The sequence below is a fragment of the Mytilus californianus genome, unplaced genomic scaffold, assembly GCF_021869535.1.
Source record: "Mytilus californianus isolate M0D057914Y unplaced genomic scaffold, xbMytCali1.0.p SCAF_2, whole genome shotgun sequence".
Taxonomy (NCBI): Eukaryota; Metazoa; Mollusca; class Bivalvia; order Mytilida; family Mytilidae; genus Mytilus; species Mytilus californianus.
In genome coordinates this window covers 33,212,510-33,284,598 of record NW_026262668.1, presented here as the reverse complement: position 1 = coordinate 33,284,598, position 72,089 = coordinate 33,212,510, and the positions used below count along the sequence as shown (strand labels likewise).

Sequence of the window (72,089 nt, the reverse complement as noted above, 5' to 3'; positions counted from 1 at the left end):
GAGGGATCATTGATATGTGTGCGACATTTGCCAAAATGATCAAATTACAAATGTACATCACGTTATGATAGCCCTTGCTTATTTAAAAAGACAAAATAGCGATCAGAAAATGTTTTTCTTTTCGTCCATCCATATTTGAAGGATATTTTTATTAGGGATTACGATACATCATGTTAATATCAACGATTTTGCCTTCGATCCTAATTAAAAATTATATTATACAGTTAAGGCACACGACACAGACTCTTATAGCTTTCAGGTTCATGTTTATTGTGATAAAGTCCACGAATTGTATGAATTATTGAAATTAGAAATATGATTTAATTATTAAGAACAGTATATTACCTTCCGATAACTTAATTAGATTCTGATATCACCAATTCAATGATTTAAAGGCATGTGCGTGTGTTTCTGAATATATACCATAATTACGCATTTGATTGTAAAATCCCCTGAATGTAAGCTCAAAGATATGTCAAATTTTGGTAAATCCATTTTGTATTTGGCAAATGTCATATTAAATTGTATGTTAAGACGGTTAGACCACTTTATTGCAATATGACAAAGATGCAAGCATATGAACGAATGAATGTCAGTGAATGAATAGTTATACTTGTTTTCCGAGAACGTCAAAAAATTAACGTCAGAAGGTTACACAGTGAAAGCGTTGAAGGTAGTATCATTTTGTATACAAACGTTGACAATATTAAAAAAAAAATACCACAAACACCGAATTCTAAAAAATAAATAAACAGACCCCAAATCTATAAATTTACTGGGATGAGGTACCTTTTTTTTTTATTTCAGTGCTTCCTCTTTCGAACAAAGAAAACATACTACGCAGTAGTAGGTATAAGCAATAATGGAATAGAAATAGAAGTACATATAAAACATTACTGTAAAGGAATTCCACAGATTCAAACAACTGCAAAATTGAAAATTGAATTACAAAGATACCTGAAGACGATGTTTGTCTTTGCTTATTATGAAAGATCATACAGTGATCTAAAAAAATACTTGTCTGTCAAGGATAGGATTTGTATTCAATACCACGATTAATGGTCTGTTTTACCTTCAATCCTTATTAAGGTAAAGGGGGGGGGGGGGGGGGGGTCTTAATTTTTTTAATGATTTGTCAAAATGTAGTTTATATCATGATTTTTTTTTAAATATAAGAAAAGTATGGGTCACGCTACAGGTTGTGCAAAATTGTCAGATTTTCTATAGATTATGCATGGAAAACCCAATTTTGTGTAATAAAAAGAAAACTAAACCATAGAATTTTAGTTAATATATGAGACTGGTTTTCTGTCTAGATTATAAAATAGGTAAAGTCTATTATAAAAGTTATATAAGAATATGGCATACACACGGCTTTCGTTTAAGCAGGTCGGGAACACTACCTTATATGGATATGCATAAATTAGTATACTAATGTCCTCGCAAACACAATTGTTTATTTACGTATGACGCATTTTCTTTTACCTGGGTTTTTGACCAATCCAATAAATGGGTAACAATGCATGATGGACTACTACGTGTTTCGTATCAACTCGATAACACGTGTTATTTACTGTAATACAACAATTTTTTTCATGCATTGCGGGATAAACAATTTCGCTTAGTTTTTCAACTTTTTTATCTTCATTTATAGTTCGTAATATAAAGTATTCCTTCCATACTCAGATTAACGAATAGTTGTTACTATGCGAAAAAACGAGTGCTTGAATTACCCGAAATTTAGCCATTAATGTCATTGATAATTAAACGAAGATTTCAGATATTCGTCCACAAGACAGCAACGAAACAACAGTGAAAAACACAATTACAAGACGACAGTTGTTTTCCATTCGTTAGATGTGTTTGAGCTTTTGATTTTGCCATTTTATAAAGGACTTCCGTTTTGAATTTTCCTTGGAGTTTTTTTGTTATTTTACATTTTATCAAAAGATTTTGATTTTTCATATGAGTCAAATAAGATATTTGTTTTTCGGAACTCTTAATTTCATAATTTTTTTCCCCATAATATGTATTTAAATTTATAACTCATAATCCGTAAAGGCACAGTTGGTTCAGAATGGCGCGGCTCATTCATAGTGGCCAGGTGTAAGTCTGTGATGGACTGGTTTCGCTTTTATTGATGAAGGTATTGTGGGATAAAATTGGCAACAGATGGACTTCATCTACGGACAAAAGTGTACAAAATATGTAAAGCTATTTACCGTACCCACTTTTTATAACATAATTTTTTGTGTTTTCCGAAGCAGCAGTATTTTTTCAATGGCATTATATATACAGGGTACAAAAAAATCCAAGAGCATATATATGAGGCGTGAAACCCATTCCTTCAAATCGTTCTGACAGGTTGCAAAGATCTCAAATGATTTTTATACTGGAAATTGGTCTCTTCATTGGAAATTTAACTATTTAACGTGAAATAAATGCACAGTTACAATGCATAACAATGGACAAAACCTGTTCAACTACTTTAACAAGGCAAAAAAGAAAGTCGAATCGTGTAACCAATATACAATATTGTTTTAATCTGAGCATGCAAATTGAAGATTATGTTATGTGTTTTACATTTAATACATTGGCTGAACAAATTATTTAATATGAGAGTCCCAGACACTATATAAGTTGACAGTTTTCCCACTGATTCCACGTGTTTTAAGTGGTAGTAAACTCGAAGTAGCCGACAATGCATTGTAGTTCATTGAGACGATTGGTCAAAGATAGATATAGGAAGATGTGGTATGAGTGCCAATGAGACAACTCTCCATCCAAGTTACAATTTATAAAAGTAAACATTATAGGTCAAGGTACGGCCTTCAACACGGAGCATTGGCTCACACCAAACAGCAAGCTATAAAGGGCCCCAAAATATTACTAGTGTAAAACCATTCAAACGGCAAAACCAACGGTCTAATCTATATAAAAACGAGAAACGAGAAACACGTATGAACTACATAAACAGACGACAACTACTGTAATCAGATTCCTGACTTAGGACAGGTGCAAACATTTGCAGCGGGATTAAACGTTTTAATGGTACCAAATCTTCTCCCTTTTCTGAAACAATAGCTATAGTATAACATCACAACATAGAAAAACACACTAAAAATATCAATTGGAAGGCTTAACTTAATCAAAAAACGTAAATTAACAAACAATGAACAAATAAATTTGACCTGTGACACCTGAATGCAAATACACAGTTAATAAAAAATTACAAGGGATAAATGATTAAAGTCAAAAGTAAATAAACAGTTTTAAACAAAGAAAAGCCATGTTTACCTTCTATTTGAGAAATTACTATGCAAATATATATAGACGTCAGGAAATCTAGAGTTCCTGGCCTGTGGAAATATATCCATGGAAATATTTTAATTAGTCTGTAGTTATACACAAATATTGCAACATATTTTAGGACATTTATTATTAAACGTTGATGTGTTGCATATGCAATTTGAGATTTAAAAAAAAAACACGTAAATGAAAATACCTGTACCAAGTGAGGAATATGACAGTTGTTTGTCACTCGTTCCGTTGATTGATGAACTTTTGATTTTGTCAGTGTTTATGGATTTCTCCTTATCGAATATGGAGTTCGGTATTTTTGTTAAAGTTTTTATTATGTTATATTTTTGCATCCGAAGCGTTTTTCTGGATTTACCTTCAATTTGAATGCTCAAACTCAAACATTTGAAACTTTGTATCGTATATAGTAAGGAAAATGTCACTCAGAGTTAACTTACAACGCAGGCAAAATGAATAGAAACACCTAATGTTAATTAGAATTATAGCCAAAATATACGAGAGAATGGATTTTAAATGTAATTTAACTATTTTGTTTGTAGATTCTTATTCTGATAAAAATGATAGATTAACGCACCTGATCAAAGGGAAGTTATCTTTATTTATTTTCCATAAACATAACAGATACCTTAAGGTTCCACTAAAGTCAAAATATAGGACACTTCATAAACATCTAAACTTTGCCTGTATTTTTCAACCTATAATGAATAAAGTCCTATTCTATGAGAACATATGTTCATTTAAACATACTTAACATATACACACTGTGTAAATTGTAAATGAAATTGAAATTTTTATGTTATGGCCAAACCGGTTCTTTTGGTGAACACTAAATTTTCAAAAAAATCTGGAGGCCTGCAAGACGACTTAATTTGTTTAAAATTGGTATGGACGAATACTGTTACATGAAATGCAGGGCAAGCTCATGTTGATGTGTCACATACATATGTTTTAATGGCATATTTGTCCAATTTCTGTATTGGCCCTTCGATATCCGTTCACCTAGATACATGAAATTAACTGAAACTCGAAAATCAATACATTTTCTGAGAAATCAACATGAGCTTGCTCTGCATTATTTATAACAGTATTCGTCCATACCAATTTTAAACAAATTAAGTCGTCTCGCAGGCCTCCAGAATTTTTGGAAAATTTTGTGTTCACCAAAAGAACAATGGAATCGAAAATAAACAAGTATCTAGTTAGAACAACAAAGTCTAAAAAATGTGAACATTCAATTGCGTAACCTTTCAGGTGAGATATATAAACTCCATAGGATGGGTTATATGATACTAGTATTTTACTATTGAGATATAGGACGTTGACAATGACAAGACTAAAACTGTCACGCTTGTTGTATGTCGAATTTGAAAGCCGTCCATCAATATCAACAAAAACATCCAGATATTAAGCAGATCTTCTCAAGAGGGGCGGTAAAAGAGGATGTCATCCCAAATCCCCGAAAAAATAAAGCATTCTATCCCGGATCCCGAAAAAATTATTATTAATTATTGAGTCCCGATAAGGGTAAATCCCAAATTCCCGAGAAAATTTAGGCCCAATCCCGAATTCCCGCAAAAATAAAGGCATAGGATCCTGCCATCCCGAAAAAGGTTCCTCCGCCCTTCTCTTAATGTTTTAGTTTTAGCAATTACCTTAAGTTTTATTGGGCATACAAAATGAAATACGGGAAATTACATCACGTTAAGATAATTTTTCCTTTCGTTTGGAGAAGGTTCTGTATGATTTTTGCTTCATATGAATACAAAACATTCGGCCAGTACAGTTGCACACTGATGGCCTATTGGAATACCGATTGTTTATTGAAATACCAATCCGCTGACTCGACAAATATGGTGTCGATCAAAATCTAGCATTTCCATGATCATGATGATATCGACTACGGTGTATTTGTTGTTTGAATTAATGTTGGTTTTTCCAATAGTAATAGCTGCAAATGCAAGCATAATGAAATAATTATTGAAGTCAATAATTTCTATAAGGAGTCAATTCCAACTTTCAGTTATTAGATTTATTTGTTTACAGTTTCTCCTTATCTTTTATAGTCTTTAGATAGTAGCCAAAATGCAAAAACGGATATATATTGTCATTAAAGAAGTCCATGTACAATTTCGATCATACTAATGATTTGCTAATCTTTTTTTGATGATCATTATTGACGTCCGAAGTTTATATCTATCTATTATAGTTTCAAGAGAAGTAAACAAAATCACTAGACAGGGTAATTATAATTCAAAGGTATTAACTGTAATAATGATTTATAAACAATTCTGGAAAGTTGACTAATGCGTTTATCCTATTTTGTTCTTTCTATTTATTAGAATTTGATTTCGATCCGGGTTTGTACTTACATAAGCAACACGACGGGTGCCACATGTGGAGCAGGATGTGCTCACCCTTCCGGAGCAACTAAGATCACCCCCAGTTTTTGGTGGGGTTCGTGCTGCTCATTCTTTTTTTTTCTATGTTGTTTTGTGTACTTTTGTTTGTCTGTTTGTCTTTTTTTTTTTAGCCATGGCGTTGTCAGTTGATTTTCGACTTATGAGTTTGAATGTCTCTTTTGTATCCTTCGCCTCTCTTTTAATATAGTTTTCAAAATAAAAGACATAATGTAAACACGGGTATCAATTTGTTAATTTTTGTTTTATAAATATTGTATGATTTCATCTATTCTACTACATATCTTTACAAATGTTTATTCGCAAATCCCTATGCTCGTAAATCGTGATGTGCCTATAATTGGGTATCTTGCCAGAAATTTCGGTAACATACTTATTATATATACTTAGAAATAAGTTCGAAAATGTCTTATTTGGAAAATACGGATAACATTCAGATGCATAATAATTTCAAGACAGACATGTAATGTTATTTTTGTATTTCTTTAACCAATTAATTGTGAACTTTGATTTGTTAATGCATCGTTGGACATAATAACATGGCTATTTAAATTTTCACTTACAATACCTTCTAATTAAGAAAAGGCTTTAATTTTGAAAAGACACCAGAACAATAGTTTAAGTTAGAAACAAAATGGATCTAAAATACGTAAAAAACAAAGTAATGTCATACAATATACTTTGTGCTTCTCAGGAGATTGTGCGTCGAGCGGTTAAAATAGACAAATGAACTTTGTGCTCACAGGAGAATGCTATTGTATTTGTCCAATTAACTAGCGAATCAAAAAGTATCGCAAATCTGTCAAATGATATCATTGACATGTTTATGATACAATGTTTTGACAGATATTAGTATATGCATATGTATTCAATAATTGTATTGATTCTTAATCATGTTCATACTACTTGCAGTTATGGATTAACTGAAAAATACTGCTAAAATAGCATTATTATGAGATCCTTCATTAACATCATGATAATTGATTATATTGCACTATGAAAGATGCGTAAAATACCAAAAGGATTATCAAACTCATAAGTCGAAGATAAACTGACAGAGTCATGGACAAAAAACGAAAAATGATCAAATGAAAAACACCGGTGCACAAAACACATCACAGAAAACTAAAGACTGAGCAACACGATCCCAAAACTGATCTATGATGTTCCGGAAAGGTACGCAGATCCTTCTCCAGATGTACCAGCCGTCGCTACTCATGTAAGGACACATTCAAAATAAGTTTAATTCGTTGATGTCGTATTCGGGGAAATGAAAACGGGATTGTTGTTACGACGTCTGTGAAACAGACATTTAAATACGATGAACCAACTCGTAATGGCGTCCATAACATGTTCAAAAAAGGTATTAACAAAAATACCGAAATCCAAATTCCAAATGGGGGAAAGTCCATGAAAACAGACAAAATAAAGCGGTAGATTTTCTCAACTAATGTATTACTTCAACTTCACCACTTAGAACCATTTGTTTAAAATCTTTTATAGAAACTTTCTAGCAAGGAAATTATGACAAGAAAAGCAGCTGTGAAGTACATGTAGTTAGATGTGTATAATACAGTTTCACGACAGTATGAAAAATCTATACCAACTGTTTTATAGAAATAAATGGTCAACGTAAATATAAACATTATTCTTTGTAAAAATAAAATATCTGATACAAGCAAATCATTTCTAGAAACTGACATGATCCAGATGAATAGTTTAATTTTGGATGTAAGGCGTCTTCTGATTGTCTGACGTTGTTTTGTTTATCAGCTCATAGAAATAATTTTGTCATGTGACCGTGACGTCATCAACGTTGTTTCATGGTTTACTCCAGTTTAAAATGAAATTTAGAATTAAATTATAAGAAATGACTGTAATATTTTTTCTGCCTATTCGAAATAACATCAAAAATGTGGTGCACACTTTAAAATAACCCGCTACGCGGGTTATTCAGTGGGCACCACATTTTTGATGTTATTTCTTCATAGACAGAAAAAATATTACATTCATTCCTTAATTGTTTTTACAAATGTAAGTTTGAAGACGTGATTGTTCATGTAAGAAGAAGAAAATGTATCAAATCACAAAGTCATTGATCAAACCTTGAATTTCAACATACGCAAAGTATGCTTCTATGAGAAAATGACGGTGATAGATCAAGAGGATGGCCGGAAGGTTAGTTAATTCGTTTCTTTATTATTGCAGTCAACATACAGATTGAATAAAAGACATCTTCATCAACGGATTACTTTTGGGATATATATTGCTAAATTACATATCATAATAAAAAGGCTACAGATATTTATTTTTCTACATAATAAAACGTTACATAAAACCACAAAAATATTTAGTATACCACGTGTTTTAGTGTTGAAGGCATGTATATCACCTTTATCTAAAACAAGGTTCTACTGATCACATCTACAAAAGAGAATATCTGCTTTGCTGATTCTCTGAATGATTGGATACTAAAATTGTACATCAAGATTAATATTGAATATAAAAAGTTGATTGATTGTAGTAAAAGGATATCAAGTGAATTTAAATAGTCACTTTTTTTTATTTCATTGATATCAACGCTTGTTCTGTCAACACTCATAAAGTAGATATCAACATATGCCACTGGCAATACTAACATTGTGTAAATTAGCGTCATGATAAAAACAGAACGTAGGAAACGTATATTCCTAGTGATGTCTGCTGTGTGCGAACTATTTTCTCTTCTCCAACGAATCATTAGTAGCATTTTCACGATCAAACATACGTCCATGACCACCATTGCAGAATACATAATCAAATTCATTACTGGTTTCACAACAATAGACAGCGAATCTCTAGAAATAGGCAGTTCTAACCATTCCTTAAACACACATGCCTGAATTTGTTTACTGTGGTCTGTATACGAATGAAAAGATATAAAATCTATCTTGAAAACAAGTAAATTGATTGTCCTTGCACCAACGACCACTAAAAGCAACAGCGCTATGAAAGGCATCCATACTCGTCTTTGAAATAATTTCTTCGCACCGAATGGAAATGATACAAGGATGAACCGTTGGAATGCCAAAAGACTAAGAAAAATTGTCTTAAACGAAAAAACTAAGTCGTGAGCAACTAAAAAACTTTGAAGCATAACACATGAAACATGGTCCAAATATTCAATACCGTCATCAATGTAGAACAATTTTATCAAAATCGGTATTGAACCGACCGATACAACTAAATCCAGTGCGCACAAAGCGTACATGAGTGTATCTCCAGTACGGACAGAACTTTTCCCTTTACATCGGATTATGAAAAACAACATAATCGACACTATTGCTAAAATAGCCATCGGAAATAAAAAGTATTTATAAACCACAAAAAAATCCTTTATTATGATATATACAAGACGCAAGGGATGTGTACCTTCTTGTGTCATTTTGTTCTCCTCTGAAAACGTAACATGGCTTTTATATTTATAACTTGTTCAGCATAAATTATTATACAATAGTTAAATCATCGACAATTGGTTGAATGATGATAACGTGAAATGGTAGCATACCATAAGAATGTATGTAGGTGTGTAAACTCATCATTGAGATATTAACCCAATAACCCAAATAACATGAATAATAAAAACCCCATTTAGAGGGCAACAAAGAGTCTACCACAATTGTTGGGTGTCTATACAATATCATAATCTCAAAATCGTCACAAGTGTAGAAAAAAAAATAAACTGAAACCATTACAGATCTACAAATCAAAATCCAATTCTCTAAATAACAATATGAACAAAGAATATTCAGATATAACAAGAAGACAACCACTGACGGATCACCGACTTAGTACATTCACGTGATTATTTGGCGGGGTTAAACCATTTTTTTTTATAGATCTAAACCCTTATTTGTATATATATTCGATACTAGCATATAGAAAATAGCGTATATAAATGTAGGAAAAAGGTCAATGATCAATGTTGAAATTAAATACATGGATACCGTAAATAGATGTCATAGCAATTTGTTATCGTAAAAACTCAATAAAGACAGAAGGCAGGTAGTTTGTTACGTTAGAATCGCGTTTCGTCTACTTACAATTCATCAGTTGCTATCGAGTTAAAAAAAAAATTGAGTGACAAATCAAACACAAATTGAAAAAGCTATGCAGCAAATACTACAAGGTTGTGTCAATATGGCTTAGGCTATCTAAGTCTGATAGTAGAAAAAAACCCTTAGTGTTCCAAAAATTCAAAACTTTTTGAAAAACATTTTAGAGGAAATGAGCATATCATGACAGAAATTGCTGTATTCTGGGCTTATTAAACACACAGGGACGAAACGTGCACTAATTGTGATATCATCCCAGTGGTTTCGGTATTGCTTATTGTTGGAGGCCGTACGGCGACCTATAGTTGCTAATATCTATAGTATTTGATGTCTTACGTTTAGTTGTCTCATTGGCATTCATACCAAATCTCCTTTTTTATATTGAGCAACATAACACGAATCAAAACAAAAAATCGGGATGATATCGACAATGATAATTTGTTTCTTTTGACCAATCACGAGTTGTTTTGATGAATTAATTAAACCGGTTGACCCGAGATCAATCGTCGTGAATGATGTCATTGAACAATCGGTTCTTACGGTGACGTTGTAACATAAAAATTGTCACATAGAAAAAATACGGGAATATGCACGAATTTAAAAGTCGTCTAAAGGCTGCTGCTGCGGGCATTAATACCAATTGCTTTGACGAGGTTGAATATTTTGATAGGCACTCAACTCTTTCATTACTATTTGCACACAATCACATAAATGATTAAATGAAAAAGGTACATAAAGACAATGGTGGTCTTTGTTTTTTTCAATAAAAGATCATACGGTACTCTGAATTTTTTTTTTTTGTAAAGGATAAGATTTTGATTGGATATTACGAAACATCTGCTCATGTTTATATTAATGACAAGTTTATACTTTCAAGCCTTATTAAAAACAATATTTTACAGTTTATCTTACACGACACAGACGTTTAAGGCATTAAGGTTCTTGCAAACGTTAATACTCTATCAATTAAAAATTTTATGATTTAATTAAAATGGAAAAAATCAAAGAGTTTGATGATTAAGGAAAGGTCATCAGTATAATACCAGCTAATATCTCAATAATTTTCTAATATCAGTAATAAATTGTACGTGGTTTGTGCGTGTGGTTCGAATTTTGTATCATCATGAATTTCGTTATTGAAGAACGATCAGGATGTAAGTAAAAACCGTAATATTTTCGACTCCATCCAGCAAACTATGTAAAAGGTGTCGAATTTAGACGATTAAATACTTCATCACGAGAGTGCATGCGATACGAAAAGAAAGTACCAAAATAAAGTAATAACTTCGGTTACTTGGTTTTATTTGACAAACAATGTTAATAATTGTATGATAAAAACACTTGATATATTATGCGCGAAGGAAGCGATTTTCAGTTTTTATCTTTATCGGAAACGTTAAAAAAAGGAAGAAAGCAGGGGATGTATTATAGATAGTTGGGAACAAATTTGACCAAAAATGACTGCTTTACCTGATTTCATTTTAATAACATACCTTTTACATTCATCTTCATAAAAACTGAGACAAAGTCAGTATCTTCCCCTCTCCTGTACATATCTTTCACACTGAAGAGAAAATATATTCAGGATACGATGCTGTGTTGGTTTCTGACATCAGCATGCCTATATTGTCAGTTTATGAATATATTATTGATTGATTGATTGGCTGTTGGTGTCTAACGCCACTCACAGCTATATTGACTATTTCAATAATATAATACATATAACAATGACATGTTGTCTGAAGTGTTTTGATACAATAAAGATGTTGTGACCTTTGTGTTAGGTTTTATTTTCTTTACATTTTTTTCTATTTTTGATATTTATTCAGAACGGATTGAGGTTCTTTTAACCTTTCCGGAGCACATGAGATCCCAATCCCCGGTTTTTGGAGGTGTAAATGTTGCTCAGTTTTTAGGGTTGTATTTTGTGAGTTGTTGACTGTTGTTTGGTTTTTTTTTTTTTTTAGGGGGGGGGAGCATCCATAGCGTTGCCATTTTGTCATCGACATATGGGTTTGAATATCCAATTAATATATTTTCCCTCTATTTTAAAAATTAGTTGATTTTACCAGGGCGTTAATGTGTAATTTATGTATTTAAAATATTTGTAAAAAAAACTTGAATGTGTGTTTGTCGGTTTTCGTTTTTTACCATATATTTGTCAGTTTATCTTTAATTAATAAATTGTGATTCGTCCCATCTCTCGCCTCTTTTTGCAAACTTTTATGTGTAGGATCTGCTTACCCTTCCGGAGCACCTGAGATCACCCCCAGTTTTTGGTGGGGTTCGTGTTGCTTAGTCTTTAGTTTTCTATGTTGTGTCATCTGTACTATTATTTGTCTGTTTGTCTTTTTATTTTTGGCCAAGGCGTTGTCAGTTTGTTTTCGATCTGTGAGTTTGACTGTCCCTCTGGTATCTTTTGTCCCTCTTTTATGTATGATCCAATTTATCCAATCTAGGCTTTTACTCATTACACCAAAAGAAGAATTAAGTCTCTTTGCTGATTCACTGAATGATCCGATTCTCAAATTGTACAAGAGGCCTCGGACGCCGAGTGGTCTAAGTAGTCCAACTACTGTATCACTAGCCAGTCAACACTCAGGTTGTGAGTTCGAATCCCGCACGGGGCAGGTGCACTCGGCTTCAATCTTATAATTGACTAGGATTGTCAGTTTTCCTACCAAAGGTCGGTGGTTCTCTCCGGGGAATCCGGCTTCCTCCACCAATAAAACTGACAGCCACGAAATAGCACAATAGTGTTGAAAGTGGCGTTAAACACCAATCAATCAATCAATCAAATTGTACAACAGTATTATTATTGATTACAGATAGTTATTGTAATACTCCCCTAAATAAACCAATGGACCAACATAGTCAAATCTGTTGATATCGTTAATGTTGCCTCCTATCAGGATAAAACAAATATTGGACTCGGAGATGCGATAAGGACGCTAAAGTGCGATGGTCACGCTGAAGTGCAATGGTCTGCGCCGAAGTGCGATGGTCTTTTCGCTGATGTGCGATGGTCTATAAGACGCGTGATGGCTAGTTTAAAATTAACAGATGTCCAATTATTATACCCCCGCTTTAAAAAAGGGGGTATACTGTTTTACCTCTGTCTGTCCTTCCGTCAGTCCGTCAGTCCATCCGTCCGTCACATGAATATTTTTGTCGCAATTTTCTCAGGAACTACTTGACAAGGAAATTTGGTTTCAGGGTTTATATAATTAATTTACACCGTGTGATGCATATTCAGATTCATCACTCAACAACTTCCTGTTTAAAGAACACTTGTATTATTTTATACATGATAGCCAAGTTGAAAATTTTCGTCACATTTTTCTCAGGAACTACTTGACAAGGATTTCTGAAATTTGGTTTCAGGGTTTATATAAGTAAGTTACACCGTGTGATGCGTTTTCAGATTCATCACTCAACAACTTCCTGTTTAAAGAACACTTGTATTATTTTATACATGATAGCCAAGTTGAAAATTTCGTCACATTTTTCTCGGGAACTACTTGACAAGGATTTCTGAAATTTGGTTTCAGGGTTAATATAAGTACATTACACCGTGTTATGTGTTTTCAGATTCATCACTCAACAACTTCCTGTTTACCGAACACTTGTATTATTTTACACATGATAGCCAAGTTGAAAATTTTCGTCACATTTTTCTCAGGAACTACTTGACAAGGATTTCTGAAATTTGGTTTCAGGGTTTATACAAGTCAGCTATACCGTGTGATGCGTTTTTAGATTCATCACTCAACAACTTCCTGTTTACCGAAATATTTCGGCGGGGCTCACAGTTTTACTTGTTATGAGAGCTTGAATTTTTTATAAGTTAGTATATAAATACCAAACGTTCAATATTTACTACAATTGTTCTGATGCACAGCAGCCGTATAGATTTTTCGCTTATTTGGTCGACTAACCAAGAAGTATTTGCATCTGAAACAACTACCCCATTTCTTCAGTCATTGCAATTGATTTTAAAGGAAAATAGCTTTTGTATGTAGCATCAATTTCCGAACGATTGTATAAATGACTGTTTTTTTTTGCCTGAGCTATTTACAAAGTATAATGTGCACTACACCGTTACAGTGAGGACTGAAAATGCAATGACTTTTCATCATGACTGTTTTGAATTCACGAGTTATACTCTTGATATTTTACATAAAATAAGACGAAAAGTTACTTTTAACAAACAAATTTACTTCTATGTCTACATGTGAACATGAAAAACATTGAACATATAATTTATGTAATCCATCGCACTTCAGCGTAACCACCATCGCACTTCGGCGTAGCTATCAACAAGATAGCGTCACAATGCCACCATCGCACTTCGGCGTGATCAAAAAGGCACTTCAGCGTTAAACCATCGCACATCAACGTGACCATCGCGGTTAGGAGTACCATCGCGGTTCAGAGTCTTACATAATGATACATGGCACTGGTGTGAAAAAAAATGTCTATATTATCTTCGTGATGAAAACAGATAGAGTGTAGAAAACGTATGTTATTAAAGGTATCTGGGATGTGTCCGTTCTATAATGTCTTCTTCTACGAACCATCTGTAGTAGTTTCTCAATCAACCAAACGTTCACTGCAGCCATACCAGATTACATCAATAACTCCATAGCTGGCTTGTTTCCGCTTACCCTAGTAACGCCCCGTGATTTGTTCCCTTTGAAATTCACGCGATTCCCTGAGTTTTTGTTTGTAACCTTCATTTTTCTACTTAATCGATTCATAATGTTTGTACATCAATACAGGTAAACCACTGATGCATCCAAACAATGGCCATCAATTCTCTCGAAATTAAGTAGAGACATTAATTCTTTTTGCAGACATGTCATAACAGATAGTATACGGTTGTCTGTATAAAAGTTATAAAATATGATTGATTGATTGATTGATTGATTGATTGATTGGTGTTTAAACGCCACTTTCAACACTATTGTGTTATTTCGTGGCGGTCAGATTTTATTGGTGGAGGAATACGCGCCGCAAAAAAAAAAGAATTTAAATTTAATAATTAACATATATTCCTGTTAATGAATCTTTTACGAAAAACTTAGAATATAAGATCAATAAACACAAACGTCAAGTATTTACTGATGGACATTTTATTTATCAAATCAATCTCTTCTTAAAATCTAACTTTCCACTATACGAATATATTGCTATACCGGTATAAAATATAAGCATTGACTTATAAATCCATACTAAAACAGTATAAAATAATTAAAATAGTAATATTATATTGTAAAATATTAATTACGTTTTTTTTGTGAGATGCAAGGATTCAAAATCCTTGTGAATTGAAACCATGCAAGTATTTTTGTTTATATTATTTAACTATTCCCAGGTTTATTGTCACAATGCAAAACAGCACGCTGGATTAAATACAACACACACAACACGTACAGGGACCTTCTCAAAGCATGAATTATATGTTTGGGTTATCATTAATATACTTGATATTTAATAAACATTCGCATTACTAAAACACATATGTTTTGTCATAAGGCAAATAGGTTCTAACATATAAATGATTTTTTGACTGCAACCTAGTCTTCATTTTTTCACTATCCGATCTACAAATAAACTTTGGTTGTTGAAATATACGATGTCACGTGTTAGTCTATCCATAGAGGCAGTATTAAGGACGTAAATAATTACCTGTATAAATGATCGAAAATTTTCGAGAGGTTCCGAGGATATTGTTTCCGGAAAATATCCGAATGGCCCATGGAAGCTACCAAAACTCACCAATATATAGGCGTGAACACCTCAGGGGGTTCACGCAAAATATGCTTTATTTGTAAACAAACACTAGTACGTGAATTGACGGGAGTATACGTATGCTAAATAAAACATGTCCGTATAAGGAGATGTTTCCAACCTGTTAAATGCACCAGTTTCGTTGATTTGAAAAACGAAATGACAAATTAACGAATTTAGAACTGTACTTACTTTTTTTTATTTGAGTTTCAGTATCTATCCATGAATTAAATATGTTTACAATACCTTTTATATTAGAAAAATTATACGAGAGCACCAGTGTAAAGGTTATTATTACACTGTTACGGGTTGTGTTGACATAATACACTGTGTCTAAACTACCCCGGCAAAAAATGTTTGGACTCAATAGTATCTAGTACCCGGTACGGTGACGGACAATCAACAGACAGAGAAAAGGTAGAATTTCTGTTTATCTATTTGTTGTTTTAATGATATTGAAGAATATACATACACATATGTAACTATTTTCTATTGTGAGTTGTAATATTTTCTACAACCGTTCTAGATTAATGGAGAAATAAGTAAAAAGGCACATCAAAATGGTGAATTGAGTGAATCTTTCTTCGAATTTGTTTATGTGCACATTGTACAGAAAGAAAGGTACGGAAATAAAGATATTAACACGGAGATTGCAAGACTGATCACTTCAATATTTGCATTTCTGTGCATGGAACGAAAGAAATGGGTCATGTCAAAATTAAAGGACCCGGTTTTGTCAATGTGTACGACCCGGTTTTGTCCTTAAATTTTACAAAGCAGACCCGGTTTTGTCATAGAAAATAATGCATAATTTAGGCACATTGGTCAAGTTTATCATTGTCAGTATGCAAGGATTTGCTAAAGCCTTTTACAAGGTGACTCTTAGGTTGTTAAAGCCTTTTCCCATGTGACTGTTAGGTTGTTAAAGTCTTTTCCAAGGTGACTGTTGGGTTGTAAAAGCTTTTTCCCAGATGACTGTTAAGTTGTTAAAGCCTTTCTCAGGTGACTGTTGGGTTGTGAAAGCCTTTTTCCAGGTGACTGTTGGGTTGTGAAATCCTTTTCCCCAGGTGACTGTTAGGTTGTGAAAGATTTTTCCCAGGTGACTGTGGGGTTGTAAAAGCCTTTTCCCAGGTGACTGTTAGGTAGTGAAAGACTTTTCAAAGGTGACTGTTAGGTTGTTAAAGCCTTTTTCCAGGTGAATGTTAGGTGGTGAAAGCCTTTTCCAAGATGACGGTTAGGTTGTGAAAGCCTTTTCTCAGGTCACTGTTAGGTTGTTAAAACCTTTTTCCAGCTGATTGTGTAGATGAGTGATGATATTGAAAATTGGACTCCGTTTATAGGGCTAGTAAGTCGCATTGTATATGTATTTTAAATCAATTAATGTTAAGTCTAACGATAAAATATTATTCAATAAGATACATTTACCCAGTTTTAGCAAAAGCAGTCTAGTAATTCAGCCTTCTTTTACTGACAACCTTGTGCGATTCAGTAAACTTGACGTCTTCTATCAGCGGGTCGCCGAACGCGTAACTAATTTCAGATGTATGGAAAGCACCAAACATCTGCGGGGTTGGACTTTTTGTCGATCTATGCTCGAAAAGGTACATATATATTGGATTTCACCTATCCATATCGGTAAGTATCTTAGCGATATATACAACTGGACACCGGAAGTTAACATCTGAACCTAAAATTAAATGTATTCAAAATTTAGAATTTAGTGCAAAAAAATTAATACAATCACTTGCATTGCAAAGTTCTGAATCAAATAATAGCATGCGAGAAACAATGACATGATGAACAGCAATACAAATAGAAATAATCTATAGCAAAAACAATCACCAATGATACCAGGTTTTTATTTTGTACGCCAGAAATGCATTTCGTCTACAAAAGACTCATCAGTGACGCAAGAATAAAAAAAGTAAATGGCAAAATAAGGTACAAGTTTAAAGAGCATTGAGGGCTCAAAATTTCGAAAGGTTTTTTCGGGAAGAAAATCTTAAGTTTTTCGAAAATTAAAAGTTTTGTAAACAGTTAATTTATTAAATTGACCATATCAATAATCATTCATGTCAACACAATACTAGGCTGGCGATACCGTTGGAAATGAAACAAAATTGGAATATGTTTAAGTAAATTATGTAACATTGGTGCTTTCACATTCCCGTTAAATAAAAAAAAAAAACTTCTTTTAATCAAACTGCAAGAAAATTTTGTTGAGATACCTGATTGCACATACACCCAACACACTCACCTATGGAATTAAGAACATCCATGTATGATGGTGGTTCTCTAGACATATAAGGAGCAAGCTAATATTCAGCTATGTCATTTAAGGTTTCGTTACTTACATCTAAGGGAAGAAGAATTAAATCGAAAAACTCTTCTTTGGTAATAATTCCATCTAGTACGTTTACAGGATTCTGTAACACACCAACAAAATATGTTATACAGAACGACAACTCATTCTTAAGAACCCCGACCAAAAGTGGAACAGGACTTATACTAAAGGGGTCTTTCAGAAGTTCAGCTGGTGGCTTAGAAACAAATGAGCGTGCATCTACTGTTGTTAAATGCGTTCTAAAAAAAACCGGAGGTTTTGGGTTTGGCGGTAATTGTAATGCTGATAACGTGGATGCATTTAGAGACCGTAAACACTGCAAAGAGCTCTCTACTGTTGACTGCTTACATCCAACTTTTATGGCAAATGCAATACCGGTGTCTAATGCAACTTCTGGTGAATGATAAGTGAAACTAGAATCAGCTGCAGCACTCATAATGATTGCTTTCTGAAAGTATCTTTGCGTAACGCTAGAAAACATATGGTAGTTTATGCTTGCCGCACCAGCGCTTTGCCCAAATGAAGTTATCTTTTTCCTGTTTCCTCCAATTTTTTTAATATTATCATATATCCATTCTATTGCAAGTCCTTGTTCCATTAATCCCATTTTACCTGGTGCCGCGGTGCCGTTTCAATAAAGAAATCCCAACGGTCCAGTTCTGTAACTTAATGTAAAAACAATTACGTCTGCTGACGCAGCGAGAACCTTGCCGTCAAATCGTTGGATATCACCGACAACAAAGGCACCAAAGTATATCCAAATCATGGCATGTTTCTTTTTTCTTCCTCCTTGGGGCACCCAGGCGTTCAAGTACAAGCAATCTTCGCTTTGGTTGTCAACAGGAACGGCTGTGCCGAATGCAGCAGGTTGTGAACATACTTTTTGGAACGCTTTCGTTTGTTTTATGTTTAGCCATTTATCTTCTGGTAACGGCTTCCGAAACCGTAGGTCACCAGTCGGTGGTTCGGCAACGGTATGCTTAGGAATGTTTTGACTTCCTTGCCTAAAACAGATTGAGTAAATCCTTCAATTTGACCTGTATTTGTTCTTTTTCGTGTCTTAATTGCATAGATTAGATATAAGAAATATCCACGTGCAACACTGAAAAACATCTTGTACACAATAAGCTTTATCGACGTCAGCTCAACTCAAATTTAGTTAAAGTATACAGTGTCAAAATGAAAGGCAATATATATACTATTGTTTATTGTAGTTGTGTTATAAGTGAAATATTAAATATCACATGGGGAAAACCATAAGGCATTTGATCCGATCTTAAGAAACGTTTGTTGTTAATAAAAATCATGATTTTTATTTGAAAAATGTGCCTTTTAATTAGAATACACCTTTAACAGGTCGGGTACACTACTTTATACGGGTATAAATAATCTAGCATACTAATTTGCCCGCCAATACCATTGTTTGTTTACATAATACTCAATGTCTTTTTACATGAGTCATTGATCAATCAAATGAATGAGTTGCAATGCATGATGGACTACTACATGTACGTGCTTACAATTAACCTAAAGCACATGTTTTTTACTGACATGCAACGCATTTTTTCACAGATGGCCGGGAAAAGATCTCATATTATTTTTCTTCATATGTAAATTCTATGCGAGTGTCATACAAGTGAGAGGTCTAGCTAGCTATAAAACCATGTTTAATCCACCATTTTCTACCTAAGGAAATGGCTGTACCAAGTCAGGAATATGACAGTTGTTTTACATTGATTTTCGTTTTATGTGATTGGGCGTTTGATTTTTCCATTTTATAAAGGACTTTCCGATTTGAATTTTCCTTGGATTCGATATTTTTGTTATTTTACTTTTTGTCGAGCCTGCGACTTTTGTCGCAAAACCGAGACATAGCGATCCTACATTCCGTCGTCGTCGTCGTCGGCGGCGACAGCGGCGTCCACAAATATTCACTCTGTGGTTAAAGTTTTTTCAAAATTTTAATAACTTTCTTAAACTATCCTGGATTTCTACCAAACTTGGACAGAAGCGTGTTTATGATCATAAGATAGTATCCAGAAGTAAATTTTGTAAAAAAAAATCCTGTTTATCCGTATTTTACTCATAAATGGACTTAGTTTTTCTGCCAGTTAACATTACATTCACTCTGTGGTTAAAGTTTTTGAAATTTTAATAACTTTCTTAAACTATCCTGGATTTGTACCATACTTGGACAGAAATTGTTTATGATTATAAGATAGTATTCAAAAGTAAATTTTGTTAAAAAAAAATCCTGTTTATCCGTATTTAACTTATAAATGGACTTAGTTTTTCTGCCAGTTAACATTACATTCACTCTGTGGTTAAAGTTTTCAAAATTTTAATAACTTTCTTAAACTATCCTGGATTTGTACCAAACTTGGACAGAAGCTTGTTTATGTATAATCAAAAGCTAGTATCTAGAAGAAATTTTGTAAAAAAAAAATCCTGTTTTTCCGTATATTACTTATAAATGGACTTAGTTTTTCTTCCAGTTAACATTACATACAGTCTGCATTTAAAGTTTTTAAAACATTTATTAGATTCATAAACCATCCTGGATTCTTACCAAACTTGAACAGAAGCTTCTTACATTCAAAAGATAGTAACTAGAGGAAAATGTTTAATAATTATTTCTCCATTTTTTTTTAGCCTGCGACTAACAGCAAAAAGTGGCGAGACACTGGGTTCCGCGGAACCCTTACGACTTTTTACATTTACAGACATTGATACAAAGTATTAGTTCTATGCTCATATTAACGATTATTTTACCTAACAATACATGCTTCTGTTCTAAGAAAATATTGTGTGAAAGACTCGAACAATAACCACCAACAGTATGGATCAATAAAAAAAAAGATTTAAGACACAGGACAGCAGCCAACCGACACAAAAACTCAAAAGATAATTAGCTGACAATGTACTGACTTGCATTCAGATTTCGAATGCGGGAGAGGTTCCTGAACTTTTCAGGTATCGCATAAAATTTGGAAAGCGAGTGTCAAATATCCGTGTGACGCACCTCACAAATCTTTTCTTTTTTTTTTTTTTGCATTTATATAGATTTAATGATATTTATCCTTTTCCCCCCCTGTCATTGCAAAGGTCAATAAAATGGAAATTGTCCAAAAACGAATGCTACAAGCCCTTAGATATCATCAGAAAGTGTTAACTAGTGTTACCACATGCACTGAAAATTGCCCCATAATTTATTGTAAATACTTAAGTGTCTCTGTAAAGGTGGAATTATTTTATGAGATTCAAGTTTTGAGACCTTGAGAAAAACAAAATAAATAAAAAAAACAAACAAACAAAAAAAAAAACAAAAAACAAAAAAACGCGGGTTCTTTTATTTAATTTTTTATTTTCCACGTAGTGATTTTGTGTCATGAAATAACAAACATCCTTTTTTTCCCCTTCGTTTGCTGTATACAACTGTTATGATATATGATGCCATTAAATATGTTTTAGACTACGGCTAGAAATTAAATGAGGTGTGGCAATGAGACAGCAAAGAAACGACAAAAACAACCAAAAGACAATTAAGGATTAACATAAAAGTCTTTACCAAAAGACAGGTGTCCAAGTCTATATACATGTAACACATAGACTGTGCATATAAATTATGTAGCTGTCTTTAATGCAATGGTGCTTTGTAGCCTGATGCTTGATATCAAGTAGGATTTTTATACCGTATTCTCTGTTCTTTACGAAATAGCATTGTTTATGGAAAGAATTAGGAATATTTGATACGATAATTCCAAGACCATACAGTATCATGGTACCCATTCCTTTAAAATGTTTTAACTAGTATCAAAAAGCTAAGAGAGTTTTACTGGAACATGAACAGATCAACATTAATTTCACGTGAGATAAATGCACCGATATAGTGAATACCAATCGACAAAACCTGTTCTTAACTACTTTGACAAGATAAAAACTCAAATGTTGAAGCTTGTGAACAATATTCTTTAAAAGTGAGCATGTACATTATAGATTACGTTACATACGTTATATATATATATTAAAAGATCCATTTTATTACATCTGGTGATCCGTTTATTTGGCAATCGCCAATGGCAGTCAGCAGGGTTTAAGAACATCAGTTGTTCGACCTGCTAGTCAAATGCGTTTTGTTAAAATATACTTTTTCACTTTTTTGGTCTTTTGGAAAATGTTGTTTGTGCTGTCTTTAGACCCCTCTACCAAGAAATTTGTTTTGCATGTTTGAACGCTGTTTTCAATTTAAACTTGTTTATATATATATATATACAAGTCTAAATTGAAAACAACGTTCAAACCTATGATTGCGTTGGATAAAAACCGCAATTTTTATACGTGTGCATGCAAAACAAATTTCTTGGTAGAGGGGTATAAATACAGCACAAACAACATTTTCCAAAAGACCAAAAAAGTATATAACATTAGATGAGCAAAGATAATAAACAAGAGTTTCCGAGAAACAATACAAAAAGCCACTTTTCAACCGAATTCAACGTGTTCTTTGGTGAAAGTAAAACACTGTGCGGGACAAATTTGCCATTCCAGAATTGGCAAATCTGACTTTGTTGTTTTACAAGATAATAAAAATATTTGTTGGCCAAGTGGTAGATAATTATTAGAAGTTCCCATGGGAAAATTTAAAGTTCCCTTGGGAACTACAATTTCCCATGGGAAGTTTTGTAAATTGTTTGTTTCCATGGGAATTTCCCATGGTACACATATATGTTCCCTTGCGAAAAAGAAATGTACAATTTATTTTTCGCATGGGAACATATGTTTGTGTCATGGTAACATTTATTTTTCTTTCCTGATTTTTTGGAATTTGTAAAAGAGCTATGAAATTGTAAAAGGAACTGACATATACTAAAAAATCGGAGCGGTTTAAAACATTTTCATTTCGATAAAAAAAATATATATGCAAGTACACTAAATCAAAGGTATGTGTATCATACTTTTCTGTAAGTAAATGATTGATACAAATACATTAATTTTATTGTATCATCGTAGATTGATTGGTTACTGTTTCACGTCCAGCAACAAGTATTGCACACCGATGACCACTTAGATGTTCAACTGATTCAACGTCAAAAAGGGAATTACGAACATAAAACAAATGCACTCAGGACATATGATTTAATTGACTTCAAAATTTATGTTCACTATTCAAAAGAAAATTTTATTTTTTATCTATAAAGTTTTGTTTTGAGATTAATTTAGTTATGCGGGTTTTTATCGACACGTGCCATACTCCTCAGTGGCGGATCCAGGGGAGGGGGTACCGGGGGTTGGACCCCCCCCCCCTATTTTTTTGACGATCAATGCATTTGAATGGGGACATATAGTTTATTCCTTTATCCTGGGTTAGGAACCACCCTTTTATAAATGGCTGGATCCGCCCCTGCTCCTCGTATATGCTGATAATACAAATATGTTATAGTAGTCGCAGGTATGTGTTATTATTCAAGACCAGGTAAATGATCATGTTGATTAGAAATTATTAAATAGACAACGCTTGTATTGTAAATGTAAATGATCGTATTGATTAGAAATTATTAAATAGACAAAACTTATAAATATTAAAAGTAATAATAAGGAAGTTTTGAAAAATGAAATATGATTATACATTTGATGGAAATTTAGACTTGCTGTAAAATACAGAGGCTTGAAAACGTTTAAGAAAAACAAAAACTTTCATAAAAAATGATTCATTACTATTAAAATATGTAATAAAAATCGCAAGTGTTATGAAGTATCAAGCCATTAGAGAGGGTCTGGATGGTGCTTAAAGAATATAGAACTATGGGCCAATAGTACAGACAAATGGGCAAACAAATACAGAAAAAAAGGGAGAAAAGACACAAAAATTATAAGGAATAGAGAATAATGGGTGCTAAAATATAAAGAATAGAGAAAAATAACCTAAAAAATCAAAAGAAAAGAAGGACATATAGTTTTATATATTGTAATAGTACTTTATTTCATATTGTTTAATGTATTATATCTATGCATTTTCATAGTCTTCTATAATTCTGTATAGAATGGCTCTCATTTTATTTAGTATTGTTTTACAATGTATAAATATCGATTGTACTTGTTGAGAGATGAAACTTTAATAATAAAAAACAATAAAAATTACGCGTAAGCTTGCTATAAACACACAAACAAATCGGTTTCTGAGAAATATCAAAATCTTTTAAACAATCAAATTTTTGGCAGACCTTGTTAAATAAGGATTTTTTTGTGTGTTTTAAATGAAGCCATTTGACAACATTTTCCAATTGGTTTTCATCCTTCACCTGTAACAGTTTATGAGATATTTTAATAACAAGGTCAAAATTATTTTACAAAATAACAAAAATTCACTTTTAGGTTCCCTTAGCAACCACCTTAGCAACCTGAATCCCAAACCTTTAGTTATAAATTATTACTAGGCAACAGTGTTAGTTTATATATATAACTTCAATGTAAATGGGTGTGGTTGAAAAAGTGTACAATTAGTTCATGCACAATGCCTATAATTTGCCTTCTTGAATACAATGATAATTCTCTTATTTTAATCAGTGTTGCCATCTTCTCCCCTTTTCGTTAGAATTATTTTTTATCTTTTCTCTAACTAATTAAACTTTATATTTTAATAAACAAATGTTACAGTATTTATCAAAATTGTAATGTGTGCATGATAACTGCCTGAAAATGATAATTTTTCAGACTCAAAAAGTGCAATTTTGAGTCAAAATCCAAGGGGTCCCGTAACCATGACAACGGGAACATAAACAATGTTTTGTCAATATATTTCTTATATGTTTGTCGATAGCTACCAACAAACAAAATCTCAAAAAAATCTAAGACAATTCGTGCCGCAATTTGGTTGGTGGTTTCAAAGAATTGCTATTAATCTTTATGGGGTAAGAGACTTAGAGGGGTGAAGAAGTCTAAAGGCAACTGTACAGGAATATTGACATATATAAGTACTATACACGACTATAATGGCTTCATGTCGTTAAATCTCCAGTGATAAATACAGATTAATCGGCTATATAGATGACGAAGTTAATCTTGAAATGTTTTAATGGTAAAAAAAGCTAACTTAATTGACTTAAGGTAGATCGGGTGTCTTCTGCAATCTTGGATTGTAAATTAGTAGGAATCAATCGGTCTAGACCTTTAAGTATTTTTAATGGTAATTTCATTTTTAGTTTATTAAAAAAAATAAGTTTTAACTCTTGTCCATGTTAAAATTTTGTTCCGTGAAGGGTTGAAGACTGTATGGTCGTTTGGTTAGTTTTTTAGTTGGGTTACTGTGTCATGGGCGTACAACTCCCACATCTCTTTTTATTCATCATAGACATAATCTGGTTCGATATAAAAACAACAGATGTATAGTTTGCTAAAAATAAATGTAAAGCAAAAATTGATTTTGACTAGCTGCTAGATTTTGCAACTTTAAGTAGACGTCTATAACCTAGTGACACTGTTCACCATATCCCCGGCAAAGTCCATCGTGGACAAACGGAAAAAAGATTCTAGGTGAAACAAAAGAAGCGTTTTGTGTTTTTTGTAATTTATTTGATCGAATGCCAGTTGAAAAGAGCAGTGGCTATATAATTTCTATCTTAAGGAACACGAAAAGTAAAAATGTTTTTTTTTTAGGGTTGGATCAGTCAACGAAATGGTTATTCATGGTGTCTCCCTTGTTTCACTTTTCGATGTTGACAATCTTTTCTTTTTAATGAATGAACCACATACTAAACACATGCGTAACCCATCTCTACTTAGGTCAAATTTACAGTTGCATGAATACGCATTCAAATGAGATTGATTTATTGACTTGCAGGTCAAATATATATCAGCGATATTTTAGATTATTTTGACGAAATTGAACCAAACTGACTGGGTACCAAATAAGAGGCTCGATCCATACACTTTGATTTTAGTTATTATATAGATGTTGAAAGAGAAAATCTAAAGTTGAATTTTACAGTTCTTTTATGTAACTAACTAACGGAAATCTTTGTGCAGACGCTTTATTCTGTGAAGTAATCTTATAATGTAATAATGACTTTTTTTAAGAGATATGTTATTCGCAATGTCAACACATGGATGAAATTCTTACATGGTATATAGGTATTTTGAAATGTTTTAATGATATTAAGGAAATTTAAAAAGGCAATATAATCTTTATAACATGCAAATATATAAAAAGCCACAAGTCATAAATTATTTTAATGTTTGAAAAGAACAGCAATGCTCATGTCGACATTTTAAACTTCTTTTTGGCTTCGTCGAAAGAAATTATAAAATCATTGTGACTTTATTGTATCAAATATCTGACTGCTCGATTCCAAGGTAAGACACGTATACCTCACATGTCTATCTAATATATAAATTTTGTATTTGAATTTTCCGATATTTCTTATCGTTGTAAAGAAACACAAAATAACTTAATATCCACATGTTATTTATGATGTAACATACAAAGCGACTCTGGAGAAATGAATATTCCGCATTAACGAAAAAGATATAAACAAAAGGTACATCCTCCATATCGATATCTATAATCGGTAGTCACATGTAGAGCAGGATCTGCTAACCCTTCAGGAGCACCTGAGATAATCCCAGTTTTTGATGGGATTCGTGTTGCTCAGTCTTTAGTTTTCGGTGTTGTGTTTTTATACCGTTTCGTGTTTTTGCCATGACGTTGTCAGTTTGTTTTCGAATGTTATGAGTTTGAACATTTCTTTGTTATCTCTCGTCTCTCTTTTATAAAGGATGACAATATAAGTTTTAATGTCGTTATCAGTATCTTTTCTATAAACATAATGTTTCTAGTAAAAAAATCAATATAAGACGGTATTTCTCGTACTACCTTTTACTGAAATATTGTATATTTAAACTCAGGTACGTTCTTACATATTTCAACAATAATTGCTAAAGGTATGATATACCACTAAGTTAGTTCTTTCTCCAAGTTCTCTGACCATTTTTTAATGATACGAAAATAAGAAGATGTGGAATGATTGCCGCTGAGACAACTCTCCACTAGATACTGAATGACATGGAAGGAAGCAATTATAAGTTCGCCCTTCAACAATGAACAAAACCCATACCACATGGTAAACTATAAAAGGCCCCGAAACGACAAATGTAAAACAATTCAAGCGAAAAAAAATAACATCCTGATCTATTTACAAGACAATAAAAAAAATAAATATGTATGATATACAGCAACAAACGACAACCTGAATTAAAGGCTCACGACTTGGGACAGGCACATACAGAATGTTGCGGGACTAAACATGTTTGCTGGCGCCAAACCCTCCCCTTAACCTGGGGTAGTATAACATAAGAACAAGCTATAAAATTCAGTTGAAAAGGGCTTAACTCATCAGATCGATACAAAGCATAAACAACTAACAAAAACACAAAAGACACAAAGTACAGATCTTAGAGTACTCGCAGTTACTGAAAGCTAGTTCAAAGCCAATAACAACTAATACAAAAATGATGTATCCAAGACTAAAATATCATTCAGTACACATCCAACATCCAATGAATTTAGTGTAAAGATGTCATTACAGTCAGAGAAAAACACGACGTTGTGCAATGCCAAAATATAGGTTTCGACAGATTGTAGGAATGTGAATAAAAATAATATTTCGTTGGGATTTAATTTATTGATATCAAAATCAATATTTATACCAATAAAAACAATAATCAAAGGTTTGTACATATGATAGTTCGCTAAACTTATTTAACCCCTGCACACAAAGTGTGCCTGTACCAAACCAAGCTATCCTGACCATGAGTTGTTCGTTGTTGTTTCTCTTTGTATGTCTGTTTATGTAGGTCGTGTGGTCTGTTACAATATCCAACGTTTTTTCAATTCCTGTAATCATTTTTATGAATTATTTTTATTCGTATATATGCCAAATGACGGAAAGACGAACAATATTTCAATAAATTTTCGTCATGAAACTCTACTTTAAATTTCAAATTGTGATCAAATAATAATAAATGATATTATACGTAGGAACTAAATGAAAATAAAACTTAATAGATTTAGGGCGTTTTTAAGCTCTTTTGTGTACTTACCTCCATGAGGAACCCTTAAAACCAAACACTTGAAAGCCATGAATGTCTGCAGTGGCGGATCCAGAAATTTTCATAAGGGGGCCGACTGACTGCCTAAGTGGGGGCTTGCTCCAGTCATGCCTCAGTGATTCCCTATACAATCAACCAAATTTTTCCCACAAAAGGGGGGCCCGGGCACCCTGGGCCCCCCTAAATCCGCCTCTGGTCTTAATACATAGAAACGTTAGGAGCTTTATGAAATAAAAGAAACTAAATATAATGGCAAAATTCAGCTAAGGTCAAAATAGCCTAAGGGAGTTGGAATCTTAGTTTCGTAAGTTTTAGTAATTTATCAACGGGGATTTTTTTTTTTTAAATAGGTTATAATTCATGTCAGTACCAAATCACTGACTTTATATTTATTAGGATTCCACCATATTAAAAAGTACGTGTATCAAACTCTTGCGGTGTGGTTATTTAATGTCGTATAGTCAATGTCAATGTATTTCACGGTCTGGGACAATTATTAAATACAAATACGATAATTCAAATTTATATCAATATGTGTTATAGATTCAAATCCCACAAAAAATATATGAAATAAGGAAGAAAATGTAATAGAATTTATTTTTAAATATTACTTTTGTAACAACTTAATGTTCTTTTTTTTCAATATAAAAGCAGGTCAACCCTACCATAATGCTTGTATTCTATTACTAGGAATCTTTAGTAATGATGAAAATAAATAACTTTAAGATATTAAATCTTCGTCAGGAGAATCATCTTCAAGACGATATTGTAAAAAATCACACAAGGTACGAATGTACAAATGTTAATGGAAACCAATGAACCATAACAAAAAACAAGGAAGTTTTTCTATCCAAAAAGATATTTTGATTGTTCTTGTGTGGTGGTAATCCAGTTTTCCACAATTATGAGGAACGTTTTTATACTTCGTTATAACATCCACATGATCATCCTAAATTCAACGGTGATTTAATAAATGACCTAGTTTTCTTTCAATTATTTTTTGCATAATTATGTATTTACCTTTAAATGAATACAAAGCATTGAACGATTTTTTAAGAAAATAAAACTCCAGCCTGAAATGACGTCTACACTTACTTTTTACCTATATACATTCTAACAGTAATACTCAGGTATGGCAAAAATATATTTAATGTATTCTCTAATTGATTTTATATACTTGTATAAGTACTAATTGCTTTTATCTTTCAATTAACTAATAATTTTATGATTTTTCAAAACTTTCAAGCATTATAAAGATAAGCATAACATATTAGTATTTAATCATTTTAATCAAAAGGAGATGATTTATGAACAAATTATGAAAACACAGTGTGTCTATTCATTTTATGTTAAACTATTAAAATATATTCTATTATTCATCAATGGCGTTTAGGCATGTGCCATTTTATCGAAATAACATAAAAAATGTGGTGCACACTTTAAAATAACCCGCTACGCGGGTTATTCAGTGTGCACCACATTTTTGATGTTATTTCTTCATAGACAGAAAAAATATAACAGTCATTCCTTAAATGAAATAATTCTTTCACGATCGAGATTATGGTCGTATCAGTATCTGCAAGAAGATTCAATCTCGATTGAGAAAGGTGGTTTCCAGTCCAGGTTGTCTGACTATTTTCTCAATTTGTTTGTTAAGTGCAAACCAGTAAACTAGAATATAAAAGGTACACCCGACTTATCATATCTGTATATAAAAAGTGCGATAATGACAATGCGACAATCAACATCTGTGGCTTCCTCGTTTTACCAGCTTCCTGTAGTAGCAACCATACTTTTACCCTGTTTCCAAATTATATGCCTTTCTTAATATTTCCAAAGTTGATTTATCATCCTGTTGTGGCTGGAGTGTGATTGTTTTTTATGGTGTCTTTTACTTTTACAACATATGGTCTAGATAGGAAAAGGAGGATCCGTGTGCTGACGTAAATCTCGTTTAATCCCACAACTTTGTACCTGTACCCAAACTAGGCTTTTTGGAGCATGACTGTGTACATTTTCTTGTCTTGTCTGTGCTTGTAGTCCTATTTTTTTCGGCGGAGTCGAGTGTTGTTTAGGTCCGTTTTACTGTCCTGTATTTTTGGTAGTCATTCCTGTTATCCTTTTTTATGTATCGTCTGATCACACTTTTATATTTCCGTGCATTTCTAACTGCAGAAATAATAACGCTACACTACCACACAATCTTATCAAACAGAATTTCTCTAAGTTAAAATGGTCCTTTTAAAAATCTAATTGCAGATTCATTTGCTGCAACTCCTGTAAAGCTTTTTTCTGTAGTTAAAAAAGGGAAATATGCAAGATATACTTACTGGGATTAAAGCTGGAAATATTTTCTTTTCCAATATCCATACTCGTTTCGACAATAGAGTTTATCGACAGGTTGTAGGCATTCCTATTGGCACTGATTGTGCCCCTTTACTAGCAGACTTGTTCCACAGAAACTTGGGTACAAGATTTGAATTTTTATTTTCATTGTTTGCACTGAATATTCAATATTCTATTTTTATACCACATAATGAACACTACTAAGCTTGCCTTACCTTTTTTATGCATTTATCCACTCTGAAAATATTCCTTATTTCACTACCCATACTTAAAATCTTCTCATATTTTAAATTGAAAAAAAAAGTATCTTTTTTTGACAATTTTGACAATTAGTTGTCTTAAATGGCTGTTGCTAAGCAACATTTGTGTTGCTAGGTTAAATATGAAACTTCGTAAATAAATAATTATTACTAAGAAATGTATATTATAGTGTAACACCATAGATTATAGCAAATTCAACAAAGATAGCTTTAAAAAGCTCTCATTTGTAGTTCTTGAGAAAAATGCAACGGAAATTTCATAGGACAGATAAGGGTTTAGCAGTATACTCATAATCCTTTTGGGTTTATGATAAAACATGTTTTTTTTATTTTAATTTTACTTAATTTTTTTTTTTTTTTGGTGTTACTCAAACTATCATCCAAAAATGTGATTATTCCCTCAATATAGTATAAAAAGTCAAGTATCTAAAATTGAAATTGTCATTAATACCTAAATTCATACAAGAGTGCACATGCTGAAATGTTTCGCCTGCTTTACTATTCATGTTTTTATGTTGATAGTACTAGTCCTAAAGATAAACATGTTTGTGAGTGCTCAACACTCCCCTTAACCTGGGACAGTGGTGTTACAGCACACCATAAGCACAAACAAATGTTACCTTTGTTGCAGTTACAAATTGATAAACAATATTAGTAGTGTAGGAAAATTTATATTTACTTCCTTTAAATTGAGTTTTTCTGTGCGTTTTACTGTGTGTTTGTTTATTCTACATTAGCTAGATGTATAGGGGGAGCCGCATTTTTTATCCTATCCCAAGTCAGGAGCCTCTTGCCTTTGTTATTCTTGTATGTTTTTTTAATTTTGGTTCATTTATATGTTTCGGAGTTTAGTGTGACGTCCATTTTCACTGAACAACTAAACACATTTTTGTTTAGGGGCCAGCTGAAGCCCACCTCCGGGTGCGGGATTTTCTCGCTGTATTGAAGACCCATTGGTGGCCATGGGCTGTTTTCTGCTCTTTGGTCGGGTTGTTGTCTCTTTGACACATTCCCCATTTCCTTCCTCAATTTTATTTATTAATTGTTACTTTAGCCGTGAGGAACAAGACGAGCGTGACATGAAAGGAGGTGGGAGTAACCGACCATTCATCTTTAGTTGGGATATGGGTTTGTTTTTAATAATTATCAGTTTCTTTAAAGAAAGCCTATTTTCAGAAGGGATGCATTTCTACCTACGTACGGACGCGTATATCGCGCCACAACGCAAACATAACAACGAAAACATTTGCGTAACAACGCAAACATTTGTGCAAAAACGCAAACCTTTGCGTTATTTAACGCAAATATCAATTTCCGAAACAACGCCAACCTTAGCAAACTAACGAAAACCTTTGCGAAATAACGCAATAACGTTATACTTCAACTTGGCAAAACCTTTGTGAAATAACGCAAAACAAGTTTCAAGGGGAGCAGCTGTTATAAATGGAGGAGGCTGTATGTATTTTACGATGATTTTATCACTCTTTGCGAGTATTGCAAAGTAAAATGCTGGAGTGTTTAGTATATATCATGGCATAATAATGAGCAGGAGAATACTAAAAATCAACACTGTTAATGTAGCCGAGTTTAAATATACTTCCAAAGTAAGCGCTCGTATGAGACGGTGTAAGATTGGTTAGACCCAAACAAGCTACCCTATTGAAATAAATGAATAAGATGAAGATTTTATATTGTTATACTCAGTATGTACTCTACAAATTTAAAACCCCTTGATTTTGTATCAAAGAATATTTATCCTATTCTGAGATTTCAAAAAACGATTTCTTACATCAAAACTCAAAATGTTTCATTCTAAATATAATTAATTTTAGAGCCGAAAGATCATTTTGTCTATTTTCACAATTGTATGAGACTTTTTTTGCTCTTCTCTATACTTTGATACTGTCTGTAAATCAAAATTTTCAAATTCTGGGCCTTTCAATTGAAATTTGCCCATACCGTATCTATTTTCAGGATAAATTTATATAATTAACTGATACAAAAATCATTCTTAAAATGTGTATAATTTCGATACAAGTATTCCATTATTCATATCTGGGACTAATACATTTAATATATTAATTAGTCTTAGTTCCTATGTATCTTTATGATAATGATTTGGTCTTGGGTTCATGGTCCTTCTCTTAACTAAATCACAACCAAATTTTACGGGCAGAAGGACATGCAAATACCGATAATTGCGAACTTTCTATTTCTATGTAGCAACATTCCAGCAGCGCCTGCATATGGAACATATATCTCCCAGATAGGATATCCCAGGGCTTGTATTTCCTATACACATGGCTATTTAGTCCAATCCGGAAAAAACAATCATTTAGACAACTTCCTGTTTAGGTCATCAGTAACGAGCTGAGGGAGGGAAAAATTTAGAAAGCGATCAATAGGAAACTTTGATAGATTATGATCCACTTTTTCGAAACTCAAATTATAGTCAAAAAAATATTTTGTTTGAAGTACTTACGATGTTTTAAACAGGTCTCAATAAAAAGTATCATGCATGATGCATTGTTTAAACAGGGTCCTAGATAGCTTCAACTGGATGAAAAAGTTGTGTAATTTTAGAAATTATCCGGAATGGAATAAATAGCGATTAGGTGTATTATGATTTCCTTAATAGGGGGTTGCTTCTCACATGCAAGGAAGCTACTAAACCAAGAGTTCAAAGTGGTGATGTTGAAATCATCCCTTCTTAAATTTTACGGACGCCATCACGATTTGATTGAAGGTTATGGAATATCTGTTTCACAGATGACGACAGATATGTTCCATTTGTCGTAATTACAATCCCATCCTCTTTTCCCCGAATGTGACCTACCGAATTATATTTATCACCGGATTTGCACTTACATGAGCAACACGACGGGTGCCACATGTGGAGCAGGATCTGCTTACCTTTCATGAGCACATATGATGTGGTCGTGTCATTATATTATGTGCTTGTAACATTATATGATGTGGTTCGGTTTACTTCATTATATGATGTCAACACGTCCTTATATGATGTGCGTTCGTCGTTTTTATGGTCAATAAACATGAATACGATTAGAACGATTACTGTCTTCGTCAAAACTGATTCCGATCAGCTTCTTCGGAACCCCGTTCAAATATGTAGCTGTCGTTTGGAAAATGAACGAGATTTTAAAAGAGTTAAACCTTGGCACGTTGGAACCTCGTTTTAAAGTTAATAAAATCACAGTTAGATATTATTGAAAAATTGTCAAAATATTAATTTAAAAGGTTTAATCAATGGGACCACAATGATGAACCTACGGTAAAGTGTTTAAATCTTCGACTGTGTACTGAGCACCTGGAGTTCAAATATTTGATATACCAGAGGATATTCTGCATCATTTTTTTTTTTTTTTTTTTTGTATGCCATTTTACTGTTTAGGAGCTTCTATCAGCTTCCGAAAGTACAATCTATAGAAAAATGAGACAGTGCAATTTAACAAAAATCAACGTTTCCAACATTTCGCAGGAAGATTTAGATCCACTTTTAATACAGGGGTTATAGTTGTAGAGTTTCCTTCGCTGTGACGAAAATATGGAAAAAGAACTTTTCGTTTAACCTCGCCACATTCTGTATGTGCTTTTCCCAAGTCAAAAGCCTGTTATTCATTGGTTGTCGTTATTTGCTACATGTGCATCATATTTGGTTTTTAGTTTATAATTGTTTTATTATAAATCAGGCCGTTTATTTTCTTGTTTGAATTTACATTTGTCATTTCAGGGCCTTTTATAGCTTACTATGCTATATGGGGTTTGCTCGTTGTTGAAGGGCACCGAACTGTTACAAGGAAGGTTATGACGTTGCTAACGTAATTTTTTTTTTCGCGGTCAACAGTTTTCGGTTTTCAGTTTAACAATGTCTGTCTACTTTATATCGAACGGGTATATGCATATCTAATACAAAATGTGATTTTATGATTCTTTCGTTACAGCATGATATTCGTTTTGAAGTTAATCTTTTTGTTACTTCTAACACATGAAGCAAGAGCTGAGGTCTCTTTGATGAATGGAGATGCAATTATAAATGGACTTTTTGATATATATAATTCGAATAATGGCAGATGTTCCTCAGACATCAGTCCATCCTCTGTTAAAAACTTTGAAGCTATAAAGTGGACATTACGGATGATCAACAGTAACAATTATGTACCTGGAATTAAAATTGGTAATAATTAAATATTCATTTGATAATCATTTTTACTTTTGTTTTCAATTTAATGCGAATAGTAATATAGTTTTAAACTACGCATTAGTATATGTTAGAATATAGCAAAGTACTCTCGACCAATGAAATTGTAGAATTGGATGCCTCTTAATTGTGAAGAATGAATGTAAATCATGTTCTTAGTAAGGGATTATCCTATTATTTGGGTCTATTTACAGTTCAAAACAAAGAGTTTCTATAAATGAGTTATAACTGCCCCGAAGCACATTTATCAGATTGAAAGGATTTATCACACAGTGATTGAAACTGACTAAAAGTTAAATTGTGAAACAAACAAAAATCTCAAAATAAGTTGAAGTTTACTGGTGCAGTAAAATTGGTACCGTGAATTTTATTATGAAAATATTAATAACTTCAAATTACTATAAAATTAAACAATACCAAAGCAATGAAAAAAAAATTCCTTCAGATAAAAAATAACCTAAATCTTATTGGCTGTGAAATAAAATTTAGTTGTAACTCAAAAGTATTAATTGATTTAAACTGTAAATAAAAAAGGATAATTCCTCACTAAAATATTACATGATTTACATTCATACTCATAATCAGGAACCATACAATTTCTACCTTTTCTTTCTACTGTTGTGTCACCTAATATCTAAAACGCTTTTTTTTTAAATATTTCCCAAATGATAAGAAAGTCCTCACATCACTAAAACTTATCCATAAATGACATGCCGAAAAAGGAAGTCATGCATCAATTATAAACATTGCACTGACAATGAAACTAATTCTTGAATAGATCATTTGAACCTTGAGCACTTTACAATATTCTAAGGGATTATCATTCTCTTACATCCCAGTTCTATTGTTATACTTCATAGTTTCTATTTCTGAAACATGTGTAAATTGAACAGATTTATTGTTACGAATAACAATGGATTTTGACCACAGGGTGTGACGAGCGGGGTTTCTGGAAACCCCTGCTTCTACATCCTGCAAACAAAGTCCATTGTTATTCGTAACAATAGAAATTGATTTATTTTTTAAATAGCATGAACATAAGAAATAACTAATAGTGTTCACTACAAATTGTTTCATGGTATTAAAAAAAACACATTTTAGGAAATTCCAATAAGCATCTATATGGAATACAAATATAATCCTTTAAATACTCTTTTGCTTGAAGGTATTTTTTTTATCCCAGTCATATGTCTCTATTCTAAAGCATTGATCTTTAAAAAAAATGGAGATTCTAACACCCGGACATACCTCCCACAACCCCCCCCCCCCCCCTCCCCCCTCCCCCGGTTACCAAATGGCCGATCCGGGGTTGGGGTTCCGCGGGTTGGACCCGACTTTTATTTAAAAGATCAATGCATTTAAATGGTTGGACCCCCCTTTTTCTCTTGAGTTGGGAACCTCCGGGATCAGCCCCTGATTGCCCCTAAAAAGGGAGTTCCTAGATATATTATTTATTGTATGTTGAGCGTGTCTGGTAGTCGGGTTTTTAATGCAGACACAACTATCCCTTAGTATGTTCGAATATAAATGTTGGTTTATTCTCGAGAAGAGGGGGGGGGGGGCTTTGTTTTTGATAAAATCGTAAGATATAAAATACAGTTATGATTACCTTTATTAAACTGATACAGGTAAGTATTTTGGGTTATAATATTGCCTTTATCTTTAGTCTCTTCTACCAAATCCAACGCTTGCCACAAAATGCCGTCCGTGTTATACCCGTCCATATTGACAACTGTATACCAGGAGCATGACGTATTTTTTGTTTGTAATAAGAATACACGAAACAGTCAACCTTGACCTGCTGATCCATATAAGCACATGGATTTAACGGGAATATGCTAAACAACTTTGACATTTGTAAAATATACTCAAAGTTTGAACGAAGATCAAAGAAAGGTTACTAGTGGGGTTTCATGTAATAAAAACAATATTTTTATAAATCATGGTTTGATCTTGTCAATAAATATGCTATCGGTTTTTTTTCATTTAATAATCAATGTTAACAAATATAGTGTTTAGAATGGGGTGTAAGTTAGTTATACACCTCGGGATACGGCGTGTCTGGATAAGAAACCCCTCCGGCCTCCGGCCGACTGGGTTTCTTATCCAGACACACCTATCCCTCGGTGTTTAACTATTACTTACAAACTTAGAATATTGTAAAGTGCTCAAGGCTCAAATGTCCTATTCAAGAATTAGTTTCATTGTCATTGCAATGTTTATAATTGATGCATGACTTCCTTTTTCGGCATGTCATTTATGGATTAGCTTTAGTGATGTGAGGACTTTCTTATCATTTGGGAAATATTTTTAAAAAAAAAATGCGTTATAGATATTAGGTGACACAACAGTAGAAAGAAAAGGTAGGAATTGTATGTTTCCTAATTGTGAGTAGGAATGTAAATCATGTAATATTTTAGTGAGGAATTATCCTTTTTTTATTTACAGTTTATATCAATTAATACATTTGAGTTACAACTAAATTTTATTTCACAGCCAATAATTTGGTCCGGCTTTTTACATCAAATACTGTTTCATTATGTCAGGGAAATGTTAAAAAATAATGCCCTTAAAAGTTTTTAATATGTTCAAAATTAAATTCCTGTTTTATATAAAATACATGTATTGGAAATAACTATTCTCCCCAACCGCTGATCAAGTAATCAAAGTTTTGGAAAGCTAAAGATTTAGGTTATTTTTTATCTGAAAGATTTTTTTCTTTTTTTTTTTTGCATTGCTTTGGTATTGTTTAATTTTATAGTAATTTGAAGTTATTAATATTTTCATAATAAAATTCAAGGTACCAATTTTACTGCACCAGTAAACTTCAACTTATTTTGAGATTTTTGTTTGTTTCACAATTCAACTTTTAGTCAGTTTCAATCACTGTGTGATAAATCCTTTCAATCTAATAATTGTGCTTCGGGCAGTAGTAACTCATTTAAAGAAACTCTTTGTTTTGAACTGTAAATAGACCCAAATAATAGGATAATCCCTTACTAAGAACATGATTTACATTCATTCTTCACAATTAAGAGGCATCCAATCCTACAATTTCATTGGTCGAGAGTACTTTGCTATATTCTAAATGTGTGCAGGTGGTCTTTTCCCGAAATTTAATTGTGTAATTTAGACAATCCTTTTTTTTTACTAATAGCCGCTACAGGCTGTTGTTAGTTAAACCAGATAGTACGGTGAGATAAACTTTCCCGTTCATACATTGTAATATGATTGTGATAGTCATTTTGAATTCTAATTTATCCATGTAGAGCTCTACAAAGGCAAACTCTTAAAAAAATAAAGTTACAAGAATAAATTTCTATAACCTGAAGCTTAAAATTTTTTTTATCCTACAAAATAAATCAAAAGAGTATTAGAGACAAGTATCAAGTCTCTAGACAAAACTGAACTCTATTTCGTCAAAGCCTTGACACACTACAAATAACTTCTTGCGTCGAGTTTTTGCTGTAGTCATATAAACTGCAGAGTCACTGATATTTCCACAACACGTGACATTGAGTTTACTTGATTGGGCGAGTCTACGTATTAGTACACCCCTCACAACCATATGGACGCCCCTTCGGCGTATGATGTTCGGGCGCGTTTACTTACAGAAAGCTTAACATTCTTTCAAACTGGCCGGAATCACTGGCGTCTTATTGAAATTGACCCTTCCTTAACAGAGATTTTTCTATCACTTCCTGTTATGGCTTACCACAGATATAAAAATCTTAAAGATATACTCGTTACATCAAAGTAATATAAAAAAAAAACAAGAGACCTCGAAAATCGGCTGTAAAAAACATGCAGAAGAACCAATTGTAAGTGCTGTAAAGTCGCCAAAACTGAAAACACTTTAGTCAGCATAGTAACAAATCATCTATACATCAATTCTTCACCTAACTGTAAAAAGGAAAATAGTATTATGTTCTTACTTGTGGAACATGCAAGCTGCAATATGTTGGCGAAGCAGAAACCAAATTTAAGTTCAGACTAATTAAACTGGTCACTTTATACCATAGGAAGAAACTGCCCAATCACGAGATACCTATTACACAGGACATTTTTTTGAAAATATCAACTTTAAAATAATAGAGGCTTACCAAAATTGGGACACACAAAGAAGAAAAAAAAAGAATTTTTTGATGCATCAGTTACGTACTCTTAAACCCGAAGTACTCAATGAGAAAGATATAAAAAAACATTTTATTATAAACCAAAGTAATAAACCTTGAACTTCATAAAATTTACACAACTTTTAGATCTCTTTGAACGAACTGTACAATAAGCTGCAAAATTTTGTTTTCAGCATCCAAGACAAGAGGAACACTCATGGTAGTAAAATTGTTAGAATAATATTTAGAAAAAGTAAATGGGTTTAAACCAACCATATTGTGTGCCTGCACCAAGTCAGAATACTTGCCCCATGGGTTGTGTTTGTTGTTTGTCCTTGTGTGTAACCCTTTTCAGAGGAATCGGTTGTATTGTTCAATATTTTCATGTAATTCCCTCTACTTTTTTTTTCGTGTGGCGTTTTGTCTGAGGTGATTTTGATTTTTGTTTTGTGTTCAGTTTTAAGGGGTTCTCATTGACGTTTACTCCCAATCTCTTTTGATTAAGATTGTACAATTGCGGTGTAGGTTCAAGTAAGATGTAGTTCCTTCAAAATTTTATATGTAACGGTTTTCTCATAGAGACGCATTTATGTTATAATTATAGATTATCGTTGGTCATCTCAACGAGATTGATTTTCTCTCTTGAGCCGGTACGGCGAAAGTAAGAAAAACAATCGAGTTGAGATGACCAATGATAATCTGTTTATCGCTATTTTACCTATGACGTTGTTAATTTCATTGACAACGGCACGTGCGCCCTTAGTTTCTAGCGATAATTTTTCATATCACTCTACTGTGCTGCGAAAGGAAATTATCAGTCAGTAAGATCAAAGGAAAATTTCGTAAAATAGCGATAATCTTCATTTTCATATTCATTTATTCTTTATGCATTTATTTAACAGGAATTCAAGCCTGGCCGACCTGTGGTCTTGTTTCAGAAGCCAACGATAAAGCTATAGATTTTATTAATAAAATCCATTCAGACAAAACGGACACCAACTATCAATCTCCTCCTGTTATCGGTAGGTAAATTATTGAAGTAATGGTAAGATTAGAAACGTACTTGACCATAAGCAAAAGTATTTCCAGCAGTAAAGGACTAAAATATTACCCACAATTTCATTTCTTCATTTTCAAGAAGCAATAAATATTTATCCCTAGGCCCATAGAAACAACGTTTTAATTGGTGTTCGCGTTATCCTAAAGATTTGAAAATAAAGCATATTTCCTCTTATCACACATCTTCGCTAGCCAAGGGTTACGATCCACTTCCCTCCTCTCCACCCTTGGCAGATTGAGATAGAATTTCGGAGACACAAGGTAATGATTTTCATTGGTTGTAGTCGAAACTCGCTGCATCCAATCAAAAAGCGCCTATAACATGATCACGTGTAAATGTAGAAAGTGTATGTAAACAATTGCCACGTGCTTATTGTGCAACAAGTCCTTACTTCCCTAAACATACGACTATATTTAGTGACAATTTGAATGTTCTTAATCAACTAATAGAAGTTCCTGTGTAAGTTTGCACAAATGCATGAATGTCAACGTATATTTTCGTTTCCTGCTTTACCAAGTGTGTAGAATCTAGACGCTACCGTGTTTTTACCTCCAAATTGAGGAGTTTAAGTGCTCCCATTGGTCAAGAATAATGTATTCGGAATGGGCGTGACTTTAATCCACCGATAGATGGCGCAACATTGTTATTACAAATTTTGGCTTAATCTGCCAAGGGTGGAGAGGAGGGAAGTGGATCGTAACCCTTGGCTAGCAAAGATGCTTATCACAGGGCATGATAACATCAATATTTTTCTAATCAACCGTCGCTGACTTTTTGAACAAAAAATGATCTAACTCATAAAAATGTTGATTTGAGTATTTTTAATGGATTAAATTATATATCATTCTATCATGATTATTTGCCAATGGATGTTTATGAACCACCTATCAAATCAATCAATAAATCGTTATATGTATGTTGTGTACAAATTGTAATGTTGTACAAATTATAATTTGCACAGAATTTTTGTACAATTTATCAGTGTTTTATGAACCGCTTAACACAAATGGATGATACAAGCACACAGTCTTTTGTTTCGCATATTTCTGTCATATTTCCATGACTACATTATACAGTCTAATAATGAGCATTGCTACAAAAAACATTATAAGTACACAAAAAGACTTTTTATGGAAATGATTTTGGTATAAGGAGAAAAAAATAAAAAAGTTTTAGAACAGGGAGAATAGCACTAAATGTAAGGTTGAAGTATATGAATTTGAATTTAAGCTGAAATCTTTTAGAAGATAAACTTTTATCACCTGGTGCAAAAAGGTATGTGTCAAAAAAGTTATAACTCGTACAAAAACCCTGTACAAATTATACCTCCAAATTGAGGAGTTTAAGTGCTCCCATTGGTCAAGAATAATGTATTCGGAATGGGCGTGACTTTAATCCACCGATAGATGGCGCAACATTGTTATTACAAATTTTGGCTTAATCTGCCAAGGATGGAGAGGAGGGAAGTGGATCGTAACCCTTGGCTAGCGAAGATGCTTATCACAGGGCATGATAACATCAATATTTTTCTAATCATCCGTCGCTGACTTTTTGAACAAAAAATGATCTAACTGATAAAAATGTTGATTTGAGTATTTTTAATGGTTTAAATTATATATCATTCTATCATGATTATTTGCCAATGGATGTTTATGAACCACCTATCAAATCAATCAATAAATCGTTATATGTATGTTGTGTACAAATTGTAATGTTGTACAAATTATAATTTGCACAGAATTTTTGTACAAGTTATCAGCGTTTTATGAACCGCTTAACACAAATGGATGATACAAGCACACAGTCTTTTGTTTCGCATATTTCTGTCATATTTCCATGACTACATTATACAGTCTAATAATGAGCATTGCTACAAAAAACATTATAAGTACACAAAAAGACTTTTTATGGAAATGATTTTGGTATAAGGAGAAAAATAAAAATAGTTTTAGGACAGGGAGAATAGCACTAAATGTTAGGTTGAAGTATATGAATTTGAATTTAAGCTGAAATTTTTTAGAAGATAAACTTTTATCACCTGGTGCAAAAAGGTATGTGTCAAAAAAGTTATAACTCGTACAAAAACCCTGTACAAATTATAATTTGTACAAACTTGTATCTTGTACACACCATATATATTATATATGCACATAGTTATTTCCGACATTTATCAGTAGACTGAGAATTTTTTATAAAATTTAGACCTGTTTTAATTTTTGTTCATTCACATGTTTTGGAGTTTAGTGTGACGTCCATTTTCACTGAACTAGTACACAATTTTATTTAGGGGCCAGCTGAGAACCACCTCCGGGTGCGGGATTTTCTCGCTGCGTTGAAGACCCATTGGTGGCCTTCGGCTGTTGTCTGCTCTTTGGTCGGGATGTTGTCTCTTTGACATATTCCCCATTTCCATTCTCAATTCTATTAAAGTTATATCACTTGATAAATATGTTCTTCCGCGTTATAATTAATCAAGTAATACACTATACAGTCATGAAAGTTGTGGGATAATTTTAACTAAACTTTAAATAAATCTTTAAAATCTGCTACAATCCGATGATACAAGACTTAACATATTTTTGTATTCATCTATTAAACATAATTTAAACATTCACTCTACATGCTGTAGAAAAGAAATGATTATTTTCTATAGTTACATTATGCTATCATTTACATGGAATGTAGGGTTTAATGTATGAATACAATTTAAAAGACGACTGGGGCACATCTTTACAAATATATTTTATTTTATAATTTTTCAAATCTTTAACATGTTAAAGTTGAAGGCCCTTCCCATACAAAAATCCAACATCATTATTTGTTGTTAATAGCGAACGATTTAGCTGTCATATACATTTACTTTTCCATTGTTGATCGTTTCACATCTATAAACAACAAATATCTCACTAAATAAATAATTTAGAATATAGCAAAGTGCTCTCGGCCAATGAAATTGTAGGATTTGGTGTTTCTTAATTGTGAAGAATGAATGAAATCATGTTCTTAGTAAGGGATTATCCTATTGTTTAGGCCTACTTACAGTTTAAAACAAAGAGTTTCTATAAATGAGTTACAAATGCCCCGAAGCACATTTATCAGCTTGAAAGAATTTGTGATTAAAACTGACTAAAAGTTGAATTTTGAAAAAAAAAAAGTCAAAATTAGTTGAAGTTTTCTGGTGCAGTAACATTGGTTACTGGATCCGCGGTTGGTGAGTATAGTAATTTCCAATATTCTGATAAAATTCTAAAAAAAGGAAATTAGTTTAACTTTTGAATATATTAATATTGGCTGTAAAATAAAATTTATTTGTAACTCATATTTTGAATTTATTGATTTGAAATGGAAATAAACAACAAAAAAATAACGCTAAAATATTACATGATTTACATTCATACTCACAATCAGGAAACATTTCTTACCATTTCAGTGTACTGTTGTGTCATCTAATGTATAAAACATAATTTATGATATTTTCCAAAATTATAAGAAGGTCATAACATCACTAAAACTAATCCATAAATGAAATCATGCCTTAAAAGGAAGCCATGCATTAATTACAAACATTGCACTGACAATGAAACTAATTCTTAAATACAACCAACCAAGAGATCATTTAAGCCTTGAGCACTTTACAATATTCTAAGTTTGTAAGAGAATGATAATCCCTTACTTCATGATAAGTATATGTAAGAGAATGATAATCCCTTTCTTCATGATTAAGTACGAGCGTTAGCGAGTACTTATCATGAAGTAAGGGATTATCATTCTCTTACAAACTTAGAATATTGTAAAGTGCTCAAGGCTCAAATGATCTATTCAAGAATTAGTTTCATTGTCAGTGCAATGTTTTTAATTGATGCACGACTTCCTTTTTGGGCATGTCATTTATGGATTAGTTTTAGTGATGTAAGGACTTTCATATCATTTGGGAAATATTTTTTTTTTAAAAAGCGTTATAGATATTAGGTGACACAACAGTAGAAAGAAAAGGTAGGAATTGGATATGTTTCTTGATTGTGAGTATGAATGTAAATCATGTAATATTTTAGTGAGGAATTATCCTTTTTTTATTTACAGTTTAAATCAATTAATACATTTGAGTTACAACTAAATTTTATTTCACAGCCAATATTTTGGTCCGGCTTTTTACATCAAGTAATATTTCATTATTTCAGGGAAATGTTCAAAAATAATGCCTTTAAAAGTTTTTAATATGTTCAAAATTAAATTCCTGTTTTTTTTCATATAAATATTGGAAATAACTATTCTTCTCAACCACTGATCAAGTAATCAAAGTTTTTGAAAGCTAAACAATTAGGTTATTTTTTTATCTGAAAGATTTTTTTTCTTTTTTTGCTTTGCTTTGGTATTGTTTAATTTTTTTAGTAATTTGAAGTTATTAATATTTTCGTAATAACATTCACGGTACAAATTTTACTGCACCAGTAAACTTCAACTTATTTTGAGATTTTTGTTTGTTTCACAATTCAACCTTTAGTCAGTTTCAATCACTGTGTGATAAATCCTTCCAATCTGATAAATGTGCTTCGGGGCAGTTGTAACTCATTAATAGAAACTCTTTGTTTTGAACTGTAAATAGACCCAAATAATAGGATAATCCCTTACTAAGAACATGATTTACATTCATTCTTCACAATTAAGAGGCATCCAATCCTACAATTTCATTGGTTGAGAGCACTTTGCTATATTCTAAGTACTCGATAACGCTCGTACTTAATCATGAAGAAAGGGATTATCATTCTCTTACATATACGTAAATGCGTGAAGCAAGACTCAAATTAATTGTTACCGCCCGATAAAGGTGTATGAAAAATACAAGTCACTTTATAAGTAATTTATTGTACCAACTTAGTTTATGAAAGGGGGATGCTAGGTTTTTTTCGGGTTTTTTTCATGACACTTTTATCGCGGAAAAGCGGATTATTTTTTCAACAATTTTTAACGAATTGAACTGTTCAAAATAATTTCTATTTGAAAACATTTTTTTTTAAACTGAGAATCGGGATTAATTTTATTTTTACTCCTCCCACCCCAACAAAAGTACCTGGCTGTTATTCTATAGAAAATAAGAATATTTGATCATTTGATAGAGTAAAATGTATCTGCAGATGTAAAAAGTTCAGAACTGACACGAAGAGAGCACGAAATCGTGATACATGTACATGTAACACTAAAAAAGAATATCCATGCATGTAGGTCAAAGTATGATTTCCAATACAGTGTGATTCAATAAGATTTAAAAAGTACTACACACGAATGTGTTAAATCTGGCATGTTTTAAAAGTGTTGCATTATTTAATTCATATCACTTAAATTATTTCGATAAGGTTATACATGAATCAAATACATATTGAATTGCGGCAAAGAACAGATTATTTATATTATTTATGTATCCATTTTTCTATTCTAACATAAGATTAGATCATATAACCTGGTGCGTAAAACATAAGATAAAGCCATAACATAGTATAAAAAGTTTATATTATTGACAATGTAAAAATTTGTATTGAAATTTCAGATGAATAAAAATTTACCCCATAATACGGTTTGTCTGTGTTTAAAGATGTCGGACCATTGTAAACCATTTGTTAATGAGATGCATTTTTGTTGCTTTATTTTTTGATAATTAAATATTTTCAAGGCATTATCGGACCAGAACATAGTTCGGAAGCCGGAAGCATATCAATACTTCTTAGCTCACAAAGACCAACAGACAGATTGATACAGATCGGTTTCTCTACAACGGCATCTTCTCTTAGTAACACCAGTATATATCCTAACTTTTACCGTGTAGTTCCAAATGACAAGATACAAGTAGAGGTGAGAGCGAATTCTTAAAAAACTAATATTTTGACTACTTCAAATGAATTATAACTAAAAGATTTCTTGCCAAACTGTGTCAATGATGACATTGTCTATTATGACAAAATAATGGTAAAATTGAACTTTGGAAGCTCCTTAACGGACGCTATAATAATTTGATTGACTGTTTTCGAAAATCTGTGTAACAGATGGCTAGTTGTCAGAGCCACAATCCTGTTCTCTAAAGCTTATTTATGATATCACCTAATACGACAATATACCGGATTTTGGCTCGCCATGAGCCACTCGACGAAGTTTACAAATGTATGAATTATTCAGGAGTGTCGGGGGTTATTTTACAAAGATTAGAATTTCAACTCTTTGTTTTTTCAGGTAATGGTTGCCTTACTTAAGAGGCTAGAATGGAATTACATAGTAGTAATTTACGATATGGACACTTACGGGAAAGAAGGATATAAGAGTCTGAAAACTAGAGTCAAAAATGAAAATATCTGTATAAGGTCATCATTTGGTATTCCAATTGATGAAAACGGCGCAGTCACTTCGTCAACATTGAGAACGTTTCTTGACAATACAGCTCAGTTATCAGTGACTGGGGCTGTCGTTTTTTCAACCGCTGTTCATATTAAAATTCTTTTAAATGCGGCAAGTTTGAGATTAACTGAAACTAGTGATCAGATATCTTTTCTGTTTTCTGAAGGCATTGACCTGACAAGAAGTTCCGTGAGAGATAATGTAGATAATGTGTATGAACCCGCTAAAGGCGCGTATGTTACAGCTCCACCGAGGTCGTTCGTAAATGAATTTGAAAATTACTGGAAAAATATGTTTAAAAATATTTCTCGCCTTGTGGAAGAATCGGAAACCAACACCTGGCTCAAAAATGTATTTTCGTTTTATTCAGATAACAATTGCTTTCCTTCGAATGACTCTTCTAACCCTGGATGCGACGAACTTACCCAATCAGAAATTGAAAAAATAGGTGAGAATAATTTGTACACCAGCTACGCAATTGAATCCGCTTCTCTTCTTGGAAAACTTTTTAAAGATGTACATACCATCAAATGTTCTGGATCAGATGGCTTTTGCGAAAATATGAAATCAGTAATCTACAATGAGAAAGGCTTTATTTTGGACCAAATTAAAGATATTTCGGTTGATTTAAAGAAAGAAATGTCCTTTTTACCAGAGGTACTTGAAAATAAAACGTTGAGCTTTGCAAATACAGCGGATGTGATTGTTGATACACAGTATAATGTTTACAACACCAGGAAATGCCTAACAGACGATTCAAAGTTCTGTTTTGTTGAGGTAGGTATCAGGATAGTTATATCAGGCATTGATTTTAAGGCTTCGGAAAGGCATACTTTTAAATTTTATGGGCTATGTTGCATTCCTCTTTTTCGTCACACTTTTCTCAGAAACTACTGAACAATATTGCTTTAGATGAGTTGTAAAAAAACAGTATATTTCAGATCTGGACACCTACTTCCTGTTTGCAAATACTTTGAATATATCAATCTGTTGAATGAACTTATAAATTTTCGTCACATATAAAACGTTGTGTCACGAGTGAGAAAGTATGCTTAGCACGACATCTTGTGCATTCTTGTTATTTTTTTTAAATATCAAATTCAGTTTGGCCACTAGCTTGATTGCTTCATTTGAGAATGTATGCTATTATATTTTTTTTATGTAATATACAAGATGTTAAAAAATAAACGTATGATAACGAGACATGTTGGCTCGAGGAAAACTTTGTCACAACCAACAAAATATCTACGTTTATAAACGTCACATAGTAAAAAAGTGATTAAGCAAAACAGCGAAACGGTGTGACGTCAACTAATTCTGGTGGAGTTGTATATGTTCATCATTGGTTCTATACTTGTAAGATTAATAAAAAAAGGTATTTAGAAAATAAATATGCTTCTATTAAATAACCATTTTTAAATTATAACATAAGTAAGTTATAATTCATTGTTTTCTTTGTAATCATTGATACAGATAGGTAAGTACCTCAACAGTAGCTTAAATTTGGATACATCATTGATCAGAGACTATCATAAAAACAGTAATGGCAAAATATGGCCTAATATAAACCGTGCTCAATGTCTGGCTGGTCAAAAATGTTCAGCTTGTATCCTTGATGATTTAACCAAGGAAATACTTTATCAAGACGGAGATATTATAGTGGCTGGCATTATGCCTATCTACAATAAAGATCATGAAGATCCACTTAAATGCAATGGAATAAGAACAACACTCAGCGTTGAAATTGCTGAAGCGATGGAATTTGGTGTTTTAGAAGTAAATAAAAGAATAGGACAGTTTCAAAGTATATTTCCGGGGAAAAAGATTGGTTTTGCCTTCATCAATAGCTGTAATCAACCATTAGTAATTCAGAGTAAAATTTTAGAATTACTTCAGAAAGGAGTGCTGCAAAAGGACGGAACTTTTACACCAATCTCACAAAAACTTGTTGGATGGATTGGAGCATATGGAAGCAGTATTAGTTTAGCTGCTTCTCAGATTTTATCAAAGTTCGGTTATCTTCAAATTGCATATGCTTCAACGGCAGCTGTTCTGAGTGATAGAAACGAACACCCATACTTCATGCGCACGTGCACACCTGACGACAAACAAGCTAAAGCAATGATTAAAATAATCCAGGCACTGAAATCAGATTACATTCAAGTTGTGTATAGCGAAGGTACTTATGGGGAAGGGGGAAGAGATGCAATAAAAAAGGAGGCGCAGTTAGCAAACATTTGTGTACGCAATGAAATTGCAGTGAAGGAAGGAGAGGTTTACTACCAAATACTAAATAAGTTGAGAGTAAATCCTTCTGCGAAAATTGTAATTATGTTTTTACGCTCTCATGTAGTTGATTTGGTGACTACAGCAATAAATGAGCAAATGGACTATGGAGAATTCATGTTTATTGGGTCAGAAGCATGGGGTTATAGACCTGATCAATTCCAAGAAAAGAAAAAATTAGTAGGAAGTATTACTCTGGCTCTTAGGATGGCAGAAAACGACAATTTTACATCATATCTCAGAGACTTAAACGTCTATACAAGTACTCATGATCCATGGTTAAAGGAATATACCGAAAAGAAATTTAATTGCTATTTTCCTACAAGTTTTGATAAACTATCTAATGTCCCTTGCAACGACAATTTACGACTGACAGATGTACCGTCATATAAACAAGAAATTTGGACTCCTTTTGCATTAAATGCAATCCTAGTTTTACTGTCAGGCACTAGTGATGCCTTTAAAGAATTATGTGGATTAGACTCCTCTAGTCTTTGCGACCGATATCGACTTAATCCAAATACTGTTAGAAAATGGGTGCTACAACAAACATTTGATATTGCAAATGACGGAAATGTGATCAGAATGTTTGATGAAAATGGAGACGGAAATGTTGGATACAGAATCTATAATATTCAACGAAGTCAAGAAGATAGTAACGTTTTGTTATATGTACAGGTAAACAATTATAACAATTATCACGATGATGATGATAATGATGATTTGGTCTTTATTAGAAGTAAATATCTATAGTTGCAACCAAAAACTGTTTTCCCCAAGATGTGTCAGGAAATACATGAACGATTTCTTATACTGTCGATATGCGTTCACAGCAAAAATATTATACGCTGACCTATAATTGCCTATATCCACATTATTTGAAACCTGGTGGATATTTGTCTCATTAGCAATCATACTACATCTCATTTTTTTTATATTGAAAATACATCATTAGGTACGCTCGTAACAAACAAACACAAACAAAAGGGAAGCAAATGCATGAAATCGTCTATTTGTTGGTATTCTCGTTGAAAAATCAGTGCCTCATACTTGACCTCTTAACTTTACTCAAGAAGGCTATTGTCGAAATATTTTCTATTCACTTTTCTCAAGAGGGCTATTGTCGATCTATTTTCTATTAATATTTCTAAAGATGGCTATTGTCGAACTATTTTGTATTCATCTGATGGACTTGACGGTTTAGATATGAGAAGAATCAAAGCGAACGCATGTCCCGTCGTTGATGAACGTATAATTTCCGTTTTTGTATTATTTTGTCGGAAATATTTACACCATATCTATCTTTATTCATAATTAAAACTATCCTCAAAACCCACGATTATTATGTGTTCGGTTATTCTCCAAGTCGACAGGAAGTCAAATTTCAGTATTCAATAACTATACGTAAATGAATACTTTTTATTTTTATTGGGTGAAACTCAATCTATCTTGTCAAATGTTCAAATTTATCTATTAAGTACCATGATGTGATATTGAGTATTTCTTTTAAACATATTTCAATCATACCTTATTCTTTAATGACATTCTAGCTTTCCCATAAAATTGGTTTTTTAAACATCATATGAGAGACTCATGAATGTATACAAGGAACGGTTGAAATCATACACTAAAATTGACTTTTTCTTTTAAGTATGAAAATAAATATAACATAGCAGCTAATAAATAGCATAAATTTTCTCTTTTCAAACTTAAATCTAAAATCTAAGGTAAAATTTTGAATACCGTTAACGTTGCGAAATATTTTAAAATTGGAATTATCTTGCATTTGAAAGAAAAAATGAAATAGCCGCAATTGAAAATCATTAAATCATTTAAAATCTTATTCTGAATTATGGGATTTTCTGCAAAACAAATTCCTTTTAGAAACATACTGAAATTTTTCATGTTGTCTTTGTTGCATTTACATACTAAAATGTTTTCATGCTGCCTGTGTTGCTGATTCATACAGAAGTTGTTTAATTCCTTTTAGATACATACCGAAATTGTTTCATGTTGCCTTTGTTGTGGTTACATACTGAAATGTATCATGCAGCCTTTGTTGCAGTTACATACTGAAATGTTTCATCCTGCCTTTGTTGAGGTTATAACTAAAATTGTTTTTTTTACAGCTACATACTAAAATTGTTTCATGTTGTCTCTGTTGCAGTCACATACTAAAATTGTTTCATGCTGTCTTTGTTGCAGTCACATACTAAAATTGTTTCATGCTGTCTTTGTTGCAGGTACATACTAAAATTGTTTCATGCTGTCTTTGTTGCAGGTACATACTAAAATTGTTTCATGCTGTCTTTGTTGCAGTCACATACTAAAATTGTTTCATGCTGTCTTTGTTGCAGTTACATACTAAAATTGTTTCATGCTGCCTTTGTTGCATTTACATACTAAAATTGTTTCATGCTGTCTTTGTTGCAGTCACATACTAAAATTGTTTCATGCTGTCTTTGTTGCAGTTACATACTAAAATTGTTTCTTGTTGTCTTTCTTGAAGTTACATACTGAAATTGATTCATTTTGCCTATGTTGCTGAAATTGTTTTATGTTGCCTTTATTGCAGTGACATTCTGAAATTGTTTTATATTGCTTTTGCTGCAGTTACAAATTTAAATTAATTCATATTGCCCTTGCTGCATTTACATACTGAAATTGTTTCATTTTGCCTTTAGTGCAGTTACATACAGAAATTGGTTCATATTGTCTCTGTTGCAGTTACATACTAAAATTGTTTCATGCTGTCTTTGTTGCAGTTAGATACTAAAATTGTTTCATGTTGTTTTTGTTGCAGTTACATACTAAAATTGTTTCATGTTGTCTTTGTTGCAGTTACATACTAAAATTGTTTCATGTTGTTTTTGTTGCAGTTACATACTAAAGTTGTTTCATGCTGTCTTTTTTGCAGCTACATACTAAAATTGTTTCATGTTGTCTCTGTTGCAGTCACATACTAAAATTGTTTCATGCTGTCTTTTTTGCAGCTACATACTAAAATTGTTTCATGTTGTCTCTGTTGCAGTCACATACTAAAATTGTTTCATGCTGTCTTTTTTGCAACTACATACTAAAATTGTTTCATGTTGTCTCTGTTGCAGTTATAACTAAAATTGTTTCATGCTGTCTTTGTTGCAGGTACATACTAAAATTGTTTCATGCTGTCTTTGTTGCAGTCACATACTAAAATTGTTTCATGCTGTCTTTGTTGCAGTTACATACTAAAATTGTTTCATGCTGTCTTTGTTGCAGGTACATACTAAAATTGTTTCATGCTGTCTTTGTTGCAAGTACATACTAAAATTGTTTCATGCTGTCTTTGTTGCAGTCACATACTAAAATTGTTTCATGCTGTCTTTGTTGCAGTTACATACTAAAATTGTTTCATGCTGCCTTTGTTGCATTTACATACTAAAATTGTTTCATGCTGTCTTTGTTGCAGTCACATACTAAAATTGTTTCATGCTGTCTTTGTTGCAGTTACATACTAAAATTGTTTCTTGTTGTCTTTCTTGAAGTTACATACTGAAATTGATTCATTTTGCCTATGTTGCTGAAATTGTTTTATGTTGCCTTTATTGCAGTGACATTCTGAAATTGTTTTATATTGCTTTTGCTGCAGTTACAAATTTAAATTAATTCATATTGCCCTTGCTGCATTTACATACTGAAATTGTTTCATTTTGCCTTTAGTGCAGTTACATACAGAAATTGGTTCATATTGTCTCTGTTGCAGTTACATACTAAAATTGTTTCATGCTGTCTTTGTTGCAGTTAGATACTAAAATTGTTTCATGTTGTTTTTGTTGCAGTTACATACTAAAATTGTTTCATGTTGTCTTTGTTGCAGTTACATACTAAAATTGTTTCATGTTGTTTTTGTTGCAGTTACATACTAAAGTTGTTTCATGCTGTCTTTTTTGCAGCTACATACTAAAATTGTTTCATGTTGTCTTTGTTGCAGGTACATACTAAAATTGTTTCATGCTGTCTTTGTTGCAGTTACATACTAAAATTGTTTCATGCTGTCTTTGTTGCAGGTACATACTAAAATTGTTTCATGCTGTCTTTGTTGCAGGTACATACTAAAATTGTTTCATGCTGTCTTTGTTGCAGTCACATACTAAAATTGTTTCATGCTGTCTTTGTTGCAGTTACATACTAAAATTGTTTCATGCTGCCTTTGTTGCATTTACATACTAAAATTGTTTCATGCTGTCTTTGTTGCAGTCACATACTAAAATTGTTTCATGCTGTCTTTGTTGCAGTTACATACTAAAATTGTTTCTTGTTGTCTTTCTTGAAGTTACATACTGAAATTGATTCATTTTGCCTATGTTGCTGAAATTGTTTTATGTTGCCTTTATTGCAGTGACATTCTGATCTTGTTTTATATTGCTTTTGCTGCAGTTACAAATTTAAATTAATTCATATTGCCCTTGCTGCATTTACATACTGAAATTGTTTCATTTTGCCTTTAGTGCAGTTACATACAGAAATTGGTTCATATTGTCTCTGTTGCAGTTACATACTAAAATTGTTTCATGCTGTCTTTGTTGCAGTTAGATACTAAAATTGTTTCATGTTGTTTTTGTTGCAGTTACATACTAAAATTGTTTCATGTTGTCTTTGTTGCAGTTACATACTAAAATTGTTTCATGTTGTTTTTGTTGCAGTTACATACTAAAGTTGTTTCATGCTGTCTTTTTTGCAGCTACATACTAAAATTGTTTCATGTTGTCTTTGTTGCAGGTACATACTAAAATTGTTTCATGCTGTCTTTGTTGCAGTTACATACTAAAATTGTTTCATGCTGTCTTTGTTGCAGGTACATACTAAAATTGTTTCATGCTGTCTTTGTTGCAGGTACATACTAAAATTGTTTCATGCTGTCTTTGTTGCAGTCACATACTAAAATTGTTTCATGCTGTCTTTGTTGCAGTTACATACTAAAATTGTTTCATGCTGCCTTTGTTGCATTTACATACTAAAATTGTTTCATGCTGTCTTTGTTGCAGTCACATACTAAAATTGTTTCATGCTGTCTTTGTTGCAGTTACATACTAAAATTGTTTCATGTTGTCTTTCTTGAAGTTACATACTGAAATTGATTCATTTTGCCTATGTTGCTGAAATTGTTTTATGTTGCCTTTATTGCAGTGACATTCTGAAATTGTTTTATATTGCTTTTGCTGCAGTTACAAATTTAAATTAATTCATATTGCCCTTGCTGCATTTACATACTGAAATTGTTTCATTTTGCCTTTAGTGCAGTTACATACAGAAATTGGTTCATATTGTCTCTGTTGCAGTTACATACTAAAATTGTTTCATGCTGTCTTTGTTGCAGTTAGATACTAAAATTGTTTCATGTTGTTTTTGTTGCAGTTACATACTAAAATTGTTTCATGTTGTCTTTGTTGCAGTTACATACTAAAATTGTTTCATGCTGTCTTTGTTGCAGTTACATACTAAAATTGTTTCATGTTGTCTTTCTTGAAGTTACATACTGAAATTGATTCATTTTGCCTATGTTGCTGAAATTGTTTTATGTTGCCTTTCTTGAAGTTACATACTGAAATTGATTCATTTTGCCTATGTTGCTGAAATTGTTTTATGTTGCCTTTATTGCAGTGACATTCTGAAATTGTTTTATATTGCTTTTGCTGCAGTTACAAATTTAAATTAATTCATATTGCCCTTGCTGCATTTACATACTGAAATTGTTTCATTTTGCCTTTAGTGCAGTTACATACAGAAATTGGTTCATATTGTCTCTGTTGCAGTTACATACTAAAATTGTTGGATGCTGTCTTTGTTGCAGTTAGATACTAAAATTGTTTCATGTTGTTTTTGTTGCAGTTACATACTAAAATTGTTTCATGTTGTCTTTGTTGCAGTTACATACTAAAATTGTTTCATGCTGTCTTTGTTGCAGTTACATACTAAAATTGTTTCATGTTGTCTTTCATGAAGTTACATACTGAAATTGATTCATTTTGCCTATGTTGCTGAAATTGTTTTATGTTGCCTTTCTTGAAGTTACATACTGAAATTGATTCATTTTGCCTATGTTGCTGAAATTGTTTTATGTTGCCTTTATTGCAGTGACATTCTGAAATTGTTTCATATTGCTTTTGTTACAGTTACAAATTGAAATTAATTCATATTGCCCTTGCTGCATTTACATACTAAAATTGTTTCATGTAGTCTTTGTTGCAGTTTCATACTGATATAAAAATAAGGAGATGTGGTATGATTGCCAATGAGACAATTATCCACCAAAGTTCAAATTAAGTGGATGTAAGCAATTATAGGCAAATGCACGGCCTTCAACAATGAGAAAAATCCATATCGTATTATCGGCTATAAAAAGGCACCGACATGAAAAATATGAAACTATTCAATTGAGAAAACTAACGGCCTAATTTATAACAAAACACTTTAAACAAATATGACAGACATGAACCAACGACAACCACTGAACTACAGACTCTTCCTGACTTGTCACAGGCACATAAAGCATGTGGCGGGGTTTAACATGTTCGTGAGTTCTCAACCCTCCCCTAAACAGGTACAGTGGTGTTACAGCACACCATAAGAACAAACAAATGTTACCTTTGTTGCAGTTACAAATTAATAAACAATATTAGTACAGTGTAGGAAAATATATATATAATTTATTTGTGCTACCTTTCGAAACGGAGGGAAAAGCGAGGCTAGCCTGTTTCGTAGCGAGTACAAATAAAAAAAAAACAGTATTTCGTTGATAAATTTAGAAAAAGTTAAGAAACAAAGGTTCCTTTTGGTTATACTTTTTATGTCCCCTTTGGTCATCTTCAAATGTAGCTTCTCGAGTATTTAATTATTGTGTTTGAGCGTTCCTAATGAAGGTAAATCCAGAAAAGCGCTTAGAACGAACTAACATATATAAAGCGTTATTTTCATTTTACTTGGATTTTACTTGGATGGAGAGTTGTCTCATTGGCACATATACCACATCTTCTTATTTATTTTTTAATTGTAAGTCACGTTTTCTTCGTATTGTAATTGATAGAAAATTTAAATGACAAGATTACTTATAGGAAATTTCAAAGTCTTTAAGAATATTTTTCTATGTTGTCCGACTTATTATTATTATGGAAGACTTTAGCTCGTGTGTTAAATAACTGTATTATAGAAACTGTAGACTACGCATCAGTGCAATTGAAACCCAACATCATAATTGATGCAAAACGTTTTATAAATGTTGAACTAATGTAGGTTTTTGTTATGATTTTGCAGGTAGGACAATCACCGTTGGATGAAGCAAATTTTAAATTTGAAACAGAAACGGTGGTAAAACCTGAAGGCATGGTACTACCGTCAGGGTGTCCGAATACAAAGGCCTGCAGTGAATGTTTTCCGAATGAAGCTAAAGCGCCAAATGGTGTAGGAATGATTAGGTAAAAAATATATTGATCACATATATAAATTACAGAGGACATTCATGATTAGAAATCTTGTGAAACAGGTATTGCACTTTCACTCCCTAAAACTCCATGAAAAACTTCGATCAAAGAAATATCTTATAACTTCCACGTATGGAGACAAGATACCAATTAAAACCATAAAACAGCCAGATATATGCTAGGAAAATATACAAATATGACAGAAACAAACATGGCAGACAGCAACCAAGGACAACCACCGAATTTGAGGCTCCTGGCTTATGTCTGGCACATAAAGAAAGCGCTAAATCCCCCATAACCTGTGAAAGTTGTGTAACAGTACAGCATAAGAACAAAATATAAAAATCAGTTGGAAAGAGCTTTCCTCATCAGATTGCCACGAAACACACATAAACAAAGAAAACGACAAAAGACACAGTGTACTGGTCAGTTACTGGAAGCTAGTTCAAACAACGAATAAAGTAATCATGTTTTGAGTAGAGTAAGACACCAATCAGCTCGTATGCTGTTTTGAAATATGTTTAATTTTGATATATATACTTTACTCAAATTTGTACATTTTTGCAGTGATGACAGCAACAAAACAGTTACAACAGTATTAGGAGCATTTGTCGGTGTTTTAACACTGGTTGTTACAATTTTGGTGGGATGCATTTTTATGATGAAACGGAATCGCTACCCAGGTAAGATGTTATTTTTGCCTAGGGACTTATTGTATTATTTAGAACGGAAATATGTATATATTTACTTTGTTGCATTAATAGGAGAGGAAAGATGATTCTATATCAGTATGACATGAGTGTCCTGAAGTTACTTTTTGCCTGTTTTATCTTTATGAATTATGTTTTTTTAATCAGTGACTAAATTAAAATCATGTAAAATTAAAAAGGTGTAATAATATATTGTATTCCTTTATTTCAACATGTTTAATATTTCAGATGATGGGACATATCTAGATGCCACTGATCCATACTTGACACCTTTTGATAGAAATCGAGACAGCAGCAACGTATATTCGAGGTCAACGGAATCTCCAAACAATTCAGCCGATTCCGGCATAGCTGTAATTGATACCAATATATGACTTATTGTGATATTTGCAACATTTCTATAATGCTGATTGCTTTTTTAAGTCAAAACTAAATTTGATATAAAATTACCATTTCAATATTATGTTCAGAACTTTTAAAGTAGTTATCAGGATTAGTAAAATTGAGAATGGAAATGGAGAATGTGTCAAAGAGACAACAACCCGACCATAGAGCAGACAACAGCTGAGTTCAGTGATAATGGAAGTCATACTACACTCCAAATTATAAACAGGAAACTAAAATTTAAAATGATACAAGACTAACAAAGGCCAGAGGCTCCTGACTTGGGACAGGCGCAAACATGCGGCGGGGTGTGAACTTCTAGATTCAAAATCGCCAAAGATCAGTGTGTTTGTAACATGTTATGTATCATTTCGCGTATCGTCAATGTATATGGGTAAAGCGTGCAATATGTATGTTATGAAATGCAAAGGATGAAATATGATAAAAGATATGTTAAAACCCATCATTTGAAAAATGAAGGAATTCTACAGTCGCTGATTCTTTTTGTGTTCATTTTGATTCAAAACAAATACGAAAACATGGTCTGAAGAGCATAATTCTCAATATCGATTTCACAGAGCCCTTACTATTATTGACCGATAATGCTTATCTGATTCATAGTTCTTTAAAAATGAAAATTACATGTTATATCATGTCAGTACCGAAGTACTGACTACTGAGCTGATGATACCCTCGGGGACTGATAGTCCACCAGCAGAGGTATCGACCCGGTGCTGTAAAAAATGAAAACAACACGCTTTAAATTTTATGCGTCCGAAGCGCTTTTCTTGATTAATCTTCATCAGAAACGCTCAAAGCCAATTATTTGAAAGCCAAGGATGTATGAAAACCGAAACAGCTGAAGAGCTATATGACCAAAAAGGACCTAAATAATTAACAAATCTATCTAAGGTCAACTTAGCTGGAGGGAGTTGAAACCTTAGTTTCTATATAATCTCAAAATTTATAAACGGACGATTTTAGAAAGGTTTGTTATAAATCATGTCAGTACCAAAGTACTGACTACTGAGCTGATGGGGCCCTCGGGAACTGATAGTCCACTAGCAGAGGTATCGAATCAGTGCTTTAAAAAATGAAAACCACACTTTATAAGTTCCATGCGTCCGAAGGGCTTTTCTGGATTTACCTTCATCAGGAACTCTCAAAGCCAAATATTTGAAAGCCAAGGATGTATATAAACCAAAACAGTTGAAGAGCTATATGACCAAAAAGTTGAAAACATTGAGGATCCAAAATTCCGAAAGGTTTTGCCAAATACGCCTGGGATATAAAATTCTTAACCTGGAATATATAAGGGATCAATTCATATTGTACATACGATACTAATTGCCATACTTAGTGTCATTCGTCTGTCACTCATAAACATTTTGTTCTTTAGTAGTATAATCTTTGATGCAAATTTCAGCTGTAACATGTATCTTCACGAAATGGTTGTTTAGAACAATCTATTACGCTCTTCATTTTACTGCAAAGTTCAAGTTTGAAGAGTAGTCGTTTAAAATTAAAAACAAATACTTCAATGAATTTACAAAACTTTCTGATAATCATATATTGCACCGTGCTGTAAATTCTGAATTAAGACTTCAGTTCTCGAAATAAGTTATTTGCTTGTAGAACACTACATCTATTAAACAAAAAAAAAGTGAAGCTGTTGTTGTTTGACGAAAGTAGTTCATTGATATCAAACGTGACCTTATATTGAAAATGTTTTGCTCTACCTGATAATATCTGGGTTGTCTCGTGTTGTATCACTATGTGTTTTTCTTTGTGACATAGTTGCTTTTGCACACAAGTTTATACTCGACAGAAAGACAGGTTGTCTCGTTCTTGCATCTTACTATGGATTTTTTTTTCACTTGTGACAAAGTTGCTATTGCACAAATCTCTTCTCGACATAACGACAGGTTGTCTCGTTCTTGTATCGGACTATGCATTCTTCATTGTGACAAACGGTTGCTATTGCTGAAGTCTATACTCGGCAAAAAGACAGGTTTTCTCGTTCTTATATCGTACTTATGAATTAACAGTACTGTAGTTGAAGAGTTGACGGCCGCAACTCTTCAATTACTGTACTACTGTTATTCCTATTCTAATGCATTAGAAAAGAAATTGTACATTAGAACTTGTAGAAATGAATAAATGTAAGATGAAATACAATTCCGCGAAACCTCATGAATGATTTAGGCGCATAAACATCATGGCAAAACCTGACAAATGAAAACTTTCAAACCGAAGTTTATTTCGTTACTTGTACGATTCAGATTCGGATAAATTTTCATTTAAACGGCGTTTTTGCTTTATTTTCGATTATATTGTATTTATCGAACATTTGTGAATTCCAGCAATTCAAAATGACGACACAAGATATGGCAATAGCGGATTTGACGGTATAAGTTGTTACAAAAAGATTACATTAGAATGTGGATTTTACGACATGACACTGTTGTTATATCACTAGTCTCAACTTGATAAAAGAACACATTGTCTCATTCTCGTATCGAACAATGAATTTTTCATTGTGACACATTTGCTATTGCACAAGTTCCTATAAGATAAGGTTGTCTCGTTCTTGTATCGTGATAACGATTTTTATATTGTGGCACATTTGCTATTGTACTAGTCTTTACTCGACAGAAGGACAAGTTGTCTCTATACTAAGAGCTTCTCTACAGTAGGGACATATAATCTCTATAAGGACTACTAAACCAAAGGACAAGTTTGGCACTACTTATAATCCTATTAAGTATTGGTTTTCAAATATTTGGGAATCGAGTATCAATGAAAGGACATCAATAGTCGAAATGTGCAGTAAAATTCTCACCATTCAATGCGATTGTCTATATAAAGACTCAACTTAAAGCTGCAACTGAACACCTCAATGTGCAAATTTTAAATTGGTTAAACGTCAGTATTAACTTTCGAATAATATATCAGAATTAAGTAAATGATTTATGTCATTTTTTACTGAAACAAGCTTTTACTAAAATTGAGAAACTTACTATAAGTTTTTGTGAGATACTGACATATCTTTATAGAGACATGAATTATTTATGTTCGGAGTATTACAAGTTAATGGACAGTAGACAACCTTATACAAATTACAATACAAATGACAAACCCAGAGATTAATTCCCTTTTAAACATTTCGGAATTTTGGGTCCTCAATACTCTTCAGCTTCATACTTTTTTTGGCCTTTTAACTTTTTGATTTCTAACTTCATTGCCGAGTCTTTGTGGACGAAACGCGCATCTGGCGTAAAAAAAAATAATCCGGATATCTATGATGGGTTTATTTTTTATATATTATTTCTGTTGGTCTTCAGTAGTAAATTATGTACGCAATACTTCTAAAAGTTCAAGACAGGGCTGAAGGTCGATATATACGATACATCTTTCTAATCACGATCACACATAACGGTAAAAATAAGTAATCTAGAAAAAGAACACTAGCGATACTTAAATTAAATACAAATGTTTTTAATGTTCGTTTGAAATTCATTTACTTTAAGTACCATGCCCATATATTATTGTGATATACACTTACTACCATTACTACCACTAGACCTACAATAACGATAACCTCTAACAACCTATCTCTCACTTACCTAAAAACAAACGCTCATTATCGAAACCCGTCCCTTTTCATGACCTGAATAATAGTTTTATCATGCACCCTCTAAATTGCATTATATCTAAAAAAAAAATCTATCCTTTTTTAATCGTTTTATTGTTTGATTAAAACACAATGCATATGCATATATGTTTGTTATGATTCTACAAAAAAAGTTGAAAAGAGGAATAATACTTATGTTATTTATACAGAATAATCTGACTTGCATCAAAAGCAAACGCATTTGAAGAATAATCTAGACGATTGAAGCCATATAAATTTACCAGACTGACTGACTTCGTTTACTTTTTAGCTCTATTATCTCACGTATATATTCTTCCAGTTCCGTGTTACTGAAATGCATATGAGATTTATTATCACAGTTTACGGTGTTGAAATTGTGGTTGCTTGCGTCTGACTCCATGTCAATATTTTGACTGTTTTCTTGGATGCCTGGAAATTGTTGGCTTGTATCTGACTGCACACAATGTTGATATGACTTTCTTTGTCCTTCAGGCGGGGAAATTTCCTCCGGTTTCCAAGGTTTATTATTTTTTTCTGGATTCTGTAAAAATGAGATATAGGATGTACTGTGCGTAATATTGTCACTCAGCTTCAGTTTTATTTGTAAATATTTTTATTATTCAAAAACTCGCTGATTTAATTTTGAGGACAGAAACAGATTGCAAATTCATTTCATAAAATGTCAATTATTTGAAAAGCAATGTTTTGATAGCCTTTCAAATTAGAAAAAAATACCGTCGTACAATGACGTTAATAAAAATAAAAAAGAGATGTTCGAATTCAATTATAGATATTAATAAAAGGAGATAGGGGGTTGCGTCGATGAGACCTAGACCAGATTACCCATACTGTGTCCATCATTTGTGTCAAGCTCTAAATTCTTGCTTTTGGTCTTCAAAAATTGTTAAATTGACATATTTCCCCAGTATCACATCTTCTTTAAATTTTCAGATGTGTGAAAGCTTCTTACCAAACGATAATTTACTACACATATATCAAATTCATCTGTTAAAGTGCGTCAATTATGACATAATTAAGTGTTGTGTTTAAAGAATGAAATAACTGAATCCTAAAAGCTTCGTTATCAAAATTTATGTTTTCTATAGTATTTATAAGTTCAATGTCAAATGCAATGTTTTGTTAAAGAACTTAGATAATATTGAGAAATGGCATGTCATGAAAATCGGCATGAAAAATAAGTGTTAAGAAGAATTGACCCATGTGATTAATAAAAGCATTATACCATGTGACTAATGAACATGTAAAATTGTCAGGATATAATTTTTACGGTTTAACATGGGAAAAACGAAATTTTTACGGTAAACTAAACTTTACTGGTTTCTGCACCATGGTGATTTGAAAGTAAATGCCTTGTGAAAATGTCAAAATTTCGCAAAATAAACGTGATTTGCACCAACTTCAGCTTCACAGTTTGTTATTTCCAAACGGCTAAGCAATTTTTTTTATAAACAATAAGTAAGAAATGAAGCAAATGGTTGGTATTTTACAGAAGAAATAGTATTCGCAACGAAGCAATTCCCATCATACTTGACAGGTACTGAACCTTTATGCAGGTGTTACAGTACACCTCCTGACAAATATGTAAGACAAGATCACAGACAAAATAGTTCTTGCTTGTGGGTCTCTAAAATATGCTGCTTAATAAAGGTATGTTGACAATTCCCTTTGCAAATAACAGTTATATTCTATAAGGATACAGATATACAGAACTTTCGAGTTTCTTTGAAACCTACACAATGGAAACTGTCAATCATATTAGGATTTAAAAAAAATCAAATTTATATTGGAGTATATACCGGCATCAAAGTCCATCTCTATATGCAATGACATTGAAAATAATTTGAATATTTGAGTTCTCAACCCTTTATGTAAGAAAAACCCATTCTTAACTTCAATGCAGTTTAAAACACTTAGTTAAAATTGTTTTTCGTTATAACCAATATCTATCGAAAACACAAATATCTTATCTAAAAAAAAAAAAGATTAAAGCATACTAAGCTTGAAACTAACAAATACATTTTTCAAAGTGACAATATGTTTTTATTCTCTTTTTCTAAATAGATATTAACAGAAGTCCATTACTAATGGACTTCTGATATTAACTATGCTTTCAAAGTAAAAGTCCATAACACCGTTCATAATTCATTAAATTTCACCGAAAAAGACATATCTTTGACTTTTGATATACCATGATAACCACGACGGGAGAATCTAAATCAATTCCCATTTTAATACTGTAAATTCAGAAATTATTGCGAGGTTTTTATTAATACGAATAATGCGATTGGGTGAGTATCGCAATAATAAGAACTAGCATTCTGATATCTGATACATATATCTGTTTGCAGATTTTCCTGAAATCGCAACAATTAAACTCGCATTTTTGTCCATTCTTCAACAATTGCAATAATTAAACTCGCATTTTTGTCCATTCTTCAACAACCGCAATAATAAATGCACGCAATAATTTCTGAATTTACAGTATTCAGTCTTTAGAGGTATTTTTTCTTTGTCGTTGAATATTGTAAACCTATATGACCCAAATGCAAATTTCATAAGTATTCAGTGACAAGACAGCAAGCAACATTATCCGTTTGCAAAACTCTCTCAGAACATTTTCCATAACTTTAGAACAATGCACCAGTATGTGCTGATATCAATGCAAATACCGTTAAAAGATGAAAAAGACATGTCTTCAATTTTACACAAAGTTAAATCAAAATCTTAGCTTTAAACATACTTTTCTATCTTTAGAAGTATGTGTCGTCTTTCTTTTCCTTCTTCTAGAGGTTATTGCGATGCATACACCTATAGTTGTTACTATAAAAACTCCTACTACAACGCCCCAGATAGCTCCAATGCTGAGATCAAATTCATCACTGCCGTCTCCACAGTTATTCATTCCATCATTAGTTAAGTAATCAGATATACATCTTCCATTATCACAGTGGAACTCATTTGCGTTGCATATGCCTGTCACAAACATGATGAACAGTTTTGAATATCATATGTTATACAATTTTTTTTTTAAATGTATCATGAATCCATAACGTATGTTGAATTCTCAATGTAGGCTTTTAAATCGTTTTTACACACAAACTGATTCCAATCGGAGAAACACGATCGGTGTTACCAAATTAGCAAGAACCCTTAACGCTTCCAAATCACCGGAGATCACCTCCTGTTTAAACTTTGGGTCGAGTTGCGCAACTTTATGATCTCTGGGTAGTCATTTGTGGTCTATTGCTTGTATTTTTTTCATGACGTTGGCCGTCTTTGTTCACCATGTGGTGTGTTCGCTTTGAATACTGCCACAATATGTTTATAGTTTTAATTGTAAATTGGAGACTGATTTTAATGTAAATAGCTTTGAGAAGACTAGCTGTGTTGTCCGACACTGCGCAAAGTCTTCGCAGACCATACACATTCACTTACGAATAGGTTTCTTACTTGGAAGAAGAAGAAGAAGAAGAAGAAAAAACACTCAATCATTTGTTCTTATCAAAGAATGTATGTATATATATACTGCTTGTGCATGTTTATGGAAATCTTGAAAAGGATATCACAGATGGCGGCATTAGATTGTCAATCACAAGAACGAGTTTTGATTACACGTTAACATCAACTTATTTTTATTAAGAACACTAACTTAACAAAATCGATATTCAAAGGAGTAGGGGCATTAAGGCCCGGTTTTGGCCCAAGAAAATAAAATGTTTGACAACTATTCCAAATTGGCACATAATGTTTGGAAATGCACAGAGTCAAGAAATGTAAATGAAAAACGTAAGATTTTTTATCCGATGACGTCACAATTACGTCATAATATGTACCGTGTTCATGAAAACAATGAAAAATACAGAATTTATGCAGTTTTCCATCGTTATTTCCATTGTGGAAACACTGTGCGCAGCTAAGAAACAACAGAATAATTTAAGAGACGCTTTATTATAACTATTGACATAATTTCACAAAAAATAAAGTTGTTTCTTGGGTGCGCACATACTTTGCCAATTTAAAATATACTTAAAAATTGAAGTAAAACGAGGAAAATCAAGAAATTCTACAAAATATACACATTTCGTCATGGTTTGTTGACATGGTAACTCGTTAAATGTAAAATTTGTCATTATTTTATGAAAACCTTGTACCTTAGTCTAGTTAGGACAAATTTAAAAATATGTATGATAACTTTTAAATTTGCAGTAATTTTGGGGCCAAATAAGAATAAAGGATAAAGTAGCGAACAGATAGATAAAGATAGATCAGACTAACGTACACCGACCGATGAAGATAGATAAAGATAGATCAGACTAACGTACACCGACCGATGAAGATAGATAAAGATAGATCAGACTAACGTACACCGACCGATGAAGATAGATAAAGATAGATCAGACTAACGTTCACCGACCGATGATATATAGATAAAGATAGATCAGACTAACGTACACCGACCGATGATATATAGATAAAGATAGATCAGACTAACGTACACCGACCGATGATATATAGATAAAGATAGATCAGACTAACGTACACCGACCGATGATATATAGATAAAGATAGATCAGACTAACGTACACCGACCGATGATATATAGATAAAGATAGATCAGACTAACGTTCACCGACCGATGATATATAGATAAAGATAGATCAGACTAACGTACACCGACCGATGATATATAGATAAAGATAGATCAGACTAACGTACACCGACCGATGAAGATAGATAAAGATAGATCAGACTAACGTACACCGACCGATGAAGATAGATAAAGATAGATCAGACTAACGTACACCGACCGATGAAGATAGATAAAGATAGATCAGACTAACGTTCACCGACCGATGATATATAGATAAAGATAGATCAGACTAACGTACACCGACCGATGATATATAGATAAAGATAGATCAGACTAACGTACACCGACCGATGAAGATAGATAAAGATAGATCAGACTAACGTACACCGACCGATGAAGATAGATAAAGATAGATCAGACTAACGTACACCGACCGATGATATATAGATAAAGATAGATCAGACTAACGTACACCGACCGATGAAGATAGATAAAGATAGATCAGACTAACGTACACCGACCGATGAAGATAGATAAAGATAGATCAGACTAACGTACACCGACCGATGATATATAGATAAAGATAGATCAGACTAACGTACACCGACCGATGAAGATAGATAAAGATAGATCAGACTAACGTACACCGACCGATGAAGATAGATAAAGATAGATCAGACTAACGTACACCGACCGATGAAGATAGATAAAGATAGATCAGACTAACGTACACCGACCGATGAAGATAGATAAAGATAGATCAGACTAACGTACACCGACCGATGATATATAGATAAAGATAGATCAGACTAACGTACACCGACCGATGAAGATAGATAAAGATAGATCAGACTAACGTACACCGACCGATGAAGATAGATAAAGATAGATCAGACTAACGTACACCGACCGATCAAGATAGATAAAGATAGATCAGACTAACGTACACCGACCGATCAAGATAGATAAAGATAGATCAGACTAACGTACACCGACCGATGATATATAGATAAAGATAGATCAGACTAACGTACACCGACCGATGAAGATAGATAAAGATAGATCAGACTAACGTACACCGACCGATGAAGATAGATAAAGATAGATCAGACTAACGTACACCGACCGATGATATATAGATAAAGATAGATCAGACTAACGTACACCGACCGATGAAGATAGATAAAGATAGATCAGACTAACGTACACCGACCGATGAAGATAGATAAAGATAGATCAGACTAACGTACATCGACCGATGAAGATAGATAAAGATAGATCAGACTAACGTACACCGACCGATGATATATAGATAAAGATAGATCAGACTAACGTACACCGACCGATGATATATAGATAAAGATAGATCAGACTAACGTACACCGACCGATGATATATAGATAAAGATAGATCAGACTAACGTACACCGACCGATGAAGATAGATAAAGATAGATCAGACTAACGTACATCGACCGATGAAGATAGATAAAGATAGATCAGACTAACGTACACCGACCGATGATATATAGATAAAGATAGATCAGACTAACGTACACCGACCGATGAAGATAGATAAAGATAGATCAGACTAACGTACATCGACCGATGAAGATAGATAAAGATAGATCAGACTAACGTACACCGACCGATGAAGATAGATAAAGATAGATCAGACTAACGTACACCGACCGATGAAGATAGATAAAGATAGATCAGACTAACGTACACCGACCGATGAAGATAGATAAAGATAGATCAGACTAACGTACACCGACCGATGAAGATAGATAAAGATAGATCAGACTAACGTACACCGACCGATGAAGATAGATAAAGATAGATCAGACTAACGTACACCGACCGATGAAGATAGATAAAGATAGATCAGACTAACGTACACCGACCGATGAAGATAGATAAAGATAGATCAGACTAACGTACACCGACCGATGAAGATAGATAAAGATAGATCAGACTAGCGTACACCGACCGATGAAGATAGATAAAGATAGATCAGACTAGCGTACACCGACCGATGAAGATAGATAAAGATAGATCAGACTAACGTACACCGACCGATGAAGATAGATAAAGATAGATCAGACTAACGTACACCGACCGATGAAGATAGATAAAGATAGATCAGACTAACGTACACCGACCGATGAAGATAGATAAAGATAGATCAGACTAACGTACACCGACCGATGAAGATAGATAAAGATAGATCAGACTAACGTACACCGACCGATGATATATAGTAACTGAATGGTAATATAACCCAGGAAACTACTCTAACATGAAAAGAATTGTGAATACACCTTTCTCTAATTCTTCGTCAATTTATCCCTTTCTGCACCCATTTTCGGCGAGCCTCGCGTTTTAAATTTGAAAATTTAACTGTCGAGAGTGGATAAATATCGTATCACACTCGATGCAGTGGTAGAATCTATATTTAAAAGTATTATGATATGAGATTGTAAATTATAGATATATTTTTTGGTGAAACGATCGTTTATCTCCATCTGCCTTCAAATGCTATACGACACATCACATGTAATGTATTTCTCAACTAAACGTACCTTCGTGAAAGCTTGTAATAACAAGGTTGAATCCATTCTCACTGGACCATGAATCTGATTTGAAATAGATTGACAACACGTTCGACGTTGTTATGAAGGACCCTGAAGGCGAAACTGATCCACAAACTTTTCTTCTTAAACCTGTAATTATTGCAAATATCCTAATAAGTCGAAAAAAAGACAATACATGACCAAAAGAAAAACGACGAAAAACACTACTTAAGAGTCCACAACTTACCAAATAGAAAACGGAAGTTTGAGCAACACAAACCCTACCAAAATCAAGGGTAAACTCGTGTATTGCGAAAGGGTAAGCAGTTGGCGGCACCCGTTGTGTTGTACATGGAAATTTAAAATAAAATGGTGATCTGTCGCTTTCGGTTTAATTTAAACATATTTTATTTGCTAAATGTTTCGTTTTCTATTTGTACTTTATGGAGCATAGTTTTTCTATTCGTCGTTTTTCTGTTGGCCTTGGTGTTGTCTACTTTTTCTTCGACTTATGGTTTTTGATTGCTAGAATTTACAAACAAATTGTAACATTTTAATAATACCAAAACCGAAGCACTGATACATGGGGATGATAACCTGGAGAACTGATAGTAAAAACTTTGCATATGATGTCCGGGCGCTAAGGTTTCACAAAAATACTTAGACTAAGATTGATCGTAAGTATACTGAATTATTCATGACTTAAGATCGATCTTAGTCGAAATTTTTTTTTGTGAAACCGACTCCTGGTACTCTCCAACCACAGAATAAAATTACATCGATCAGTTGGGGGCATTCTAAATACGTCTAATGTGAAGGTACCCAAATTGACAGGTTTTTTTTAACCTTTATTCATTTAAGAAACAGACAAAAAGTTTTCATTTAGTATTTATTTTGTAGATGTATCCTTCTTTCCTATATAATTTCACATATTCAATTTTGAATCCATACTAAATTACCAAAACAAATGTACAGAAAAATTGGTTTGAACCGACCTCCAAACGATCCAATATGCTGTATTGAGGGGTTCCTAAATTTTACCCATGCTCAACAATACATCTGTAAAAATCAAATAGCTGATGTTTTATTTCTTCAATTTTTTTTTAACAATTTGACAATAGTTCATGCTTGTTATGCATTTTGAATAAATGCATGTGTGTGACATATTTTAACTTTACGTTTTAAAAAGTCGACTTTTTGTAGACGTCGCATGCCACGTTTCCTAATTCTTTTCTTTTTCTTGACTGGAGACTTCATCTGGTATATTACATGACCGTTAAATGTGTATCTTTAAGAATATTAAGCTATGTTGAAAGATTGGATGCTGATAAATGATAAAAAAATGAATAGTGAAGTTTCTTAGAAAACATACAAGACATCCGTCTTTTTTTAAATGCAAAATGGGTGAAAATTGGGTACTCGGTGCATTTGTGTTCTGTAACGTAATAATTGTACTGGCATCACTAGATATGAAGAATGATCCTAACATTTTTTGCTTTTATTAATATTTTGTGTCAACAGTGACCCATCTGGTCTTTTCTGCATAAGGTTAAAGATGATATCAAGAAACCTGCGATCTGTAGATTTATTGAAATTTGATTATATAGGTTATTTCCATGTTTTCTCTTCCTTCAAAATCTACTTCACATTGGCAGGTTATATACTGGTTTAAAGGTTCTTTTACTGGCAGATACTTTCCGTGGTTCGTTTGTGTGTAAAAATCTAATATATGTATCCGTATTTACCATTAACAAGTTTACTTTTGGTACTGTTTCCGTCATACAGGAGCAGGAAGTCGTCATCGCATTGAGGCTCAAATTCAATGTCAATGGACATAAACACAATTACCATTTGCTTATTCAGTTCGGTCTCAATGTTGACTGTACAATTCATGTTAGGAGAATAATGGACACGTCTTGACGGTTTTAGGCGCATCCAGCTTATACCTATTCCATCCATGCTTACCTTCTTTCCACATCGTTCTTCCATAAACACTAAGCAAATATACATATGCAAAGTCAAGCATTTTGGTTTCTTCATTATAGTATATATAGATGTATAGAAATGAGTTCAAACCTTTTTATCTTTGTTTTCAAAATATGTAGATTGATTTTATTGATTTAGTTAGTTTAATTAAAGTAAAGGGTAACTCGAAATTGCTACGCGTTGAAGGTCACGGTGTGATGAAGAGCAGCAATAAATCCGCTGCTTAAAATGCTTTTAAACTTTCCATCTACAATGGGGAATTTGTTTCAGAAATAAATACATCATATCAACCATTCTTTTTATGTATTGTAATTTCATCAAGTACAGATAATAATCAATATTTTGATTTTTGTGTGTTAGATTTTGTGTTTTTCTTTATCCTTATTATTTATTACCTTTTCTTCGGCTTTCCATATCTTTTCTGTGATTGTTAGCAAAAATAGCTCATTTTGAACTTTATTTTAAGTATATTTTCAGTGGCTTAATTACTTATACTTTCCATAATGTAAATATTTTAGTCTCTTGTATAAGCTTTCAGCTGCATTCAGTTCTTTTATGAGTCAACTTAAAAAACGTTTTTATGTATATTGTTTTCGAATATTTTATAAATGTCGAAGTCTTTACAATCAATAGTTCTACTACAGATGTAAAATCGTTATTATACGGAAGCCGATAAGGGCCATTCAAAAAAAAAAAATTATGTCGTAATTACGACATAGCATGTCGTAATTTCGACATAACATGTCGTTATAACGACATCGCTATATCGTAATTTCGACATAACATGTCGTTATAACGACATCGCTATGTCGTAATTTCGACATACCATGTCGTTATTACGACATCACTATGTCGTAATAACGACATAGCTATGTCGTAATAACGACATCGCTATATATATATATAAAAGAATATGTATTATGATTGCCAAGAGACTTAATGACACAGAAATTAACAACTATATGTCATCATAATGGCCTCAATAATGAGAAAAGCCCCCGCATAGTCAGCTATAAAAGAGGGACGAAAGATACCAGAGGGAGAGTCCCCGATATGACAGCTGTTTAATAATTTAATTCAAACGAATGAAAATAACGGTTTTAATAATGTACAAACAAAGACCGAAAAACGAATATGTAACACAGCAAACAAATGACAACCACTGAATTACAGACTCCTGACCGCTATGTGATAATAACGGCAACCTTATAGTTTAACTTTTCACTTTTTGATGCGATAGGCATTTCAAAATGGTTGTCAGTAAAGGCAAAGTTTGTAGCGGAAACAAATTCATCTTTTTTTTTAGAATAATGAACACTATATGCAATCAAGCTTAATTAAAGTTATTTACTTGCACCTCAGACTTGCACATACTAGAACTTTATTTATAATCAAGTCAAATGAGACCCAGTTGAATAGGGGAGCAATTCAAGCTCCTTGGAGCCTCTAATTATGTTTGGCATGTACAGATTTGTGTAAATTATGAAGTCCTGCATTTCCATTGCAGGTTCTGAATAAGATGAATTTTAAGCTTTTCCCAATAAAGACTATGTTAAACTTTGGACTCATAGTGCTCAGACCAACGGATCTCTGTACCTTCATTTGTACACACTTGAATCTTAATGTACAGTAACTACTGAGGCTTGATGCAAATTATTACTGCATTGCTATTGTTGGTTCTTAATGAGATTCTTCAAGCGTCCTCCCCATTGAAGCCCTATTAAAACTTTGTACCCCAAGTTCTTTTAACCACTGTTCCCCAGGGCAACTATTCCTACAAACTTAAGGGGAGGGTTAGGATTCCGCTAACATGTTTAACCCCGCCACATTCTTTATGTATGTGTATGTCCCAAGTCTTTAATTTACATATTTGTTTTTCGTTTATTTTTGTACATAAAATAGGCCGCTAGTTTTTCTCGTTTGAATTGTATTACATTTGTCATTTCGGGGCCTTTTATGGCTGACTATGCG

The 72,089-nt window shown here is 32.8% G+C and overlaps 2 protein-coding genes across 3 annotated transcripts; one reads left to right on the top strand and one right to left on the bottom strand.

Moving 5' to 3' along the window:
* Positions 1-29,121: 29,121 nt before the first annotated feature.
* On the top strand, positions 29,122-57,365 carry LOC127729736 (uncharacterized). 2 transcript variants are annotated; one of them, XM_052237606.1, is made up of 9 exons: positions 29,141-29,203; positions 34,642-34,874; positions 39,916-40,035; positions 45,739-45,917; positions 46,293-47,231; positions 47,928-49,418; positions 56,031-56,191; positions 56,765-56,880; positions 57,136-57,365. In XM_052237606.1, exons 2-9 carry the CDS (start codon positions 34,643-34,645, stop codon positions 57,279-57,281), a joined length of 3,384 nt encoding a protein of 1,127 aa, XP_052093566.1. In that variant the 5' UTR covers positions 29,141-29,203; position 34,642; the 3' UTR covers positions 57,282-57,365. The 2 variants fall into 2 exon arrangements, with proteins under 2 accessions (XP_052093567.1, XP_052093566.1); XM_052237607.1 differs by lacking the exon at positions 34,642-34,874 and having other exon boundaries at positions 29,122-29,203.
* A 3,264-nt stretch (positions 57,366-60,629) lies between these two features.
* On the bottom strand, positions 60,630-70,120 carry LOC127728779 (uncharacterized). Its single transcript, XM_052236397.1, has 4 exons — positions 69,878-70,120; positions 68,142-68,282; positions 63,708-63,940; positions 60,630-61,487 (listed from the first exon to the last, which is right to left on the bottom strand). Exons 1-4 carry the CDS (start codon positions 70,089-70,091, stop codon positions 61,203-61,205), a joined length of 873 nt encoding a protein of 290 aa, XP_052092357.1. The 5' UTR covers positions 70,092-70,120; the 3' UTR covers positions 60,630-61,202.
* Positions 70,121-72,089: the final 1,969 nt, after the last annotated feature.

What these genes read in the sequence shown, in the direction of transcription:
- LOC127729736 (XM_052237606.1), top strand. Translation starts at nt 34,643, where the DNA reads ATGATATTCGTTTTGAAGTTAATCTTTTTGTTACTTCTAACACATGAA. An exon ending in TCAATCTCCTCCTGTTATCG is followed by an intron (nt 40,036 to 45,738) that starts GTAGGTAAATTA and finishes AATATTTTCAAG; the next exon opens with GCATTATCGGACCAGAACAT. An exon ending in AATGGTGTAGGAATGATTAG is followed by an intron (nt 56,192 to 56,764) that starts GTAAAAAATATA and finishes ACATTTTTGCAG; the next exon opens with TGATGACAGCAACAAAACAG.
- LOC127728779 (XM_052236397.1), bottom strand. Translation starts at nt 70,091, where the DNA reads ATGGATGGAATAGGTATAAGCTGGATGCGCCTAAAACCGTCAAGACGT. An exon ending in TATTACAAGCTTTCACGAAG is followed by an intron (nt 63,941 to 68,141) that starts GTACGTTTAGTT and finishes TGTTTGTGACAG; the next exon opens with GCATATGCAACGCAAATGAG. An exon ending in ATACTTCTAAAGATAGAAAA is followed by an intron (nt 61,488 to 63,707) that starts GTATGTTTAAAG and finishes TCATTTTTACAG; the next exon opens with AATCCAGAAAAAAATAATAA.